Source organism: Galleria mellonella, unplaced genomic scaffold (genome assembly GCF_026898425.1).
Source record: "Galleria mellonella isolate WM207_F2 unplaced genomic scaffold, CSIRO_AGI_GalMel_v1 utg377, whole genome shotgun sequence".
Lineage (NCBI taxonomy): Eukaryota > Metazoa > Arthropoda > Insecta > Lepidoptera > Pyralidae > Galleria > Galleria mellonella.
In genome coordinates, this window is record NW_026442089.1 from 486,659 (window position 1) to 547,925 (window position 61,267).

The 61,267-nt window shown below is 36.4% G+C and overlaps 1 protein-coding gene across 1 annotated transcript; it reads right to left on the reverse strand.

Moving 5' to 3' along the window:
- Positions 1 to 17,462: 17,462 nt before the first annotated feature.
- On the reverse strand, positions 17,463 to 58,931 carry LOC113518738 (dual serine/threonine and tyrosine protein kinase-like). The gene is made up of 23 exons (XM_052897609.1): positions 58,709 to 58,931; positions 47,010 to 47,166; positions 45,799 to 45,959; positions 44,090 to 44,206; positions 43,097 to 43,504; positions 41,993 to 42,183; positions 41,487 to 41,593; positions 40,130 to 40,386; positions 39,250 to 39,366; positions 37,355 to 37,469; positions 36,630 to 36,859; positions 35,742 to 35,910; positions 34,747 to 34,834; positions 33,530 to 33,697; positions 32,466 to 32,595; positions 31,041 to 31,159; positions 30,020 to 30,111; positions 29,187 to 29,319; positions 26,275 to 26,371; positions 25,381 to 25,459; positions 24,420 to 24,645; positions 22,957 to 23,042; positions 17,463 to 21,791 (listed from the first exon to the last, which is right to left on the reverse strand). Exons 2-23 carry the CDS (start codon positions 47,122 to 47,124, stop codon positions 21,544 to 21,546), a joined length of 3,453 nt encoding a protein of 1,150 aa, XP_052753569.1. The 5' UTR covers positions 47,125 to 47,166; positions 58,709 to 58,931; the 3' UTR covers positions 17,463 to 21,543.
- Between the last annotated feature and the right edge of the window lie 2,336 nt (positions 58,932 to 61,267).

The window sequence follows — 61,267 nt, forward strand, 5'->3', positions numbered from 1 at the left end:
GTTATAAATATAATGTATGTTTGAGTGGCACTACGTTGACCGTATCTGTCTAATTAAGCCACCAAAGAGTATAATCATAATATTTATCATTCGAGTATAATAAAGATGGGGTTAGCGGGTGGGGGGAGGGACCCGTTTTAGCGGGAAATGGTTTTCATTACACGAATAGAATAGTGAGGGTAGGTATAAAACGCGCGTAAAACCCAAGGATTAGGAGCTGGGATGGTGGAGTTGGACTTTTTTGACGATAAATCGTTAGCCGGAATGGATGTGATGATTAAAATGGAAAAATGCTTTCAAAAAAGAAATATCCGGGAAAATACCGGAAAAAATACGGCACTGACGGACGGACGGACGGACGGATGGACGGACGATGTTAATTATTATGCAGGTGATTTTTTCATCCCCTTTTCGGGGTGTTGCGTATTAAAAAAAAAAGATCCAAATTGTTCTTCGAAATTAGTAACAATTTTAAATTTGATTTTGTTTTTTGTTTTATACAACTTAGAATGGCAAACAAGCTGACGGGCCACCTGATGGAAAGTGGTAACCGGCTATAGGCGACGGTTACCACTTTCCAATAGGTGGCCCGTCAGCTTGTTTGCCATTCCAAGTTGTATAAAAAAAAACCTAAAAACAGACTGACGGGAATCGACTTCGATTTATTTACACTTTATTGTAGCAAGTAAAAAAATAACAAATACAGTAAATATTAATGAGAAGTGATACAAAAGGCGGCCTTATCGCTAAGCAATCTCTTCCAGACAACCTTTGGGTAAAGGACATTGAGAAAAAGACAAAAAATTGTGTTTTATATAAAAAAATGTTTTATAGACTGACTACTTTACCTGTTTTGGGACATTATCAAAGGATAATTTTTAAACTGGTTTTTTTTTACCGTGCAATCAATTGATGGATGGCTGGAAAATAATTGAAATTGAATGTGAGAAAATAGTATATAAGTTAGCTTTAACAGACTTTGTACAAAAGTCGATTGCTTGGGTACCTCTGTCCCATTCGTGTTTCAAACGTGAAGCAGTTGTGTTTGCACGGCTGTGTTTCGGTTTGAAGGTTGGGATATGGCGTGAATTTACAGGGTATAGAGGAATAACATCTGAATCTTATCTGAGAGTTTTATTTTGCTCTTTACAAGTACCGGCTGTGATTAATATGCCATCGAGGTAGCATACAACAACTTTAACTTATTTTCTAATGACCATGTAATTTTAAACATAATACATTTAAATAAATACATATAATATTAGCAGAGATTTAAAAATATAACTGCTGAATTTCTTGCGGGCTCTTCTCGACAAATAACAACTTTCCGAATCCTGTATTCATAAAAAATAACAATTTAATAATACTTGTAAACAAATCTATTTCAATAAAAATGGTTTGGGTTTAAATTTGACATTTTTAAGAGATTTTTGTAAGAATATTAAATATATTATAATTAAAGACATCAATTTAAATCTAATTATAAAGATAAGAAGTTTGTGGATAAATTTTAAACGACGCCAAGTTATTAAACCGAGATATTAAATCTGTAATATCTCAAACGACCTGTTATCTACGCATCAATTTAAACCCTCATAAATTAACTAAGTATCTTTAATTAATATTCTCTAATGAAATTAATGATATAGAAAACGAAAATATGTAGTATAGGTTATCAAGTATACGTCCCACCAGATGGTATACGGGTAGTATACAACTTAGAATGGCAAACAAGTTGACGGCCCACCTGATGGAAAGGGGTTACCCGCGCCTATAGACATGAGCAGTACCGTGGACATAACAGAGTATACTGTTTCGCTCATGATACCCCCATGCGTTGCCATTCCTGAGGACTCAAGTATTATTCCACTGTACCCTGTAAATTCACGCCATATCCCACCCCTCAAACCGAAACACAGCCATGCAAACACAACTGCTTCACGGTTGAAACACGAATGGCACAGAGGTACCGAATCAAACGACTTTTGTACAATGTCTCCCTCTGGTAAATAAATAAATAAATTTATATTTATAATATAAGTAAATATAAATGCTTAATTAGTGATAGATGGACCGTATATAATTAAATAATGTAATATGGGTTAGGAGTAGATATATCAATTAAGAGTTTGTCCAACTATATTTGTTTTTAATTAATATTATCAAACGGTAAAGTTTGAGGTCATGATATTCTAGTTTGGTAGCTAGGATTCTGTAATTACGTTAAACTATTGCAATAATACCTCGTAATGGAACGTGGTACACTTGCGACGAAATAATCGCATAGTAAAAATAGCAGTTGTGTCGACAAGTCGATTTTTTTTTATACCACGAAAGTGGTAAACATATATACAGCTCGTCTGATGGTAAACGGTCACTGTAGCCTATGAACTACTGCAACACTAGCGGTGTCAGATACGCGTTACCGACCCTGAAGAAAGCTTAATATTTTATACTCTTTTTGAAGAGCCCCATAGTGTTGTCTCTAGGAAAAACTTCGACAGATCATTCCACGAACGGAAAATTCTTTTGAAACTGTTTTCTTTTCTTATACAACTTAGAATGGCAAAGCTGACGGCCCACCTGATGGAAAGTGGTAACCGTCGCCTATAGACATGAGCAGTACCATGAAGATAACAGAGTATACTGTTTCGCCCATGATACTCCCCACGCGTTGCCATTCCTGAGGACTCAGGTATTATTCCTCTGTACCCAGTAAATTCACGCCATATCCCACCCTTCAAACCGAAACACAGCCATGCAAACACAACTGCTTCACGGTTGAAATACGAATGGGACAGAGGTGCCCAAGCAAACGACTTTTGTACAAAGTCTTAAATGACCAGAGTATTAAATGACTAGTAATGACATTAATACAATAAGCTTGAGTTATTTGTAAAATTTAAAATTCTAAATATTTTTATTCAAATAAACTTGTTTTAAAGCACTTTTAAATCGTAATTTTTTATGAATCTACTGCAGGGTTTGGAATGTTGAGAAGAGCCCGCAAGAAACTCAACAATTACTCTTTTAAATCTCTGTTAACATTATGTGTATTTATTTAAGTGCACTATGTCTAAAATAACATGGTCGTTAAAAAGTCCTATGCATTATCGACTAGAATAATGCAATTTTCTTAGAACTCTTGTTCTAATAGAAAAATAGTTATCATGAGTCAATTGTCTGGAGTGTGCACATCTCTACAATGGGGACGTCGCTTCCCCAAGCGGCAGTGTTTACTCCGCAAATTGTGAGGGTTATTTGACTTGGAAATTATGTATTTGTATGTTGGGTTTTTGCCCCTTTTTGTGGGACGCATTTGGCGAACGGGAACATGCCAGATACTCTTTGTTGTGATGATATCTTCATTTCAATGATAGTGGCTTTCATCCAACTTTTATACAGGTTTAATATTAATTACATTTGACAAATTGATACACAAAAAAAAAGAATTTTTGCCGTGTGGTCCAGGCATAGAATGGACCATCACTTCCTTTCTCGTGGGTAGCGTAAGAGACGACTTAATTATCGAGGTAGCAACACCGTCCCTCTTAAAACTTCATCAACCTTCATCATTACCTAATTACGGTTACCATCACGTCCGTGAAGCGTGGCAACTCACGGTAAAACACCCCTTATGGAGAAGACTTATGTCCAGCAGTGGACAGTTAACGGCTGAAATAACGAATAATGATTATGGCAAAACCAGTTGTTTTAATTTCGAAACTAAACTACTAAACGGATTTTAACTAAAAATTTATACGAGCAATCCGCAAGTATATACTTTTATGTAAAAAAACAATCCAAATAGGTTGATATCTGACGAAGTCATAAAATAACAGGTATACTTTGTTACATTTATAGTACTGCTCATGTCTATAGGCGACGGTTACCACTTTCAATCAGGTGGGCCGTCAGCTTGTTCGCCATTTTAAGTTACATAAAAAAGTTTAAATCACTATATATTATTTTATTATGTATCTTAATATTTTATTTAACTGTATATTTGTTTATGTACACTAAATATTAATAGTTGTAGCACTTCAGCTGCCCGCTAGCAACATGTTTTCTAACTGCATTGGGTTGACTGGAAGAGATCTCTGTCAGAGATAAGTCCACCCTTGCTCACAATATTTATAAATGCATTAACATTGTAATTTACAAGTGCAATAAAGAATATATATATATATATATATATATATATATATATATATATATATATATATATATATATATCTTCAGTAGTTGGTTTGCGCGGATTCTGGCTCACTCGGCGGCTGCCTCCCAAAAAAGCTCATTCGACAAGATTCGTTCCATCTTGTATACAAAAAAGGAAACTAAGATACATGGCATATACAAAAAAATCTATTAAAAATAAAATAAACTTTATAACTTACGATAAAATATTAAAAAAATGCATAAATACCTCAAAAAGACATGTTAACAATCACTACATAAGTAACTCCAAAAATAAATGTAAGGCATCTTGGGACATTATTAAAGCCAAAAACGATACAGGAAAAGGTTACCAGGAAATTGAAGCTGTACAACACCATGGCAAAATAGAAAAAGACCCAATAAAGATAGCTAATATTTTCAATAATTTTTTTCATTCTGTGGTTGATAATTCCAAAAATTCTCACTTACATCGCAGTAATAAAAACGCCACAAACCAATTGGATAAAACTATATTCCTGGAACCTTGTAGTAGTAATGAAACTATTAAACACATATCTTCACTAAAAAATACAAAATCCATAGGATTTGATATCAACCACTATCTTAAAATCCTGCGCAGATATTATTGCACCTGTATTAACCCACATTATTAACAATTCTTTTACTCAGGGTGTATTCCCAGAGAGATTAAAAACAGCTATAATAAAGCCCTTACATAAAAAAGATAGCAAACTTGAACTAGGCAACTACCGACCTATAGCATTAAACTCAAACTTGTCCAAAGTATTTGAGAAAGCCATGCATAAGCGCCTCACGAATTTTTTTAACCGATTCGATGTGATTAAACAATCACAAAACGGATTTCAGAAAAATAAATCCACAACATTGGCAGCTTTCACTTTAGTTAGTTCCGTCACAGATTGTATAGATAAAAAAACACCAGTTACAGCTATTTTCTTAGACATGAGCAAAGCCTTTGATGTAATTAATCATGACGTACTAAAGGACAAATGTGAATTATTTGGTATCAGGGGGTTAGCCTTAAAATGGGTAGAGAGCTATCTACGTGACCGATATCATAGTGTAGAAATTAATCGCATTGATAAAAATTTAAATTCCTCAGCAAATAGATCCATTTTCCTTTGTAACAAAACAGGTGTCCCTCAGGGAAGCGTTTTAGGGCCTCTTCTGTTCTTAATAAGTGTAAATGACCTACCTGATACAACTCAAGAACAATGTATATTATTTGCGGATGACGTCTCGATAATAGTATCACATAATGATCCAGCTATTAATTATAATGATAGGATCAATATAACACTTACGCAGATTGCGGACTGGCTTGATAGAAATCAACTATGTATAAATACAGAGAAAACAAAATATGTCCAATTTTCTAATTACAATTCCACAAATAAGAACCTAACAGTAAAATATCGAAACAAATTAATTTCCAAAGATAATGTAGTAAAATTTCTAGGTGTTACGTTAGATGAAAATTGTAATTGGAAGATCCATATAAATATGTTATGTACTAAAATTAATAAATTTGTATATGCACTCAGACGTCTACGCAATACAGCCAGTAAAAATGCAGCTCTTACCGCGTATCATGGCTACGTTGGATCTATATTGCGATATGGAATCTTACTTTGGGGTAATGCAACATTGATTAACAAAGTAATCATTTCACAAAAGAAATGCGTTAGAGCTATCTGTGGATTAGCGCCTATGGAATCATGTAAAAACTATTTTAAAGATATAAAAATATTAACAGTTACGAGTTTATATATCTTAGAAATTGGAATCTTTGTTAAAAAACACCCACAGTTATTTAATAAAATTTGTGAAATTAATAAATTTATCTAAAGGGACCCTACCAAACTACACATGCCTATATGTAAGAGTAGCCTCTATCATAAAAATTGTTTTGTGATGTGCATAAATATTTACAATAAGATACCCCAGTCATTTCGTGAAATGCCCTTTGAAATTTTCCGAAGAAAACTACGAAATTGGCTTATTGAAAAGTGTTTTTACACGATAAAAGAATTTGTAAGTCTGAATGGCAGATTAGACTAAGAATGCATTTTATGTAATAATATTAATAATATGACATGTACAATTTTAATGCTTTATAACTATAATATCGACTATTTTTAAATGTTGACATAATTAACTAATTCAATGTAACAATTAATATGTATTTAGAATAATTATTTGGACATACATAATTGATAAATTTTTACTTAACATGTGCTAAGACAAAATTTGCATGCCTTTAGATAAGGCGAAATGTGTAGCTCTGTTACCATTTAAGACCTTTGTACCACATTTCGAGCAAATAAATTATTCTTATTCTTGTTCTTAAAAACTGAAGGCGGATTCTATTGGAATACGGAGAGTAGTTGGTTTACGCGGATTCTAGCTCACTCTACAAAAGCCGTTTCACCATTTTAAATGTATTACAAGAATAAGAATTGCTGTACTGAGTGTGTGGTTCTCGTGTGTTACATTAACACTAACTAACTCTAACTGTGGCACATGTGTATATAAAGCAAGATTGGTTGCAACCATTCAGTCGTAAGCGATATCACAAGCAAAATAAAAATATGTGCAATATACATTCCAGTTTTTGACTGTCTCTGTGACGAGGAAAATAGCGTGTGTCATCACAGCTGCTTCCTAACGCCGCCGATGGAAGTGGAATTAAGTCGCATCCCTTCGCCACAGCTTAATGAGTCACAAGTAAGCCCTCAATCACCACCACGTCTGTTACCACATCCACTGAGTGTGAAATGGTCGGAAGAAGACTAAAAAGAATCCACTTTCTCGGAGTTAAAGATGAATCATCATCATCAGATATTTAGACAAATGACACTCAGACACTAGACACATAGACACACTGACACTAGATATTCAGACACTAGTCACACTGACACAAGACACTCAGACAATCAGACACTAGAGACTTGGACACCATACACTAAGACAGTAGACATTCAAACACTGACACACTGACACTAGATACTTAGACACTAGACTCTCAGATACTCGGACACCTAGACACTCAGACACTAGACACTCAGACACTAGATACTCGGACACTAGAAACTCGGACACTAGACACTCGGATACTAGACACTCGGATACTAGACACTCGGACACTAGACACTCGGACACTAGACACTCGGACACTAGACACTCGGACACTAGACACTCGGACACTAGACACTCGGACACTAGACACTCGGACACTGGACACTCAGACACTAGACACTCGGACACTAGACACTCGGACACTAGACACTCAGACACTAGACACTCGGACACTAGACACTAGACACTCGGACACTAGACACTAGACACTCGGACACTAGACACTCGGACACAAGACACTAGACACTCAGACACTAGATACTCGGACACTAGAAACTCGGACACTAGACACTCGGATACTAGACACTCGGACACTAGACACTCGGACACTAAACACTCGGACACTAGACACTCGGACACTAGACACTCGGACACTAGACACAATGGGTGATATTAGTCGTTAGAAATTCCAACGATTCGGTTAAAAAAAAATGTCTGTAACGTCGCGTTCTTTTTTATAATTATTATAAGTATATTGGATGCATTTTTTTTTCTTTTTTTGTTTTTTTACAGATAAAGTGGTTTTAAGTATATTTAATGTAGAGCACCATCTGAAAACATCTACAAGATGCAAATGAGTCTTATGAAGTACCCACACATAGTTACAGTAAGTTAACGTTCGTCTGGGGTGGCCAAAGGCCACCTCTAAGCCGCAACATGATGCACATATAAAAGTTGAAGATTAACTTAACCAACTAACAACGAGTCTTGTCAAATGAGCTTTTTTTGGAAGGCCGCCGCCGAGTGAGCCAGAATCCGCGCAAACCAACTACTTCAAATAAAAAATATTATACTGTACGTGACTAATTTAAATTAGTGGGAGGAGAGAGAGGATTACTTGTGATGGGGACTAGCAGCCCCAATGCTAATTATACATTCTTTCAGGTCGACCTCGACGAAATGTTTGCAATGACATTACAAATATCAAGGCACTCTTAACTTCAAGGCTCGATACGCTATATTTAGATAACTTACTAATGCGCGTATATTAAATTGGAAATGTTTATAATTTACTTAAAATGGGTGTAAAATAAAAAATACCAGTTGATTCATACTTTCATCGTCATCATCTCTGCCATCACCCGTTCACTGCTGAACAAAGCTTCCCCCCTTCCCCTTAGTTTATATAGATAGAGCATCGAGCCTCAAAAACTGGTCAACTTTTGTCAGCTAATTGTCAAGTTAGCCGACTCTTTTTTCAATATCTTGACGTATTATTTAGTAATATAATAAAATGAGTGTTTACGCATATTAGCCATCAATCTCCGACTGCCATTTTGTTCACGCATATTTTGCGATAATATACATCATAACTATATTCAGTAATAAAGAATATACATATTTTAGACCATGTCTTAAAACTTGGTAATCGCAAACAGCCCTGTTTCTAAGATACTTGCCTCCACGTAAACTTAGATTATGGATAAAGCTCCTTGTCGAAATTGTCCCAAGAAACTACAGCATGGGGTTCTTAAAAAAACAAAGTTAAAAAAGTAAACGTACGCGCAATGTACTGATGATATATTTCTTCGGTTGTAAACCAGAAATCTGAAGGCGTAATAGGAAATAAACGTATCAATGTGAAATTTCAAAGTTCAAAAATTATTGCATGCCAGTATGACATTCGTTCAATAGAATTACATCGTATTCGATTATGATGAATCCGATTTTCTAATCACTTCGCGTGACGATGCTCTAATCGAATAAAATCAACGTGATGTAGCACTGAGAGCTGATGATTGGTGGCACAATTAACTCGCTTTCACTTCGCTTGGTCCAGGAGCTGATGTCGAAAATATGATACCTTCGGTTTTTTTAAAATATGTCTTTATTTTCATTCAGACGTCCAACTGTGTTTCTGATGTGATGTAACTGTATTTGCGTAGCTGTATTTCGATTTTATACACCCAGTAAATCGACATTTACATATCACATGGTATACTATTGAAGTTACAAGCCATGGCGGTATAAATACTTCTCAGAAATGATAACGCGTAAAGACTAACAAGAGCATAACGGTGTAATCTATGATGTCTGTGCTTCACATGTCTATAAATAATGATAAACACTGTCACTGGTTACGCTTCAAACTCTTTTCTCCTACATTCTTCACGGCTCTGGAACGCGCTTCCTGATGCCATTAAGAGACTACAGACTAAACCGTCTTTCAAAAAAAGCGTTCACGCTCACTTTTTATCTTTATCCGAGCAGTAAGTGCTTTATATTATTCCCAAATTCGTGTATAATATAGTATATATCATATATGTGTAAGTATATTTGTTATTCATATATATTTATTCGTTTATATATGTAATTTTAGTATGTATGTATATCAATAATTAGTAGTACCGCATTCGAGTATTCTGACACTTCCCTATGGTTGACTGGGAGAGAATGCTTTTAGCATTAAGTCCGCCATGTACACATATTTGTACTAATGAATAAATAAATAAATAAAAATAACCACTGTCCATCAAGAGGGCCATCAGCTTGTTTGCTATTATTTTAAATATCGTAAATAGTCTTTTTTTACTACACTAACTCCTCTTTTCTTCTTCCCCTCTCTTCTCCTAACTTGCTCTGATAGACTTTCCATAACACATTTGAAGGTCTTTCCTCCATCTTGGGAGAACAGGTGCCCGACACTATATTTGTTTATACAAGGTTGTCCGTCAATAAACTTTCTTTCCTGTTAATCGATTTTTGAACATTTAAGCTAATATGCGAGGAAATTTTGGCAATTGTCACTTTGATTTTATTATTTGTCTTTGTTCATTTAACTTTGATATAATCAAAATTAATCAAAATGATAGGCGAATTGATAACCGCAGTTAGACTTTAGAGATATTTTAAGAGGGACACTGCTGCCTATCCTATCCTATCCTATATATATTAGATAAAGTATGAAATCTTATTTTTATACTTTATCTTTTGTTTTTATATTTAAAAATGTGTAAGTAATCTGATTATATAAACTCAATTGTTAATTTACGTGTATCATAAATGGCTCAAATAAAGTGTTTATCTATCTATCTATCTATTTACCTATCTACCTATTTATCCCTCGCCCTCCCTTAGTCAGGAAAAAAGATATGGCCTATTCTATGCCAAGACCACACGACCAAAGTATATTATTTAAAAAATTTATTAAGAACATATCTTATTTCCAAAACTGTTAAAATACTTTTAACTTAATACGCATACGCGTCGCGGAAAGATGGTGGTGGGAAGGGTGACGGAGTGGGGGGGGGGGGGGGGTAGCATTAGAAGAAGAAAAGAAATATCCACGCGGTTGTCCCTTGAATGCATTGTGATTAACTTTTGACATCGTCATCTCTTACAAACGTTTCGCCAGCATAAACCGTTTGCACGTGTGGTGTTCATTCATAAATCCGTTTTAATCCATAAAACATTTACATCCTGCGTTCATGACACTTGCGAACCTAATTGGCGAGCCAACTAACAGACATAATCCTATGTGTTTATCCGTGCTCAGCTCCCTGCCTACGATCCGGTAGACACCCAATCAGCCAACCCAACGACCGTAACTACATATTGTATTTGCCAGTATATTTGCACAAACATTTGATGATACCGCGCGCTGTAATGATTACGCATTTATGCAAACAGGCCAATATTTGATTACCGTAATGTATATACAAATTAATTGATCAAACGTTTGTAAATTGTTGCGTTTGTTTTGTGAAATATCGTTTAGCGTCAATTTACTTATTTGGGGCTTGTTGTAGGTGCCTATCTGCTGAAGAGATCTTATAAATATCTATACGATTCCTTATAGGCGGTATAGGCGACTATACTGCTTAAATTTACCACTTTACAAGGTGATAAGAAGGAAGGGAGACGGAATTGTTAATAAGGGGAACTAGCAACCCTATTATATCCTACCAATTAACCAATTTTTTTTATACAACCTAGAATAGCAAACAAGCTGACGGTCCACCTGATGGAAAGTCGTAACCGTCGCCTATAGACATGAGCAGTACCATGGACATAACAGATAACTGTTTCGTCCATGATACCCCCCATGCGTTGCCATTCCTAAGGACTCACATGTTATTCCTCGATACCCTGTAAATTCACTGCCATATCCCACCCTTCAAACCGAAACACAGTCATGCAAACACAACTGCTTCACGGTTGAAACACGAATAGGACAGAGGTACCCAAGCAATCGACTTTTGTACAAAGTATCCCTCTGGTAAATCCTATTATGTCGACCTCCACACAGTTCCCCTTGAATTCATCTTGGTTTATTTGATTGATTGCTTCCATCCTCACCTATCATCCTTCATTGGTACCTCGACAGCGTATACCGATAGGAGAAGTGGGTGTCGTAAAAGTCGGCTAACGGACGACGGGCAATGGACAGTAGCTAAATCCTGACTGCGGTTGCCAATCCGCCTGCCAAGCGTGGCAACTACTGGCCAAACCTCCCAAGGAGGAAGCTCAGCAGCGGACGGTTAAGGGCTGGTATGATGATGAAGCAATAATTTGCTTATATTAAAGTTAATATAGAATATTAATATGTTTAAAGCTAAAATACATTTGGAAAAAAATTGTCTTTACGGACTCCCACGAGGTTCGCCTAGTCCGGAGTCCAATGTACTCGTGTAGTATATTCCTTTAATTTATTAAATAAATAAATATTTTTCCATCTATCTATTCATGCGAATCCAGCACGGACCGCTAGTTAAATACAAAAAATATATTAGTAATATAATATTGTATAACAATAGACACCTAAATGCTAAAACTCTACATGAAGTAATAACAAAATATGTTTTACGAACATAATTCTCAAAATATTTACTCAAAATTTCATCCGAAAATAGATATCATAATAAGTTATTGTTCTTTCGATTTAGTTCAAAGAGTATGCTAGAATCAAATATAAATTTTTGGTAAAATGTATAAAAAGATTTTAAGATGATTTCGGTGCTTCGTGTACAGTTCGCGTCCTATTAGCTAGGGCTTGCAAGCAACAAATGTCGCAGTAAGAGAATGCATTTAGTTCACTCACACTTGTGATTCTTTATAAAATTATGTGGTAAATGTAAATAAATTTGTGACAACGTAATCTATTCCTTTCTGGTCTTGTGTGGTAGAACGGCTAAATTATGTACAAAACAAAATATAAATGACCAATGGCTATATTTCACGCAGTGTTAATAACTTCCGGCCCAAATTTCCCGCGCAGTCCATTTCCTTTTATTCCAAATCCTTTACTGTACTGGCAGTTGGCCTGTGGAACTCACTACCTACCTCTATTCGGTGGGCTCAATCTCTCGCTAGCTTCAAAACCTTTGTCAAGTCCTACTGTCTCTCCCTTGATGTACTATTTTCCTATGTTCTTCCTTGATCTTCCACTCTTCTGTTGTATATATGCTATTAAGTATATGTATATGTTTGTATATATTAGTATAATGTAATAATAATGCGTTACCTACCCTTTGTCTTTTTTCTAAATATCCTCTAACCAAAGGTTGTCTGGAAGAGTTTGTTTAGCAATAAGGCCGCCTCTTATTTTTATTATTTTTTTTTTTATACCACTTAGATGGCAAACAATCATACGGCCCACCTGATGGTAAGCGGTTACCGTAGCCTATAAACACCTGCAATACCAGAGGTATTACGCGCGCGTTGCCGACCCTGAAGAAACCTCTTTACCCCCCTTTTGAAGAACCCCATGCTTTAGTCTCTTGGGAAAACCTCGGCAGGGAGCTCATTCCACAACCTGAGTGTTCGTGGGAGGAAACATCTCTGAAACCGCGCAGTACAACATGAGGATGAACTCCATGTCGATGGCAAGCCGTATGATGGTAGAAAGTGGCTGTGAGCATCATATTGCCATATATATATATATATATATATATATATATATATATATATATATATATATATATATATATATATATATATATATATATATATTATTAAAATTATCTGTATTATTTCATAAATTATGCAATAAAGTATAAAATAAATAAATGGTGTGGCTTCGTATTACTGGACTAGTAGGTCCTAACAGTTAGTATTTTAGATACATACAAACACACAATCATGTTATACTTTTTATGACATTATTTTTTGATGACTTTGGCATCTACTTCGTCATCAACCAAAAGTGTCGCCCTCTTGTGCCAGGTGGTTTTAGGTTACTTTCTTTATACCTTCACGGTGTAAGGGTTAACACATTATCCAACCAAATTTTTTCGATTTACGCATAATACAAACATTTTGTTTTCTCTCTGTAAAATATCCATCAGTACCTATCTAAAACGGTTCTGTTTTAACCCCGTTTATTCTTTGAGCGATAGAAGTTGGTGTCCTAACGAGGGTTCAGCGAGTTTGAGCACGGGTTATTTGTACAAGATTCTCTTGATTTCACGAGAAATACAATCCGGAACGTATTTTCCTTATCTTTTCCCTCGGTTTCTGTCGAAAGGTGGCGTTACGTTATTAAAAAGGTAAATTCAAGTTTCAATTTATTTGAATAAAAAGTAATAGCTCGTTGGTGAATGTATTATTTTAATGATCTACTGGCTTTAGCACGTGACTTCGTCCGCGTGACTGAGATAAATAGTAGCGCTATCTCTTTCTCTTTTGATTGAGCTTTAAGGCATGGGGTAAGAAATAAACTCACTTTTAAATTTATAATATATTATATATTTATATATATATACCTATAATATATTTTTTTATGCGTGAAAATGGCATGGTTACCCCGTCTGCGCTATCGGTATACACTAGCGGGGTACCAGTGAGCGGTGATAGGTGAGGATGAAAAGGCAGTTCAGTTAGCCTATTGTGACGAATTCAATGATAAATTGGTCACGATAGTTTCCAGGGGGAACCGCGTGGAGGTCGACCTGAAAGGGTATATTTATAGCAATGGGGACTAAACTCCCCATTACTAACAATCCCTTCCCTCTATAATATTATATTATAGGGAGCCCAACGAACCGGTCCACCACGCCGCCATCAATTTGGACATTAGAGTGACTTGTTTCAAGATACGCAATTATATCAATAACTAGCTGTTGCCCGCGACTTCGTTCGTTTCAATTTCTGTTATTATGATAAAGATTAATATTATTATGTTGATAAAACTCTTTGGCAAATAATTATTTATTGCCAATTATAATTGGCAATAATGCATTAATTTCGACCAAATTTGATTATCATAAAAATGTTATAATGACTCAATGTTGGCCGACAGCACACCTGCAATGCCGTTGGTGTTGTGGGTGATCATGGGCGGCGGTAGTCACTTACAATCAGGTGAGCCGCATGCTCGTTTGCCCCCTGTTGTAAAAAAAAAATCTTAAAAGATAAACATATACTCTCGCGGACAGTTTTTTAGACCATTTAAAGAGGAATAATTCTTTCATACATATTTTTTGGGTAACTTAAACTGTTTACCCAGCAAGCAACGGAAGCCCTCAAATATGAATAATTTTCCCCGTTTTTGCAACATTTTTCACTGATGCTTCGCTCCGATTGGTCGCAGCGTGATGATTTATAGCCTATAACCTTCCTCGATAAATGCGCTATCCAACACAAAAAGAATTATTCAAATCGGACCAGTAGTTCTGGAGATTAGCGCGTTCAAACAAACAAACTCTTCAGCTTTATAATATTAGTATAGATGGGGGAAAGGGCTTGTTAGTAATGGAGACTAAGAACCCCGTTGCTAGCAATATACCCAACCAGGTCGACCTCCTCGCGGTTCCCCCTGGAAACTATCATGGTTAATTTCTGATGAATTCATCATGATGGGCTAACTGGCCCGTTTTCATTCTCATCTATCACCCTTCACTGGTGCTCCGCCAGCGTATCCCGTTAACGCAGACGGGGTTACCATACCATTTTCACCCAGCAAAAAAAAAAATAGTATAGATATTAATACTAAATTGAATGTGACTATCAGTTTACCCATTCATTATAAAATTGAAATGTTATTTTTATAAATATCTGTGTTTAAACTATTGACGTACCTTTTAATGTAAACAAATAAATATAAGTGCGTTATTATTTCAAAAAAGGGATAAAAAGGGTCGGCAACGCACGCATAATGCCCCTGGTATTGCAGGCTACGGTAACCACTTACCATCAGGTGGTCACCACCTCAGTGGTATAAAAAAAAGGTACTTATTTTATCAATGACTTTAGTGATTTACCACTCACACAATGCAATAACGAGTGGAGTATAGTTAGATGCGTTTAATATGCTTCCACTCGCAGCATCCTGCTTTGTAATTTACAGTCCTGGAGCGGTGTTCTACGCGTGACCCACATACAGGATTATGTTAATCAAATTTGAATGAAATGACCGCGTCAACCCGCGACTGCTGCCCGAATGTATGAGTGCGTATTATGATTATCTTTGCTAGGGGAGACTACACAAATACAAAAGGGGTTGCAATCAATGATATAATTAAAGAATATGCGATAATATTAACTAAAATAAACTATTTATTTATTTATTTTATTTATATGCTTTTGTAACTAACTGACCTGCTTCATTCTCGCCTACCATCCCTCACTGGTGCCCCGCTAATGTATACCGATAACGCATACGGGGTCACCATTCCATTACCATCCATTAAAAATACACGCACGCACGCACGCATGCACGCACGCACGCACGTCTCGTTTGTCAAAATCTATCAATCCGTTTCATAGTGTTCCGTATACATATCGTCAAACACTCTTTACCAGAGGGAGACTTTGTACAAAAGTCGATTGCTTGGTTACCTCTGTCCAATTTGTGTTTCTACCGTGAAGCAGTTGTGTTTGCATGGCCATGTTTCGGTTTGAAGGGTGGGATATGGCGTGAATTTACAGGATACAGAGGAATAACACCCGAGTCCTCAGGAATGGCAACACATGGGGGGTATCATGGGCGAAACAGTATACTCTATTATGTCCACGGTACTGTTCATGTCTATAGGCGACGGTTACCACTTTCCATCAGGTGGACCGTCAGCTTGTTTGCCACTCTAAATCGTATAAAAAAAAATATTTACCTAAAAACGTGACTCCTCAATCTTCAATCGGGTAAAAATAAAGATCAATTTATCATTCCCTCCTCGGCGTGTATACATGCCCTTTAACAACTGGTCGTGACAAAGAGCTCTGCGCGAAGGGTCAGTCGCCAACCGTCATGTTTTGCACACCTCCCCAAGGGAACAGCGAAGATTGTGTTTATAATATTGCGAGCGTTCGTACGAATTTCCAACCTTATTTTAAACGTATGAGTTTACTAGTTTTTAACCGCGGCTTCGTCCGTGTGATGGGAATATTATATTCTTTATTCCACTTAAACAATACATGCGACGATTAGTTTAACAACTTGTTAGCAAGGGAGGGCTTATCTCTGAAAGAGATCTCTTCCAGCCAACCCAGTGTAGTTAGAGAGAAAATAATTTAATTTGGGTAATCCAGTGCAGGAAAGGTACCGGTGAAAATAATGTAAATACAACAAACACAAATTGTGAATAAATACATAAATAGATAAATGCGTAAATAAGTATATATAATATATATATATATATATATATATATATATATATATATATATATATATATATATATATATATATATATATATATATATACATATGTAAAAGTGCATAGAATTATCATGTACTATTGGGTAAAAGGTGTGATTTCAGTCTTCTCTTGAAGGAAGTAATGGAAGGACTGTCCCGTATGTCAACAGGTAGCCTGTTCCACAGTTGCGCAGCACGAAATCTGAAGGAGTATTATTGATTGTTTAGAATAAAAGTAGTCATTGTTCTTCTCCTTGGCAAATACTAGATCAATGCAATGTGCCGTGGGTGGGCAGTGAGAGATAGACAGCGGTATCCCTCTTAACACATCTCTAAAAGCCTAACTGCGGTTGCCAACCCGTCTGCCAAGCGTGGCAACTACTGGCAAAACTTCCCTTAAGAGGAAAAGGCTTATGTTCAGTAATGGACAGTTAAGGACTGAAATAATAAGGTAACACACAAACTTTCACATTTATTATATTAGTAAGGATTCATTCAATCAATTATACAGACAATCATACAGAAGGGGCAGATAAAAAAACACAAGGGTTTAATAGTTGAAACAAGTTTAATAATGAAGTTAGGCGCAACTTATAAATATTGTCTTAGGAACTAACGTGTCATCGTATGGAAACTTTAAACGTAATGTTATAGGTATTTTGTTAAAGGATCACGTACCCATTATTCTGCACTCGTGCGCATCGGACGAGGCGTAAATTAAGACTCCATACACTATCAAGAACATAAAACTATATGTAAATATAATAAAGAAAAAATGGGGTAGATGCAGAAGGTGGTGCTTTTAGATACTTCCCACATAGCACGCAGGTTTCTCTCCCTAAGACCCTAAGTACCTACCATGAAATGTTTTCCGAAATTTCGGAGCCAAACGAAACACAAATATGATGTTAAAATTACATAATACATGCCGTTTGGAAATATTAAAAATGTTAAAATATTGTTCCTTTGGACTTTTATGATAGGATGTATGACGGACGAAATGTTAAACTCCATTTATTGGTCCGATTTTGGTATAAACAAAAACACGAAATTGAGTTAAAAATTTCGGAATTTCATGTCATGGTAGACCCGCTGGTCTCTAACGGGGGTTAGTTTACCATCTCCTCTCCTTAAGAGGGGAGATGTGAATTTTATTTTATTTTTTTTTTTTTATAGTAAATCACATTTAATTAAAACAGCAGATTTTTACTAGAGACAATCTTACAAAATTAGCTAAGAAAAACCAATTTAAATAAAACCAATTTTATAGGGCAGAAGACACCATAAGGTTAGTACAATAGATAAAAACTACAACATGTCTACCATAATGTAAAACAGAGAAAGCCCAAAAGATCGCCAATGCGTTGCTGGCCTTTTAAAAAGGCATATATAACAACGACAAGGTACAACCCGCCATAAACTAAAGTTTCATCCCAACCATCTGGACGAGTGGCGGTCCTCCACTTTGCGTTTTTCAAGGCACTTTCTCCCACGCACAACCACTCTTTGGAATCAACTTCCAGCAGCAGTATTTTCGAACCGATACGACAACATAACCTTCAAGAAAAGAGCATATTCCATTTTAAAAGGCCGGCAGCACACCTGCAATGCCGCTGGTGTTGCGGGTGACCATGGGCGGCGGTAGTCACTTACCATCAGGTGAGCCGCATGCTCGTTTGCCCCTTGTGTTGTAAAAAAAAATTATTTTCTTAAAAACTCCCATGTCGTGTTTATTAAAAAATACCCCTGTTGGTTCTTTGTTCCCCTTTTTTCACATCATTAATAGTGTAATGGAGTCTTAAAAGAAACATATAAAGGATTAAAGCTCCGAAACAAAAGAATACTGTTTAAAAAAATTTTGATTGCATTACGTATACCAAATTTAGCAACACTTATAATTACGAGTCGTAAAAATAAACATAATATTTCATTTGTAAACATAACCGGATTGACTTACACGCTTCTGTCTGGAATGCCCGACCGGTTTCGGATCCGAGCTGATAAATGCTCAATAGAAATACATATAAGTCAATCGAATTATATTTAAAAAAAAAAAAAAACCTATAGTAATCACAATTCATAGACAAGTTTCACTTAATCACAGATAAAATATATATATATATATATATATATATATATATGTATATATATATATATACATATATATATATATATATATATATATATATATATATATATATATACATATACATATATATATATATATACATATATATATATACATATACATATATATATATGTAATTAAAGTCTTAATTTGATCAAGACAAAATTAACAGAACAAACAAGCTTAGTTCTAAAGGTGTACCAACTCGCAAACAAACCCAAGGGAGCAAATCTGACAATATTTGCGCCACTCACTCGACCAATAAACAAACAACATGATCTTATTTTATTATTAGTTTGCCATTCTAAGTTATATATATATATATATATATATATATATATATATATATATATATATATATATATATATATGCAACTTAGAATGGCAAACAGGCTGACGTCCCACCTGATGGAAAGTTGTAACCGTCGCCTATACACATGAGCAGTACCATGGACATAACAGAGTATACTGTTTCGCCCATGATACCCTCTAAGCGTTGCCATTCCTGAGGACACAGGTGTTAGGTATACCTCTGTACCCTGTAAATTCACTGGCAAATCGTCGAACCTGCTACGATGGACTAACTGACCTGCCTTCATCTTCACCTATCACTCGCTGGTGCCCCGTCAGCGTCAACCGATAGCAAAGGTGTAGTTATGTATTATCATTCATTAAAGATAAAATTCTGCCGTGTGGTCCCGGCATAGATTGGACCACCCCTTCCTTTCCCGTGGGTGTCGTAAGAGGTGACTAAGGGAGAGCGAGGGATGGACAGCAGTATCCCTCTTAAAACATCTGTAAAAGCCTAACTGCAGTTGCCAACACGCCTGCCAAGCGTGGCAACTACTGGCAAAGCTCCCCTTATGGGAAAGACTTATGTTCAGCAGTGGACCATATTGTGAAGTATTAAAATAATGTATTTTTTATACAACTATGGTGGCACACAAGCATACGGCCCGTCTGATGGTAGACGGGGTTAATTCTAAAAGTAGCGTGATGTTGGATTTATTTTTATATATACAACTTGGCTAATAGCCATTTATTAGTATAAAAAATATTGTGATCGTGTATATATATATATATAGTTTGTAAATATAACAAATAAAATTGTATAATTTCATTTTAATAACATTTCACAGTGATATTGGATTCTAATACTTATTCCCTTACAAATACGGCTCTTTTCAAATGCGACCCAACATCTTCTTTGGCTAGAGTAATTATTGCTTTTTTTCATTTAAGCAAATTCGACTTTCAGTAAACAATAATAAAGAACAAATTAATTTAAAAGCGTTTAAAACGATAAACAATATATATATTATTATTTATAAAAATATAATTTTGAATAAGTACATTTTATTTCGAGACAATATTTGCACATTGAATTATAAGTTTCAAACTTATTCAACTTTGTTTTAAAGTTCAATTTACAATATACATTAATAAAATATTTATAAATATTCATAAGATTTTTACAATTTATGATTTTGTGACAACATTTTCTATGAATTTTAATTCTTAACTCTTTATGTGTAAAGTTTAAAATTTATTAATTAATAATACATTACATACATATCATACATAGAAACAGTAATAAAATAATAATAGAAAATAACAATTCAAAGAACGTCACTAATCACTATAATACAAAATTATAGACAATTTGATCTTTATTTCATACAAAATAGGGTATAAATTCCAGTTTCCAAATCATATCACATATGAACGTTGCTATAACATACTTTTTACCGGAAAAACTCTGCTTGTTTAAGTCACTGTACGTAAGAGATAAAACGAGACGGTGACATCATCCATCCTGCTCTACATTAAGCTAGATCAACTTATATCCCATAGAGAAATTAAAAAAATACTCCTCAAAGGGGTGAATTTTTTTTAAAGCTATCTGTACTCGATTTGAACACTTCAATAGCTAAAATAGATCTAAAAGTTTGACGTATTTAGAGACTTAACCTATTAGGTTCTTATTCTCTTTGGACTTGGCACCGACTTCAAATAGATTATTAGGTAGCAGTTATAATTGTATTTTATTATTTTATTTAAACTAATAGGTTATACGTTTATTAATAGGTAATCAGTTTATTCATAACGTTAAAAAAAAGCATATTCCTTTTTAAAAGGCCGGCAGCACACCTGCAATGCCGTTGGTGTTGCGGGTAATCATGGGCGGCGGTAGTCACTTACCATCAGGTGAGCCGCATGCTCGTTTGCCCCCTGTATTGTAAAAAAATACACCACTTTTGAGTGAGCTTTTTGGGTTTTTTTTATCTTTTTTTTTAATAATCAATTATTAAATTATTTTTTAAAATTGACAGATAACTGCGACGTTGCCACACTTATTCGCGCTAAAGTTCAGAACGCTCTCAACTAAGAGAGAATTTTTTTTTAAATCTCACAGGAATACAGTTTTACGTGGATGATTCTATGTACCACTAAGTATATTACAGCAACATTCGTATTACGATTAAAATTAGACCTTATTACCTATCGTATAGTGTTCATAGCACGTTCTATACCAGTCATGTTCAAGCTGTCATCAGAGTCGTACTGATCATCACTGTTACAGGTACTGACAGGAGTCTGATCCTCTTGTAGTGCTCGGGCGAGGATCCTTTCCAGTTTGGGCTGGACATCGCCGAGTAACGCCCGCTGGGTGGGCTCCGAAGCCCAGCACGACTCCATTATGTCCCAGCATTCGTTCGTAAAGTGTGGTAACCGCTCTGGACGGAGACCTAGTGTATAGTTTAATACATTATGTACTTTATCAGTAAGTGATTTTATGAGGTCCTTTATGGGATTTACAAAGAATAGTTGGGGGGAAAGGGATTGTTAATATTGGAGATATAATATCCCCATTGGTAGTAATATACCCTTTCAGGTCGACTTCCACGCGGTTCCTTCTGGAAACCATCTTGATAAATACTTTATGAATTGGTTATTATGGGCCAAAAGAACTGCATTCGGATGAAAGCAGTGATGATAGATGAGGATTCATTTATCATCACTCATTGGTACCTCACCAGCGTATACTGTTAGTGCAGGCGGGGTTACCATTCCATTATCACATTAAAAAAAAACATAGAATAGTAACTCCATCTAGTCTAAGCGCTAGCAATACGCCAGCGGAATGATGGCTAAGTGATGATAGATGAAGTCAAGTCAAATCAACATTCGCCAGGACTTAACCCATGGAAACTGTCATGGTTATGGCTTGCTACATTTGTCACGATAGACAAAATGGTCTATTTTTATCCTGTTTGCATGAACATCATTCGTTTATTAGTTATCAGGGAAAGTAGATAAAGTTTTGTATGAGAAATCAGTTCAGGGTACAACAGGACTGATATACCTGAAAAAGGTAAAAGCCCTTAAAATAATATAAAAAAAAAATCCGTTATCTATCCACCGTTCAACATAGGCCTCCTCCGTAGGCTGGAGGAACAGGCCTGTTTCACATGAATCTTTACTATACGGAAATATTGCATGTAATTGACACGTCATATATACAAAAAAAAAAGTCACAAACAATCTTGTTAACAATTATAAACTACAACACATAATAATTCAATATACAGAAGAAGCAAATTGTACAATGACACATTGATTGTAAATCGGATATTGGCATATTCTATCAGAAATGTTCATCGTATCGAAGCACTTTGCATACACTGATAATGCAATAGCTTAGAAGCATAATTTGGTAGTTTTGTTTTTGGTTTGTATTAAAAATCAACGTATGCTGTTTCACCTCTGTGAATGTTGAGTTCAATTATAATTGGATTGTAAACTTATTGTTAAACTATTGTTGTATTCTATTGGTAAAAGTATTGTTTGTAATCTGTTGATGTACCACAGATATAAATAAATAAATTATTGACTTTAAAAAATAACAATTACCTCGTTTCACTTTGCTCCACAGCTGTTCCTTATTTTGAAACGTTTCGAAAGCCATCGGCAGTTTTATGTTGCCTGCACACACGTACCTGTAACATAATATTATATGTATATACTAACTGACTCGGCGAACGTTGTTTTACCATATACGTTATATCGAGAATTATACTTGAAAATTTATCCTACTACAATTATTATATTCGATGGCCATTTTGCAACCCTATTGCGGCATATAAAAATCGCGATTAAAAAACAGGGGTTGATCGTAAAACCGTGAAAATTTTAATTTGTATGTATTTTTCAATGCTAAATCAAAATAAAATAAAAATAAAAAATTGGTCAAAAAATAAAAAATAATTTTGGGGGTGGGTCACCTTTATCGTTGAGGGGTATAAAAAATAGATGTTGGCCAATTCTCAGTCCTACCCAATATGTACACAAAATTTCATGAAAATCGGTAAAGCCGTTTCGGAGGAGTTTGGTAACAAACACCGAGACACGAGAATTTTATATATTAGATATACACTACACGTGTTTACTAATATTTTAATCATGGCTGCCCTCGTTTCGTGTTTTATAAACAGCAGAACAATCCCAAATTTACGGTTTACAGTTTAACATTTTGCTGACGGGGAACTCCGTCGTGGTTGAACTCTTTGGAGTTACACTAAAATTGTGATAAAAACCTAAATACTAAATATAATGTTGTATAACATTAGATGTGCTTTGCACGCTTAAATAACTCTTCTTTATAATAAAAAAAAACTGCTCATAAAATGAATATGTACTTTTATTGAAGGACGCCATGACAGACTCGCTTAATTACATTTTCCAATGTTGCCAACCTTAGGTACAATAATTTCCAAAATACTACACTAAGAAAAGTAATTTTTAGCAGTAAACGCTTTGTAATCCAGTGTTGTTTTATTCTTCATCATCACCACTTTAGCTTCTAACTGTCCGCTGCTGAACATAGGTCTCCCCCATAAGAGGAGTTTTGCTTTGGTTTACAAAGTTTACGCCTTGGTATCCGCAGTTAGGCTTTGGTAATATTTTAAGAGGGGCCCATCTTTCGCCCACCCTTAGTCGCTTCTTACGACACCCATGGGAAATGAAGTGGTGCCCCATTGTACGCCGCGACTATGCGACAGCTGTAAAAAAAAACCCGGAGGGACAAGGATTGTGAGTAGTGAGATTTAACAGGCCCATTACTAGCAATATACTCTAAAAGGTCGACCTCCACGCGGTTACCCCTGGAAATCATCGTGGTTATTATTTAAAAAATTCAACACGATAATCCAACTAAACTGTTTCATCTTCACCTATCATCCTTCACCGGTGCCCCACCAGCGAATTCCGATAGCGCAGGCGGGGTTACCATTCCATTTTCATCCACTAAAAAAAAACCTGTAAAATACCCAACTCTAAAACCTTAATGTGCAGTTTAAAAGAGGCATGAAACTCACCAGAACAGTATACCAAACGCGTAAACATCGACGGAGGCGTCGTACTCTCCGGCCAGCAGCTCCGGCGCCATGTGTACCGGGGTGCCAACCAGCGACCCTGATATCAGCGCCTCCGCTGCACAGAAGCCCAGGTCTGACAGCGCGGCACGATCCTCGTTATCCAGTAAAACGTTCTTCATTTTGATATCCCGGTGCACCAAGCCCAGGGAGTGAAGGTAACGGATACCTGATTCCACAATAGAATATTTATTTTTTACACCACTGAGGTGGCAAACAAGCATACGGCCCACGTGATGGTAAGTGGTTACCGTAGCCTATGAACACCTGCAATACCAGAGGCATTACGCGCGCGTTGCCGACCCTGAAGAAACCTCTTTCTCAGAAAGGGATTATTCGTAATGGAGTCTAACTGACACTGTTTCTACCGTGAAGCTGTTGTGTTTGCATGGCTGTGTTTCGGTTTGAAGGATGGGGTATGGCGTGAATTTACAGGGTACAGAGGAATAACACCTGAGTCCTCAGGAACGGCAATGCATGGGGGGTATCATGGGCGAAACAGTATACTCTGTTATATCCATGGTACTGCTTATGTCTATAGGCGACGGTTACCACTTTCCATCAGGTGGACAGTCAGCTTGTTTGTCACTCTAAGTTGTATAAAAAACATTACCAGCAATACACCCTATCAGGTCGACGTCCACGTGGTTCCCCCTGCAAACCATCGTGGTTAATTCTAGTGGAATCACCACGATGGTCTAACTGACCTGCTTTCATCATCACCTTTCATCCGTCACTGGTGCTCCGTCGGCGTATACCGATAGCGTAGGCAGGGTTACCATTCCATTATGACCCATTAAAAAAAACTGGTTAGCTGGTAGAGAATGCCATATGGTATTAAGCTCGCCAGTTGTACAAACTTTTATTGTACAATAAAGAATAAATAAATAAATAAATATTATACCTTCGACAATATCACAGGCGATTCTCATGCGGGCTGCAAACGAGAGTCCAGCTCGCACGGCGGTGTGAAGATCGCGCGTCTGGTAAAAAAAAATTACCTTGATAAATGTACATTGAATTTAAAACTAGCACTAAGTGGTTGCTGTTTTTTTAATGGGTGAAAATGGAATGGTAAACCCGCCCGCGCTATCGATATACACCGGCGGGGCATCAGTGGAAGATGATAAATGAAAGAAGAATTACGAAAGAGATTTATCGAGCAAGAATGAATGGAGATGTCGGTAGAGGTCGCCCTAGACGGACGTATGTCGAGCAAATAGGCGACGTGCTGAAGAAGTGCCAAATTAAAAGTACCAAAAGAAAAGATTGATGAATGTGGAGGAAGCGAAAGAGGTTTGTTTGAATCGAAGCATTTAGCGTTCCATTGTTTCTGCCTACCCTAATGGGAGACAGGCATGACATATATGTATGCAAGAGTTTACAATACAATGAATTTTGAGGGAGACTTTGTACAAAAGTCGATTGCTTGGATACCTCTGTCCCATTCGAGTTTCAACCGTGAAGCAGTTGTGTTTACATGGCTGTGTTTCAGTTTGAAGTTATGGCGTAAATTTACAGGGTACAGAGGAATAACACCCGAGTCCTCAAGAGTGGCAACGCATGGGGGGTATCATGGGCGAAACAGTATACTCTGTTATGTCCATGGTACTGCTCATGTCTATAGGCGACGGTTACCACTTTCCATCAGGTGGGCCGTCAGCTTGTTTGCCATTCTAAGTTGTTTAAAAAAAAACAACATACTTACCGTATAAAAATTCTTTTGAGAATTTTTAATTTTTTTTTTATTTTTTTTTTAATTATTTTTTTTTTTTAATAATCGATTACAGGACTGTACCTTCCGCTCGGAGAGCAGCAGCACGGCGGGCGCGGGGCCGCCTCGCTGCAGCACCGAGCCCAGCAGCCGGACTATCCGAGGGTGCGGCGGGATACTTCTGCGGGGACATACTAGTACAATAAAACTACTAGTATATATATACTAGCCGAGTCACCTAGTATATATATATATATATATATATATATATATATATATATATATATATATATATATATATATATATATATATATATATATATATATATATATATATATATATATATATATACTAGCTGACTTGGCAAACGTTGTTTTACCATATACATTATTTCGAAAACTATACATGAAAATTTATCCTACTACAATTATTATATTCGATTGCCATCTTGTAACCCTATTGCGGCATATAAAAATCGCGATTAAAAAACAGGGGTTGATCGTAAAACAATGAAAATTTAAAGTTATATGTATTTTTAATACTAAATTATAATAAAATAAAATTAAAAAATTTTGTTAAAAAAAAATATTTAGGGGTGGGTCACCCTTATCACTGAGGGGAATGAAAAATAGATGTTGGCCGATTCTCAGACCTACCCAATATGTACACAAAATTTCATAAAAATCGGTAAAGCAGTTTCGGAGGAGTTTGGTAACAAACACCATGACACGAGAACTTTATATATAAGATATATATATAGCTGTTTTGGTTTGAAAGGCCAGATATGGGAATGGAATTATAGGATCACATCTGAGTCCTTAGGAATGGCAACGTATAACCCATACGTTCATTATCACGGGCGAAACAGTATACTCTGTTATGTCCATGGTACTGCTCATGTCTATAGGCGACGGTTACAACTTTCCATCAGGTGGGACGTCAGCTTGTTTACCATTCCGAGTTGCATATTTTTTTTTATATATTTATACTATATATAATTCAGAATGACATTTATTAAGTTAATTTATATTAATAGATGCATTTCTTTTGTGTAATGTATCTTCGCCACTATTGACCTCATACGTTCTCTGTTTTTACCTAATAGTTTTACTAGTAGAGAATACCGTATGGTTTTTTTTTTTTGCTGGGTGAAAATGGTATGGTAACCCCGCCTGCGCTAACGGGATACGCTGGCGGAGCACCAGTGAAGGGTGATAGATGAGAATGAAAACAGACCAGTTAGCACATCATGATGAATTCATCGGGAATTAACCATGATAGTTTCCAGGGAGAACCGCGTGGAGGTCGACCTGGTTGGGTATATTGCTAGCAATGGGATTCTCAGTCTCCATTACTAACAATCCCTTTCCCTAATAAAATAGGAAATATTTAAATATAAATCGAACAAAAAAAAAGCAATGAAGGATAAATAATAGCGCGATGTAGATTTTTAACAGCGCCATCTAGTTACACTTTGCGACATTTTAAATTCCTTTGTACGACGCACAATGTATGCAGGGGTATATTTTTTCTTTCTTGTGTAACAACTGTCAAACAGCTATGTTTAAATCACTCTGCTTCAGTTTTATGATATGGATGATACGGAAAATTGTAATAAAATTATACAATATGGAACAATAACAGCTTATTTCCCGGGAGTAGCATTACACGAGACATAGATAGATAGATAGATAGATACACTTTATTGTTTCCTCCAAAAGATTACAATAGTAAACCTATTATAAATATAAACAATTACAAGAAATAATCACAATGAGAAAACAACGTATGTGCACAAGATACACTGTGGTGTTCATAGTTGTAGCACTGGTTTTTAAATATAGAAATAATTACAATATAATAGATTGTTGACTAATCTGTGACAAGTCAATTTATCGATATCCGTGTACGGCAGCCAGTACTTAAGTTTTTTTTTTTTTCTTAATCTACGTTTAATTTGGGATTTTTGTTTTTTAACATGTCAATCCCACAAAATCTAAACAAGTTATCTACTATTATAATTATGACTAAACAATACTACTTACTAATTCACTTAAGCACAAAACAATTTTGGCAGTAGGAGCATGCATTATGCTCTGAACAATCTCCACATCAAATTTATTAATATTAAATGTTTTTAATAATGTTTCCCTTCCCCTTCGGTTGCTATCACATTCCATCAATAGGTGCTGTACATCTTCAACTTTTCCACAGACAATGCAATTTAGTGAATTTTCTTTATTCATTAAATATGCAAACTTTCTTGATGGATAGTGACCAGATCTGATTCTTAAAATTAACTTAATTTTAAGTATTTTTACTTTATTTTATAATTTTATAGTAAAAAATTTATAAATTTCTTGAAATTCTAAATTAATATTTAAACAGCCCTCAGGTTGTCTTTATCTTACTTATCTGCTAAACAAGAGAAGTTTTGATATTGGTGTAACTATTACACATTCCTAGTATGTTTATGATTCTAGGCGACGGTTACCACTTCCCACTAGAGCCTCTTCTTCGAACTCTGGAAGAGGACCTAATTCCCAGCACTATTTGGAGTCGAGTCGAGTTGTACAGCGGCGCCAGGATGCTCTGTCATAGACAATCATAGGAACCACCTAAGGTTCGAAGACTAAGATCTTATGCAAAGGAACATAAGGGTTCGACATAGAGGACCTAATGAAAAGGAATCTAAGGGTTAAACAGTATACTCTGTTATGTCCATGGTACTGCTCATGTTTATAGGCGACGGTTACCACTTTCCATCAGGTGGACCGTCAACTTGTTTGCCATTCTAAGTTGTATAAAAAAAAAAGCTTTAGAGATGTTTTAAGAAAGACGCTGCTGTCCATCTCTCGCCCTCCCTTAGTAACCTTCTACGACACCCACGGGAAAGGAAGGAGTGGTCCATTCTATGCCGGGACCACACACGGAGAACTCTTTTCAGTATGTTATCTATTTATTTAAAGTTTATAATTTTAAACAGTTATCTCGCCTGGTGTAGAAGAACTCCATGGCGAGGTCCTGGTAGTGGCGCTCGTCGGCCGGCAGCACGGACTTGACGGCGGCCGGCGCGTGCCCCGCCCAGCCGCCGCGGGCCGCGTACACCACGCCGTACTGCCCGCGCCCTGGGGACACGCGGCACATACGATATCACCAGTTGTTTCATGATATAGTATACAACCAACTAACAATTTAACAAACAATTAATTAAACCGTACAGGACAATATCGTCCGCGCCAAATTTGGATCTCGAATCCTTCTGTAAAAATCACACGCGCGCACCTCACAGACAAGGTTTACAAAGGCGCTTATATAAGGAATAAATCTCCAAAACATTCCTTCTTAAAACTAATTTACATCCAAGATATTGATTTTTTGGTGAAATCTTAGAATTTACAGTTTTTGTAGAGATTACAAAATTTTATTTCACCAGCGGGTGTCAATTCATGTCAAAAACTATGGAAAAAGAAAAAAGAAATCTAGAACATATTGCCCCGAATTTTATGGAATTTTACCTTCAAGTAGGTGAAATTATCGTCTGGGACGATATCGTCCGTGACGGTTGACGGTGTGCAGAAAAAAAACACACGGTCGGCGGAGGGTTAATCTGACCATAATAAGGCAGTCTGTCTGTTACTTAATTTATTGTTACTATAAACAGTTATACTCGTCAAATACGACATAGACTACACTTTATCAACTTGTTTGATTATCCCAGGATATATACAATGGTGGCCACGCCAATTAATTTTTTAAAAACTACAACCGAAATCAAAACTGCAACTTTTTCTAAAGTTTGTTAAAACACGACTAAGTAAAGCATACCTATTTCTCTGCCCAGCTCTGGGATCCCGTACATAAGTAGGTCTCGCATAGATGTACTCTCGAGACAGAGTCGAGCAAATGATGGTGCATATCTGTAAATATATTTTATAAATATTTTAAAACTTAATCTTAATAAAAATAACTAAAGTGCGTTTTTCAAGGCACTTTCTTCCACGCACAACCATTCTTTGGAATCAATTTCCAGCAGCAGTATCTCCGAACCGATACGACAACATAACCTTCAAGATAAGAGCATATTCCTTTTTAAAAGGCCGGCAGCACACCTGCAATGCCGTTGGTGTTGTGGGTGACTATGGGCGGCGGTAGTCACTTACCATCAGGTGAGCCGCATGTACGTTTGCCCCCCGTGTTGTAAAAAAAAAAACTAAACACTATTAACAAAAAATGATTATAACTTAATAAAAAAATACATAAATATTTCAGTATTTAATCATATCATAGTTAATTTTAAACTTTCGCCTTCTTTACCCATATTCTTAAATACACAATCGTGACTTTCGCTTGGGCACCTCTGTCCCATTCATGTTTCTAACGTGAAGCAGTCGTAATAAACATATCATTCGTAGACTACCTATTAAAATTTAGTACCTCATATTAATAATAGATGGCGCTGTCATAAATTTAGACGGCGCTATTGTTTAATTTGCATTGAAACGATCCAACATCACTGGTTGTCTTATTATGACACCAGAGGGCGCTTGTCCGTAGTTTAGTACTGGATTGTGTACAACTGTGTTCGACAGTGTACTGTTCACAGCTGATATCACAATGATTTTTTTTTTTATACAACTTAGAATGGCAAGCAAGCTGACGCCCCATCTGATGGAAAGTGGTAACCGTCGCCTATAGACATGAGCAGTACCATGGACGTAACAGAGTACACTGTTTCGCCCATGATACCCCCCATGCGTTGCCATTCCTGAGGACTCAGGTGTTATTCCTCCTGATAATATGATGATGATATTATCAATTATAGAAATTTATGGTAAAATCAACTTACTTTTTCCTTATAGCTAATTTGATGACTTCCGTATGCCGCAGTCTGCTCTCCAGCGCTAATTCCAGCGTCGACAGCGCTGACTGGTACCTCTCGTGCGCCACTGTCAGTCTTTCCAATATCTGCAATTGAGAGAAGAAGAATTGATTGTAATACAGTCTAATTACTCCATCGCGGGGGGAAAGGGATTGTTAGTAATGGAGACTGAGAATCCCATTGCTAGCAATATACCTAACCAGGTCGACCTCCTCGCGGATCCCCCTGGAAACTATCATGGTTAATTCCTGATGAATTCATCATGATGGGCTAACTGGCCTGTTTTCATTCTCATCTATCACCCTTCACTGGTGCCCCGCCAGCGTATCCCGTTAGCGCAGGTGTACCATACCATTTTCACCCATCAAAAAAAAAATTACCCCATCGCTGGCAATATATTCTAATAATAATCAAACTCCATGCAGTTCCCCCTGGAAACCATAGTGGCTAATTCTTGAATACATCACGATGGACAAACTGACATGTCACATCTTCACCTATTATTGCTCAATGGTGTCATGCGCACAACGGCCCAAATGAGAGACTAAACGCGGAAAAGAGAGTCCAATTTAGATTACATTTGCTCACTGGTGCCCCGCCAGCGTATATCGATAACGCAAGCGAGGATATCATTCCATTTTCACTCATTTAAAAAAAAATTAAATAAATAAAACTTATAGAAACAGTTCGGAATTCTAAATTTAAATATTTTAGAATTAAAAACTATACCTGTAAAACACCTGAATGTCTCGATTGTTTGTTACTCGTAAAGTGAATGTTAATCTTGTTACATTTCAAGTTGTTTTATTTAAAATAAATAAATAAATAATACATAAAAGACCATGATAGCAGGCACAGTTTGAAATCTATATGCAGCGCCATCTGGCGACGTCCGCGCTGCTGTTTTTTTATACAATTTATAATGGCAAACAAGCTAACGGCCCATCTGATTGAAAATGTGGTAACCGTCGCCTATAGGGGAGAAAGGGATTGTTAGTAATGGGGATTAGCAATTCTATTACTAGCAATGTACCCTATCAGGTCGACCTCCTCACAGTTCCTTTTGGAAACCATCGTGACTGATTCATTTGTGAATTTGTCATGATGGGCTAACTGACCTACTTCATCGCTCACTGGTGCCTCGCCAGCACAAACTGATAGCGCAGGCCGGGTTACCATACCATTATCATCCATTAAAAAAACCGTCGCCTATAGACATGAGCAGTACCATGGACATAACAGAGTATACTGTTTCGCCCATGATACCCCCCATGCGTTGCCATTCCTGAGGACTCAGGTGTTGTCCGTCTGTATCCAGTAAATTCACCGCCATATCCTACCCTTCAAACCGACCTTCACAGTTATTGGCTGGTGGCTGGTGGCTGGTATTACCTGCGCGGTGATGAGCCGCGCGAGGCGGTGTGCACGCAGCGAGTGCAGCGTGTGCAGCGCCACCTGGCGGCGCCAGCGCGGACTGAGCACGCAGCACGCCGCCTCCGCCGCGCCGCCCGCAGCCCACACCCTGTCGCCGGGCAAACTTCAATTGTTGCAATACACTACTCCAAAAATTCATAAAACAGTAAAATTCAACCATTCCTTATTAGTGGTAGTCATAATATAAACCCAGGGCTGCACATCGACCCAGGAAAGGAAAGAAAGAAAATTGTTAGTTTATATATCTTGGTTTTTTGTTTTGTTGCTTTTTTTATTTTCATACTTTTATCCCTTTTACTGGGTATTATGTGTATGTTTTTTACAGATAGATAGATAGATAAATAATTTATTTGCACACATACAGCAAAAAATACAAATGCAAAGTGAAAAAAGAAAAAAAAGATACATGTTCAAATAATTAAAAAACACAAAAACAAAATCAGAATGCATAAAATTAATAAAAATTTTTTTTCTTCATGTCACTGGAAAAAAAAATTTAAAAAATATAAAGAAATATAAATAAAATACATTGTGTGCGTTTGTTATATTCGCTATTTAGAAGAAGGGTAGTCAGGAGTTTATTGTAATTTATGTGCTGTATGTAATGTAAACAAATTATATATATATATATATATATATATATATATATATATATATATATATATATATATATATCAGATATAGATGACATAAAGAAATATAAAACTAAACTGTATGAATCCCTAGTAAACAGAACATACTATTCAATTGACGATTTCCTTGAAGATAAATGCAATAAATTTCCATAATATTATAATTTTTTACTATAAATGTGACATTGTTGATTCTTTTTATATAATTTGTTTTTTCTAATATGATTGCAAATTTGTATACCTCGATATATGAGGTTAATCATAGAGGACTTATCTTGTTTTACCAACCATTGTTACCTATGTATATATCACAAAATAAACAAAAATCTATCTATCTATCTATGAAAACGGCGAGCCCGATGATTTGCAAGACGCTAGAAGCACGCTCACTTGTGAAACAGCCTCCGCAGCGACTCGAGCATGGTCCGCAGCAGGGAGAAGGAGGCGCACGGCTGCAGGTCCACCTGCCGCGCCACCGACAGCAGCCGCCGCATCGCCTCGGTGGCCGGCCGCCCGCCCAGCTCCTGCCGGCACGACGACTCCAGCGAGTCCAGGCATCTGCCACGTAGTTTTTTTTACAACTTTAAATAGAATGGTAACCCTCCTTGTTGCCATGGTACAATAAATACGATAGGTGACAGCAGGAGGCTAAACAACATAAGCAAGAGCGTCATAACCGCTCATTTACTAATATAGGTTAAGTGGGGAGAAAGGGATTGTTAGCAATGGAGTTTGACAGCCCCATTGCTAGCAATATGCCCTATTAGGTCGACCTCCACGTGGTTCCCCCTGGAAACCATCGTGAACAATTCTTGTTGAATTCGTCACGATGGGCTAACTGACCTGCTTCATCCTCACCTATCATCCTTCACCGGTGAATACCGATAGCATGGGTGGGGTTACCATTCCATTATCATCCATTATATATATACGAGTATATATATATATATATATATATATATAGGTTAAGTAAATTTATAACTAACAGAATGGGCCTTATGTTGTCTATATTTTTTTTTACAACACAAGGAGCAAACGAGCATGCGGCTCACCTGATGGTAAGTGACTACCGCCGCCCATGGTCACCCACAACACCTACGGCATTGCAGGTGTGCTGCCGGCCTTTTAAAAAGGAATATGGTCTTTTCTTGAAGGTTATGTTGTCGTATCGTGTATAAATAAATATGTAATAATAATTTTTTTTTTTGTATATAAATAATTTCTGAATTTTCTTGAGTGTTAAGCGTGACATTTTAATTATTTTTTACTCCTTCTATTGACATTTTTCTATTTTGTAAATTTATTGTATTAGTTGTTATGTGTAGGTATATGTATAAATGACATAATGTACTATAATCTAGACTTTTAATATGTAAGGTCAATTTAAATAATATAATTGAATTATAATTTTGTTTACCGGTTTTTTTTTTTTTTATTTAAAATGTAAAATATTTGCATGCCTACATCTTTGAAGGCAATTAAACAGGTGCCAAAATAATACCACGTGGCTTGTAATAATTTTAAACTGTTTAATGCAAATAAACTCATTTCATTTCATTTCATTTCTGATGTTATCCGTGTAATACATAATTAAAACAAGAAATTACCTTTGCAACGTTCCAAAGTATGAATCTCTGAGGCAGTCCACAAACTTCACAAGCTTCAGGCTGATTTTGCGGCTTAGATTCGACAACACTAAAAAAGAAATAATATAATTTTATACACCTCATTAATATAATATAAATATAATTAGACAATGTGTATATATTTATTTATTTATTCATTAATACATATATGTGTACATGGCGGACTTAATGCTAAAAGCATTCTCTCCCAGTCAACCATAGGGAAGTGTCAGAATACACAAATGCGGTACTACTAATTATTGATATACATACATACTAAAATTACATATATAAACGAATAAATATATATAAATAACAAATATACTTACACATATATGACATATACTATATTATACACGAAATTGAGAGTAATATGAAGTACTTACTGTAAGTTTTTTTGGAACATCATATAAATGCTATCCAAGTGCTCGCATGTACTTATTGTATACGTCTATATATATATATATATTTTTATGGGTGAAAATGGTATGGTAACCCCGCCTGCGCTAACGGGATACGCTGGCGGAGCACCAGTGAAGGGTGATAGATGAGAATGAAAACAGGTCAGTTAGCCCATCATGATGAATTCATCAAGAATTAACCATGATAGTTTTTTTGGGGGGTAAGGGATTGTTAGTAATGGAGACTGAGAATCCTATTGCTAGCAATATACCCAAAAAGGTCGACCTCCTCGCGGTTCTCCCTGGAAACTATCATGGTTAATTCCTGATGAATTCATCACGATGTGCTAACTGGCCTGTTTTCATTCTCATCTATCACCGTTCACTGGTGCTCCGCCGGTGTATCCCGTTAGCGCAGGCGGGTGTACCATACCATTTACATCTAGCAAAAAAAAAACCATGATAGTTTCCAGGGGGAACCGCGAGGAGATCGACCTGGCTCAGTAACCCACCCACCAACCAGTGACTTACAATTTTTTTTGTCCAATCTTTACACCTTTCTTTTTATTACCTCACCTGTCTGCTGGACATCCAAGGAGGCCTCCTTTATAGATATATTCGTAGCGTTGGTGCACGCGCTGTTGCCGGTCCAGCTCACGCTTGACAGCGAGAATATTTCCGATTCGTTCTCTATCATGATCTGTCCGATTTGGGAGTCGTTCGACGATTTGTCTTCGGATTTTGCCTGTGAAATAAATATACCATCCATGTTATTAATACCTGCCGATGTTTTCCCAAGAGCCTACAGCATGGGGTTCTTCAAAAGGGGGGTAAAGAGGTTTCTTCAGGGTCGGCAACGCGCGCGTAATACCTCTGGTATTGCAAGTGTTCATAGGCTACGGTAACCACTTACCATCAGGTGGGCCGCATGCTTATTTGCCATCTCAGTGGTATAAAAAAATGTATTTCGGTTTGAGGGTTTTTTTTTAAATGTATGAAAATGGAATGCTAACGCTTACGCTATTAGTATACACTTGCGGACCATCAATGATAGATAATAGTTGAGTATGAAAGCAATCCAGTTGGTCCATTGTGAAGGATTAACTACGATGATTTCCAGGGGGAACCGCGTGGAGGTCGACCTGATAGGGTATATTGCTAGAAATGGGGCTATTAAATCCCATCACTAACAATCCTTTTTCCCTCTGGTTTGATGGGTGGGATATGGCGTGAGTTTGGGTACAGAAGAATAACACCTGAGTCCTCAAGAATGGCAACGCATGGGGGGTATCATGGGCGAAACAGTACACTCTGTTATGTCCATGATACTGCTCATATCCATAGGCGACGGTTACCACTTTCCATCAAGTGGGCCGTCAGCTTGTTTGCCATTCTATGTTGTCTAAAAAAAAATACGAATGAGACAGAGGTGCATAAGCAAATTTTGTACAAAAGAACACTTACTCTAAATTGACTGAAGCTGTCCGTAGTGTTGTAGCTCTCATCGTTGGAATGTATAATTTCATATTCATCCAAATTATAGCAGTTATACGACAACGCCTCCTCGCCGTCGGACGCTTGTTCCGGTTTCGCGGGCGACAGAGCCGCGAGCCGGACGGAACCGGACGGACGGTACGACGAATAGAACGTCGAGTTTGACACCATGAATTCCGTATCTTGATGGTAAGGCAGGTCTGGAAAAAATATTCATTTCTCAAACATGCTTAGAAATGTGAGCGTTATTTTGATAATCTTATTCGAGATAAATCAAAATTGCCGTACTGGCCAGATACATGCGGGCAGCGGCCGGCAAAAGTTATATGAAAATCCATATCTGTCGTGTTTTGCGGCTAGATAAATTACTATGTAAACTCATATCTGTCCTGTAATTTAAAAATGGAATGACCTTTTACTTCGAAACATGACTACCAATGAGGTAACTAATAAAAGGTTTTAATTTCGAACTGGCTTGCAAATAGAAAGCTGTTTATTGAAAAAAAAAACGAACATTATGGCGCGTGAAAAATTATTATTGTTCGTTATTCGTCATTGAACTTTAAAGTACTATACAAGCCTTGACCATAACTAGGCATTGATGGACTCACGTATGTGTGCCTCGGCTACGTCTCGGCTCACATTTACACGTTGGTTTTTTATTTATCAAGGTTGTGAAAATAAAATAAAATTACCATCCACACTCCAGTCCATGCTGTTAATTTCTGATGCCATCTCGTGCAGCACGTCCTGCATTATCTGCACCAACTCCTGCTTCTTGTCACCTTCTGTGAACTTGCTGTTGATTGTCTGGTGACAAATTAATTTTTTTATTGATTAAATATAGATAGATACTGATTACTGTATGAATACCTAGTAAACAATAAATTTCCATAATACTATAATTTTTCACTGTATATGTGACATTGTTATATATATATATATATATATATATATATATATATATATATATATATATATATATATATATATATATATATATATATATATATATATTTTTTTTTCTTATATGATTGCAAGTTTGTATACCTCGATATATGAGGTTGATCATAGAGGACTCATCTTGTTTTACCATCCATTGTTACCTATGTATATATCACAAAATAAATAAATGAATTATTTCCTCCAAAAGATAACAATAGTAAACTTATTATAGATATAAATAATTACAAGAAATAATCATAGTAAGAAAACATAAAACTTTTGTAAATATATGGACAGGGACTTAAATGGTCACGTACAGTGCAGTTTCAAAGAAATTTCTCCCGCGAACGCTCAGACTGTGAATGAGGTCTCTGCCGAGGTTTTCCCTACAGACTACAGTATGGGGTTCTTCAAAAAGAGTATATTAAAGTTTCTTCAGGGTCGGTAACGTGCACGTGACACTCCTAGTATTGCAGGAGTTCATACGGTACAGTGACCGTTTACCATCAGACGAGCTGTAGGCTTGTTTGCCACCTTATATATAAAATATATAAGGTGGTACCAAATTATCTGCATTCTCTACTACAGGACATAGTATTGGATATATATACATTACGATAAAGAAGGAATTTTATATCTATGTAGTATGTAATTATTTAAAAAAAATTAAATGATGTAATACTTAAATTTCTTAATTAAAAAGTAAAACGTTCTCATAACTATACTATTCTCTATCACATCGTTGGTCGCACTCACTCCGTCAGTTTTAGCGTAACAAAAATTTACATTTTTTTTTTCTTTTGAAAAATTTCTTATGACATTTGAGATACGAAATTCTATCATTATCATATATGCGTAATACTATAAGCCCTTTAAAGGGAATGTAGATAATTTGGTAACACCGTACATATAGAAAAGTACACATTATTACGCTTGCCAAGCGTGGCAACTACTGGCAAAACTCCCTTTCTGGGAAAGGCTAATGTTCAGTAGTGGACTGTTAACAGCTGAAATAATTACATTTTTTATTTTTTTTTATATATATATAAATATTTTTTGTGTTGTTTCTTTATTATAATTCTTAATATATGGATTTTTTTTAACCCCTGTGTGGGTGTTGCCGCATATTTCTTGTAAAATAAAGTTTCTTTCTTTCTTTCTTTCTTTCTTTCTTTCTTTCTTTCTTTCTTTCTTTCTTTCAATATATATAAAGGTTGTGTGAAAGAGATTGCTTTAGCGATAAGATAACTTATTTATTACTTTTGAAGGAAACGTACAGCTGTAATAATTTAATAATTAACTATACATGACAACAATTAGCTAATTACCAGAGGAAAACATTGTACAAGTCGTTTACTTGGGCACCTCTGTCCCGTTCATGTTTCTACCGTGAAGCAGTTGTGTTTGCATGGCTGTGTCTCGGTTTGAAGGGTGGGATATGGCAGTGAATTTACTGGGTACAGAGGAATAACACCTGAGTCCTCAGGAATGGCAACACATGGGGGGTGTGTGTACTGTTATGTCCACGGTACTGCTCATGTCTATAGGGGACGGTTACCACTTTCCATCAGGTGGGCCGTCAGCTTGTTTGCCATTCTAAGTTGTATAAAAAAGTCACAGGTAATGACTCTTAATAATAACATACCTCGTACAGCTGCTGCTCCTGTGTAGCAACATACTTTATCTTCTTTGGCACTACTTGTAGCTCTCTGGCCAGGTCGAACGAAGCCAGTATAAACTGCTGTAGTAACTTCACATGGATCTGAATATTAAAAAAAAATCTCAAACATGCTTGGAAATGTGAGCATCTTATTCGAGATACATCAAAATTGCCGTATTGGCCAGATACATGCGGGCAGCGGCCGGCAAAAGTTGTATGAAAATCCATATCTGTCGTGTTTTGCGTCCAGATAAATTACTATGTAAACTCATATCTGTCCTGTAATTTAAAAATGAAGTGACCTTTTATTTCAAAACATGGCTACCAAGAAGGTAACTAATAAAAGGTTTTATTTAAATTTCGAACTGACTTGCAAATAGAAAGCTGTTCATTGAAAAAAAAAACAGAGGAACATTATGGCGCTTGAAAAATTATTATTGTTCGTTATTCGTCATTGAACTTAAAAAGTAAAAGTGTGTTTTTGATTTCCGCGCATTGTTTGAGAAAAGTACTATACAAGCCTTGGCCACAACTAGGCATTGATGGACTCACGTATGTGTGCCTCGGCTACGCCTCGGCTCACATTTCCACGTTCGTCCATCAATGCCTCAGTTGCTGGCCGCTGCAGTAATGTACTATAAATTAATTAAAAATATGTGGGCCAACTATAATTATGTTTTGTTTTTTCCGCAATGGACATTAAAAAGGTATCCAGACACGATCAACTTAAACTTGGTCTTTTATATAATTTTTGGGCATTCAATGTTACGATGGAAATTTCCACCATTATGCAAAGATGGGTTAAATGTAATATGTGTAATGTAATATATGTGTAATGTAATGTAATGTAATACACAACACTCACCTCACTAAGCCGCGTACTGTATTCCAACAGGTAACTCAGCATACAATCGGTGGCGAATTTCAATACCGTATTCAACAGTACTGTTCTATTTCTCACGACAATATCACCGTCTTTGCCCTTCGTTAACGTTTCGCCGGCACTTTGTCTCGAATTGTTCAAGCATGGCGCTAGACTCTTAGTGTCTACCGTTCTCAGTAGTTCTACGTCGTCGATTATCAACTTTTGACTTTTAACGTAATGTTTCTGAGGTGGACTGGCTGGAATAAAAAACTAACTATCATTAAAAAAAAAAACAGCATTTTAAAAATTATTAGTTCTTGTGTGTTGGAAGGAACTGGGTTACAAGGCACAGGTTACCTTAATTTGTAAGCTAGGGCAAAAAACATGTAACTATGCAACCCTGTATTTGTTAATAAAGTTTATTATTATTATTAAAAAACGCGCACTAGTAGTAGTGTGGGACACTTGTTTAATATTAAAAAAAATACACAACGAAATGATTTATTTAAAAAAAATATATCGCTAAAACGTGTTGCTAAGCGCAAATCTCGAGAACAGCTGAACCGATTTCGCTAATTATTTTTTTAGAAAATCCCTTGAAGTACGAGAATGGTTATGGAGAAAATAAAAAAAAATCCCGGTAAAAGTCTAAAAGCAACACTTTTCTATATTCCTATACAAACGATTCGTAATAATAGTTAAAAGTCAATTTCAACTTTAATACCATACTATAAAGTTCAAGTGTTAGTGGAGAGGTTCCGGGAAGGCAAAACAATCAAGTGACGTAGCACGGCGTGTTTTATAATTTTTATTTTTCGACATAATGTAATTGTTTACTTATTTACTTACTGCCCCGGAGTCCCAAATAGCAGAATAAGTATTTAAAAAACCATAAAGAATCGACTGTTTTTTTTTTTAATGGGTGACAATGAAATAGTAACCCCGCTCGCACTATCGGTATACACCGACGAGGCACCAGTGGAAAATGATAGGTCAGAATGAATGCAGATCAGTTGGCCCACCATGATGATTTCGACACGTATTAAACATGATGGTTTCCAGGGGGAACCGCATGGAGGTCGAGCATATTGCTAGCAGTGTGGCTATTAGACCCCATTACTAACAATTCCTTTCCCCCCAGAATCGACTGTTAGGCGGTACGAAGTTCACGAGATCAGCTAACGTACATTAGTTGTTTACCTATCCCAATAATGAAGTAGCGCGTTGGTGATCCACTGTTCATCCCAGAGGTTGACTGGTAGAGAATGCTACTAGCATTAAGACCGCATTTTCTACCATATTTCCTTTAGTAAATGTTATTTAAATTAATAAATAAAGTTTTATGATATATACTCACACAATAACTCCCACTGATCCAATAAATCGTTCATAAAACCTAATTGTTCCTCTAGCAGTCTTCTATTCTCTATGGATATATTGCTTACTGGAGATTCTTGTGTTTGTCTGAAAATATCAAAGACTATAATAAATATTGGTTAGTTAGAAATAGAACACTATTTCAACTGTAAAGCAGTTGTGTTTGCATGGCTGTGTTTGCATGTTTCGGTTTGAAGGGTGGGATATGCCAGTGAATTTATAGGGTACAGTAGAATAACACCTGAGTCTTTAGGAATAGCAACGCATGTGGGGTATCATGGGCGAAACAGTATACTCTGTTATGTCCATAGTACAGCTCATGTCTATAGGCGACGGTTACCACTTTCCATCAGGTGGGCCGTCAGCTAGTTTGCCACTCTAACTTGTATAAAAAAAAATTGGCTTATAGTTTTTCGATCGGCCGCCTGCCTGACGTCAATCCTTTTTGGAAAAGTGGTGATGATAATATTAATGATAATAAAAAACCTTAATACTCCTCGCAGTACTTGATCCGACTCTGGCAAATCCTCAACACTGTATACTGCATCCTCGGTGGACTCGGTCGCTTCATTTCTATCTCTTGTGATCTCTTCTAGGTCCATGCTGTCAGAGAAGAGAACGAAGAGGACCTGGCTGTTTGAGTTGATCTCTTTAATTTGATGGAGGTCCAGGCAATTCTGGAATGTGGCATTTACCAAATGTTAGGGCACATTCTGGAAAGTTACTAGAGAAAGACTGGGCAAAATATATGCATGAGTATGTTTGTCCCTTTGCCCTACCTAGGTTTCGATTATGCAACAGCGTTTTGAAGGATGAAAATATGATTACAAAATTATGGGGTACAGAGAAGATTTTTTTCTTTTTTAATGACCAAAGATGGAATGGTAACCCCACCTGCGCTTTCGGTATACGCTAGCGGGGTACCAGTGTAGAGTGACAGGTGAGGTAGGCAGGAAGGCAGGAAGGCAGGAAGGCAGGAAGGCAGGACAGTTGGTCCATAGTGATCGATTGAACAAGATTTATGGAAACCACTATGGTTTCCAGGGGGAGCAGCACAGAGGTCGATCTGATAAGGTGTATTGCTCTAGGGTGTATCGCTAGTGGAGAAGGGTGGGAGGGATTACAGGTTGGCCTTCACGCGGTCTCCCTGGAAACTATCGGGACAAATTTTTGGTGAATTCATCACAATGGGTCCATCGACCTGATTTCATCCTCATCTATCATCACTCACTAGTGCTCCGTCAGTGTATACCGATAACGCAGGCGTAAACACTAATACTATAAGAAAGAGGGAGACTTTGTAGAAAAGTCGTTTGCTGGGGTACCTCTGTCTCATTCGTGTTTGTGCCGTGAAGCAGTTTCGGTTTAAAGAGGTATGGAAGTGATAATATAGGATACAGAGGCACACCACCTTAGATCTCAGGAATGGAACGCGTGAAGTGTATCCTAAATGACATAGTATACTCTGTTATGTCCATGGTACTGCTCATGTCTATAGGCGACGGTTACCACTATCCATCAGGTGCGCCGTCAGCTTGTTTGTCATTCTAAGTTGCATAAAAAAAGTAAAAATATTCAGAAAGTGCCAACCTCAGGCGAGAACACGGCATCATCCCCGCCCCCCTCCACAACCATCTCCTTATCAGGCACAACACTCTTATCACTACCACCATTGTTCCCACTGTACAAATTAAACATATTCCAAAAATCCTCCTCACTGTGTGACGTCACCATTGAACCAAAGACAAAGTTTTCACTGAACACACTCTTCCCTAATTTGTCTATGGCATATAAGTAGACCGGATTAAAGTTTTTGAGTATCAGATCCCGTTTGGAGTATAATTCGGAGTGCATTTTCTTAAGGGTTTCGAGATTTAAAGATCCAGGGTCGCAGATATCGGGAGGCACGACGATTCGGAGGCCATCTTTCAGGAATGTATTGTTCAATTCCACTTCTAGCATCGTGGCCAGGTCTGTTTGGTCCTGGCGGAGTAGATCCTGGAATTAGTATGAGAATTATATGTACTAATATACTCAGGTTTAAACAATGGTCCTAGCCTATGCTTGATTGTATCACTTGAGTCTAATATAGAAGCGGCCACTAGTCTTACCACTCCGCCGGTAGTAAGACCGCTGGGGGAGACAGGAATTGTTAGTAATGGAGATTGAGAATCCTATTGCTAGCAATATACCCAACCAGGTCGACCTTCACGCGATTCCCCCTGGAAACTATCATCGTTAATTCCTGATGAATACATCATGATGGGCTAGCCTGTTTTCATTTTCATCGAACACCTTTCACTGGTGCTCCGCCAGCGTATACTGTTAGCGAAGGCGGAGTCACCATTCCATTTTCACCTATCAAAAAAAAAGGATACCGCTGTAACCTATGATCAGCAGCATCCGGAGGCCTCGCCTGCATGAATCAATTACTACATAAGGTATCCTAAATATACTATAGCCGTGTAAGAAATTTCATCAAATCACTCCAGTAGTTTGTGCTTGAAAAAGTAACAAATATCCATCCATCCATCCTTACACGCTTTTGCATTTATAATATTAATAGACTAATAAAACCTATACCTCTATGGGCAGTGTCTCCCACGGTCCCTTGTTGCATACCAACTCCTCGACAAACTCGAACTCCGAGTTGCCGAGCGTGAGGTGCACTTGCGTCGTACTACCGTACTGGATACGCAGCTGGAAAAATATCACTACTATGCTGTATTGGAAATAGCAACAATATATAATATTTTAAATATGGCAACTTTGTAGTGTCACTCTCTTCCGATGTATTTTTATTTTATTTATTTTTATTATGAATAATATTCATTAGTACATGGCGGACTTATTGCTATTTTTTATGTAACAAACGTGTCTCCAAATAAAATTGGAAAAAAAAAAATAGAAACTGTAATTTGCTTCTTGTACACCAAAGATCCTTTTATGTATTTTGGTCCTTCGAGCCGGATATTAACCAGTGATTTATAGAAATACAAATCCACTCAGACAATTTGCGAAACAATCATACATATACCAGAGTCGTCTTAATTCGTCGCATTAATTCCTTTGTCTATGCTATCTGGTGAACTGTAACTGGTAACTGGTGAATCTATGCTAAGAAATTATGCTAGCATAGCTGTTCTCTATCATGATATGCAGATAGTGAAGTTACTAGATACTGAGGTGGGACAGACATAATAATGTCTGACATAATGGACAGACACACAGACACATTCACTCTTGCGCCACCTGCCCTTTTCTATCTGTTTTCCTTTAACCAAAGATTGTCTGCAAGAGATTGCCCTAGCGATAAGACCGCCTTTTGTACCTTTATATGTATATTTCAATCTGTATTTATGTTACTGTATTTCACTTGTCATTGTATATTTTTATTTATGGTGCAACAAAGAGTTAAATAAATAAATAAATAGTAATGGGGTCAGCCCCGTTGCAATATACCCAATCAGGTAGACGTCCACGCGATTTCCCCTGCAAACTATCGTGGTTAAGCCTTGTTAAATTCACCACAATAAGCCAGCTAACCTACTTTCATCCTCACCTGTCATCCCTCACTGGTGCCCAGTCAGCTTTTTTTTATACAACTTAGAATGGCAAATAAGCTGACGGCCCACCTAATGGAAAGCGGTAACCGTCGCCTACAGACATGAGCAGTACCATGCACATAACGGAGTATACTGTTTCGCCCATGATACCCCCCATGCGTTGCCATTCCTGAGGACACAGGTATTATTCCTCTGTACCCTGTAAATTCACACCATATCCCACCATTCAAACCGATGCACAGCCATACAAACACAACTGTTTCACGGTAGAAACACGAATTGGACAGATGTACCCAAACAATCGACTTTTGTACAAAGTCTCCCAAACAAAAACTAAGTACTATACATACAGTACCATATCAATTCTGGAATGTAATGTGGTAATGAATAAATCTTTATTCACAATATATAAGCACAAATAAGTAGGTTAAAATATTAACAAATTATAATATATACTAGAAATATTACTCAATACATATAAGTACTATTAATATATCCTGTATTACTTTATATTGCCAATATTAGCAACGTGATCACCATTCAGCATTTGCTGTGACAAAAGGAACGTTGCTGACTGCCCTAATATTCTATGGTAGCTACATACATAGTATCATACACAGAGGGGTATTTGGCGTTCATGGTAATAAACCGTGCCTATAGGTGACGGTTACCACTTTTCATCAGGTTCGTTCTAGGATGTATAAAAAAATAACAGTAAAACCATACCCATCGACAGCCTCTTGGAGTCGGTTCCGGGAGCAGCTTCCTGCCCAGCAGACAGTGGAGTAGACGTGCTCGCGCTGATGGACTGGTGCCGAATATGACCAAGGCTGTGGAACGGGCTGACAAGTGTCCGATTTCATGGACTGTTACAGATATGTCCAGATCTGGAAATGATAAATGCCTGGATTTTAAGAGCTGACTCTTTTGCTGAGAAGCTGACGGCCCACTTGATTGAATATGGAAACCGTCACCTATAGACATAAATATCACTACAAACATCACAGATATACTGTAATACTCATGGTAGTTCTTATGAGTTGACATTCCTGAGGACTCAAATATTATGGCAATGCATTTGGCCCGATTGTTGAGCCTTAAATATGGTTGAACGCAATGATGGCTTGCTAATCCGTCATACTCATGAACCAGTGCTGTTTATTTCCCATTAAATAACACACATACATAGTAACCCAATGCTAATTATAATCACAATGCCCATACAAATATAAAATATCTTGTACTTAATCATTTAAAAAGAGTAGCTGTTGAGTTTCTTACGGGTTTTCCTTCCCAAACAACAACATACCTAACACAGTAGTAGAATCATAAAAAAATTAACGATTTAAAAGAGCTTGTAAACAAGTATATTTGATTATAAATATTTCTATTTTATTCTACGTATCCGAACCCTGCAATGTCACTGCCGTATGGCAGTTCGGATATAAAAGCATACGCTCACCATTCGAAGTAATATTTGACACGTACTAATCTCAAGATTGAAGTAGATTTTTTGTGAAACAAAATGTTATAATCATTGCAACTTTATCTCACAATTTATTTCACGCCAAGTCTCTCGCGGAGTAGAAAAAGAGACTCGAGTGCGAGAGACAATCTCTGTTCCATTAACTTTCATAGACTGGTTTCATACGTGTCTCGCTTAAAAACATCTAAATTGGTCGAGTGATTTAATAAAGGGTTTACTTCGATAATTCCATCATTCAATCTACAATAAAATTTAAACTGAAAGCTTATTTACTGTCCAATCTTGCTAAAACAGCAGAATATTAATGTAAATATTGACATTTGAGAACGACATGTAAAGTACCACACACAAGCCCAAGAGATTCAAATAGTACTAAAAATCATAGTGTTTTTTTTTAATGTATTTGCATGCTAATTAAATAAAAAAATATATAATACAAATCTAAACTCACCAACGCTGAGTATGTCAACAACGTCGCGCAGTGCACGTTCCGTGTCGCGCACTAAACTGCGCATGGTGCGCACGCGTGCGGCCACGCGCCGCGACCACGCGCACCCACCCGCCATCGCGGCCGGAGGCGATCCACGCCTGGCCACATGCGATGCCTTCTGGAAATTAAATGACAATCCTTTCAATTTACTTTCTTATAGACTCATTACAAATCAAAGGAGGTCAGGAGTAGTGTTGCCAGGTCCATGGTACTGCTCATGTGTATAGGCAACGGTTACCACTTTCCATCAGGTGAGCCGTCAGCTTGTTTGCCATTCTAAGTTGTATAAAAAAAATAGTCTTGTAATACATAATACGTAGTAATATACGTAGCGTAATTATACATTTTTTTATGAAAAAACTTTTTAATTTTTTGATTAATCGGGACATTTAGCGTCCCGATCAGGTACAAATCGGGACGCGTCCCTAGACCCCTGAAAATCGGGACATCCCGCGCAAATCGGGACACCTGGCAACACTAGTCGTGGATAACCTCGTACGCGATGAAGAAACCAGTACCGGTTTCTGTTACGACCGGTAACACAAGAAGTGATACGGCTTGGTCAGCGACCGTGAGATGTGGAAGTGGTTGGGGAACGTCTTTTCACCAGCGAAACACTATAAACAATAAACTACGTTTTTTTTTTCGAAATTCATGTCAATAGATAGATCTGTTTCACAACAAGTAGTAGTAAAATAAAAAGGGATATAAAAATAATTAATAGAATCAACACAGGAACAATCTTAATCGATTGTAAACATGTATATTGGAACCAATAATTAACAAGTATTTATTTATTTATTTTAAACAAACAAGTAGCTTTTATTTTTTTATACAATTTTTTTATGCAGCTGACGGTCCACCTGATGGAAAGTGGTATAGACATGAGCAGTACCGTGGACATAACAGAGTATACTGTTTCCTCCATGATATCCCCCATGCGTTGCCATTCCTGAGGACTCAGGTGTTATTCCTCTGTACCCAGTAAATTCACGCCATATTTCACCCTTCAAACCGAAACACAGCCAAGCCAACTGCTTTACGGTTGCAACACGAATAGGACCAGAGGTACCCAAGCAATCGACTTTTGTACAAAGTCTCCCTCTTTCCATAAAAAATACTTTGATTTTTTTATGGAAAGAGTTTGAATTAAAAATATAGAAATTTTATAAAAAATCTATTTAGTAGTTTAGATTTTATATCAAAATTCCTGGTTATAATTTAAAATTAAGTTAGTCTTTTTTGTGGAACCATTCTGATATAACTGTACAAATTTGATAGTTTTTACTAAACGAGAAGGACAACAAGAGGTCTACCATGAAATGAATTTTCGGACTCAATTTCGTGTTTTTGTTCATACCGAAATCAGCCCAGTAAATGGAGCTTATCATTTCGTTCGTCATAAATCCTACCATAAAAGTCCAAAGGAACGATACTTTAGCATTTTTAATATTTTTAAACGGTATGCATCATGTAATTTTACATCAAATTTGTGTTTCATTCGGACCCGAAATTTCGAAAAACATTTTTTTTTATACAACTTAGAATGACAAACAAGCTAAATGTTATATTATATAAATATTACTGTACAAATTTGATAATTTTTACTACGCGAGAAGGACAACACGTGGTCTACCATGAAATGAAATTCCGAATTTTCGGGCTCAATTTCGTGTTTTTGTTCGTACCTAAATCGAGCCAGTAAATGGAGCTTAACATTTCATTCATCATAAATCCTATCCTAATAGTCCAGAGGAACGATATTTTAACATTTTTAATAATTTTAAAGCATGTATTATGTAATTTTAACATCAAATTTCTGTTTAGTTCGTCCCCGAAATATCGGATATCATTTCATGGTAGGCCTACAAGCCCTGAATTGACGGCAGTTATGCTCACAACAATTTGTATGTTGTTTATTGTGAGACACGCATAGGAAGCTACTAACTTGTATATCACCGGCGTTTATAATTTTAAACGCACCGAACCGTGACTCGAATACGATAAGAATGCGCCGTACTAGTTCTGTATGAAGCATTTCGAAACTGTCCCGGAAAGCAACTTAGTACTGTAATGTATTAATAGTTACTGTAAATTTTCCTGTTATTGTAAAATACAATAAAATAATACAATGAACGCTCTATATAAGCAACCTCTCAACAAGCAGCATTCTTTATATTTTATTTATTCTACTCTTAGTTTAGTTAATAAAAGAAGTAAGTATAGTACATTACTGCAGCGGCCAGCAACTGATGCATCGATGGACGAACGTGCATATGTGGGCCGAGGCGTAGCCGAGGCACACATACTTGAGTTCATCAACGCCAATTTTGATTTATCTCAAAAAAGATTGTCAAAATAATGCTCACATTTCCAAGCATGTTTGAGAAAATATATATATTGTATATATATATATATATATATATATATATATATATATATATATATATATATATATATATATGATTTGTTCTTTAATTATCTTTAAGTTCTACCCGAAGGGCTCCGGGAGGAAAGGGACTGTTAGTAATGGAGCCTTGGAGATGAATTGGACAGCCCCATTACTAGCAATACACCCTATTAGGTCGACCTCTTCGTGGTCCCACCTGAAAACCATCAAATTACAGGGTACGGATTTATATAACGGACGGGTATAACATTACAGGAACCAGAAATGTGCCGTGTGATCCTAGCATAGAATGGGACACCCCTTTTTGTCCCATGGGTATCATTGGAGGCGACTAAGGGAATTTAAGCAGCGTCCCTCTTAAGACATCATCAAAACCTAACTGCGGTTACCAACCCGCTTGCCAAGCGTGACAACAATTGGCAACAGCCTCTTTATGGGATAGGCCTATGTCCAGCAGTGGACAGTTAAAGGCTGATATAATAATAATAACCTAGAAATGGAAACGTATGAGAGGCACCCCATGGCCCATGCATCACAGTGTATTATTATGACCCTTATGTCCACGGTGCTGTTACGCCTATATGCGATGGTTGCCAATTTCCATCAGGTGGACCACATAGCATGGATGGATAAAGTTGGAAGTCTTAATGGAAAATTCAAAATAACTATATAATATAACAAATATCTGGCTGTCAGCCCTTATCACACTAGTCATGGACTCATGGAGAAAGGTTAACGTACCTAAACTGCATACGATAAGCATATCACATTAGAGCAACTGTTCTCAAAGTTTTATATATAGGACTCCAGTTTAAAACTGTAATAAATATGTATCTATTATGTCAAACTACGTTTTAGTGAGAGATGGGCAGCAGTGTCTCTCTTAAAACATATCCAAAATCCTAACTAAGCTTGTCAAACTCGCCTGCTAAGCGTGGCAACTACTGGCAAAACCCCTCTTACGGGCAAAGCTATGTTTAGTATTAGACAGCTGATTCAACAGTTAGTTAACCCTTCTTTGCACACTGGTGGAAATTTCCATCATAACATTGAATGCCTAAAACTTATATAAACGACCAAGTTCACTTTAAGTTGTGTCTAAATAATTTTTTAATGTCCATTGCAGAAAAAAAACAAAGCTATCAAATTTATTGTTTTAACCATTTTTCGTTTAATTTTAAACATTAATTATATCACTTTGATTATATGACTTTGATTTCACCAATAAAAAAAATCATGCAAAGAAGGGTTAACGTAATATTTTTTTTTATACAACTTAGAATGGCAAACGAGCTGACGGCCCACCTGATGGAAAGTAGTAACCGTCGCCTATAGACATGAGCAGTACCGTGGACATAACAGAGTATATTGTTTTTTCCATGATACCCCATGCGTTGCCACTCCTGAGGACTCAGGTGTTATTCCTCTGTACCCTGTAAATTCACGCAACGCATGCACGCACGTTGTAAATATAAAAAAAAAATTGAAATAACAAAACAATAATTATAATATACATATTATATTACTGATATTAGCAATATTGACACTACAGATAAGCCTGTGGGCTTATTTGCCATTTCAAATCGTATAAAAATATGGTCCACGCACCCATTTGCCAGTCACCGCGCTCCCCACTTTGGCACCCCTTGCTTTAGGATATTTACGAATATTTCCTATTACAAAATTTCAAATCGCTTGTTTACTACGTTTAATCATGTTTGTTTGTAAAATAAATCATTCAAATCAATGACAAATAAAAGTATCATTATTATAATTAGCTTAATGAGAATACAAATAATAAAATCCGAGATAGCGATCTAATCTGTGTTTCATTCATGTAAATATGTGACATAAATACATACAACTTAACTATCGATTGGTACCTCGACTAGTTGCCGGACCAATTCGAAACCCTTAATCAAGAGCGACTATAACGCGAGCGCTAGTCTAATTGTAGTCGGATTGCACGCTTCGACCCTCTAAGCGCGAGGTGTAGGCGCTCGCGGCACCGTCATGGTCTCGAATTAGTTAGGCCCCATAGAAAAGTGGCAGGCAATTCCATCGATGGAATCGTTATCGCTAGCAATCCCATGAATGGAAATGAGACACTGGACACCACCATATATCACGGTCTCGCTGGAAATAAAGATTGCTTTTTATCTAGAACGCCAGGATTGCAACCCTGCACTTTACAACTGCAAGACCAGTTTCACCACTAAACTACCACACTATTTTTTTTTATAGACCACATTACAAAAAAAAATTATGGACCAAAGGCGGGGTTAATACTATATAGCATTCTCTCGCAGTCAACCTTTGGCAAAACAGAATAGTACATTACTGCAGCGGCCAACAACTGAGGCACTGATGGACGAACGTGCAAATGTGGGCCGAGGCGTAGCCGAGGCACACATACGTGAGTCAACCAATGCCTAATTGTGGCCAAGGCTTGTATATTACTTTTCTCAAACAATGCGCGGAAATCAAAAACAATTTTAATTTTTAAGTTCTATGACGAATAACGAACAATAATAATTTTTCACGCGCCATAATGTTCCTTTGTTTTTTTTTTTCAATAAACAGCTTTCTATTTGCAAGCCTAGCAATTTGCAAAATTTCGAAATTTAAATAAAACCTTGTATTAGTTACCTCCTCGATAGCCATGTTTCGAAGTAAAAGGTCATTCCATTTTTAAATTACAGGACAGATATGAGTTTACATAGTAATTTATCTGGCCGCAAAACACGACAGATATGGATTTTCATACAATTTTTGCCTGCCGGTGCCCGCATGTATCTGGCCAGTACGGCAATTTTGATTTATCTCGAATAAGATTGTCAAAATGAAGCTCACATTTCCAAGCATGTTTGAGAAAATGTAATTATGCGGTGAAAATATTGAAAAATGTTGCAAATAAACAATTACACGTACGTATCGATATTGACTTACAATTTACAATACATACACATGGAAAACTACTGCATATTATGATTATACACATATACACACATAGATGAATACATTAAACATGTATTCATAAAAACATACATACAAATATACCTACAGGGGGGAAAGGGATTGTTAGTAATGGAGACTGAGAATCCCATTGCTAGCAATATACCCAAACAGGTCGAACTCCTCGCGGTTCCCCCTAGAAACTATCATGGTTAATTCCTAATGAATTCATCATGATGGGCTAACTGGCCTGTTTTCATTCTCATCACGGCTTTCGCAGCTTTTTCAAAAAACATTAGTAGACTTTTCTCTTAAAAATAAATTTGTTAGACACTTGTCTTATGTCAATGGGTATTTTGATACACTTATTTATGTCGGAGCTTTATCAAGTTGGCGACAGTAAGCACTGAGGTTACACTCGATAACCCGCGGGACAAACACTTCGGGAGGCGTCGAAAACAACATTAATACAAACCCCGGACATATAATACAATAATTAAAGATTCTGTCCTGAAAAAAAACAGACTTCAACCGTGACAAAAAGGGGGAAAGGGATTGTTAGTAATGGAGACTGAGAATCCCATTGCTAGCAATATACCCAACCAGGTCGACCTCCTTGCGATTCTTCCTGGAAACTATCATGGTTAATTTCTGATGAATTCATCATGATGGGCTAACTGGCCTGTTTTCATTCTCATCTATCACCCTTCACTGGTGCTCCGCCAGCGTATCCCGTTAGCGCAGGCGGGGTTGCCATACCATTTTCACCCATAAAAAAAAACCGTGACAAATACCAGTAATTTTCACTTAAACACTACTAAACCGATTTTAATAAAATATCTATTAGATCTTAGATTCTATAGATAGAGTGTTTCCACAATAATGGTGCTGCGAGAAACTACCAATGGGAGATTTTGTACAAAAGTCGATTGCTTGGGTACCTCTGTCACATTCGTGTTTCTACCGAGAAGCAGTTGTGTTTGTATGGCCGTGTTTCGGTTTGAAGGATGAAATATGGCAGTGAATTTACTGGGTACAGAGGAATAACACCTGAGTCGTCAGGAATGGCAACCGCATGAGCAGGACCATGGGCGAAACAGTATACTCTGTTATGTTCATGGTACTGCTCATGTCTATAGGCGACGGTTACCACTTTCCATCAGGTGGACCGTCAGCTTGTTTGCCATTCTGAGTTGCATAAAAAAAAACTATTGCTTACGAGAACACGGTGATAGTAGAGAGCAACTTTTTTCAATGCTACTTTTTATCGTAGGTTTATTCTCGTATTGCCCGTCGACCGTGACCTAATTAATATAAAAAATATGTACATTTCACTCGGCAAATAAACAAGTACAATGGTGACAACATCAGTAATAAATAACACGGGGGAAAGGGATTGTTAGTAATGGAAACTAAAAATCCCATTGCTAGAAATATACCTAGCCAGGTCGACCACCACGCGGTTCTCCCTGGAAACTAACATGGTTAATTCCTGATGAATTCATCATGATGGGCTAAATGGCCTGTTTTCATTCTCATCTATCACCCTTCACTGGTGCTCCGCCAGCGTATCCCGTTAGCGCAGGCGGAGTTATCAATGCATTTTCATCCGACAAAAAAAAAAATAATAAATAACCCGATTCAATATAATCACAATTCACAAACTTAAGCTTAAAAAATAGCGACAGAAACATCAAATAAAAAAAAAATAACCTCGGACACTTCATACAAAAAACACAATGATTTGTAATTATCACAACTACAGGAACAAGTAACGTTTGTACATGTGACAATGTGTGAGTACGTAATTCGGGTTAGCGCCGAAAAAAGCGCGCGATTCTTAACAATATGGAGGCTAAATTCAATTACAAATTGTGATAGACTAAATTCAAATAGTTTCAAAGCAACGTATTCGAAAATATTTGAATTTAGAATGCGGAATCGTGGACGTGACGTACCGGTCTGTTCTAAATTCAAATATCTCTGAAACATCTCCGATCTCGTCGTTCGATGGTGGATTTTTCCATCGCCTGCTTGTGCCTTCTTTTTTTTTAATTCACTCCAACTTTATTTTCTTTTTTTTATATCAATACTAGCGATCCGCCCCTACTTTGCACGGGTAGATAGATAGAAAGTTAAATTTAGTATTTTATGTTAACTTTAAAAGGAAAATATTTGATATCTTGAGTTATATTATTATAATTTCAGTAGAAATATGTAATTAAAAAAATATATAGCCTATATGACTTTATGATAATGTAGCTTTATATAAGTGTAACATTTTTAAAATCAGTTGAGTAGTTTTTGAGTTTATCCATTACAAAAAAAAACATACAAAGACCCAAATCTTTCCTCTTTATAATATTAGTATACATGCATACAGATATAAAAGAAATCATTGCTTGCCTCTATGCTGGGTCATTGTACAAGTATAGCTGTTTACAACACCGGAAGCCGCCAGGACTTCCCCAGAGAAACTAATTGTAGTACACTGATTATTATAAATTTACACTAAATAGGGTTTGGATGGAGGTAATGGTTTTTGAGTATGTAAATATTTTGAAACAATTTTCAATTCGTCTTATTTATTTATATTTTTTTAGGATTCCGCACCTACAAAGGTAAAACGGAACGCTTATAGGATCACTTCGTTGTCCGTCCGTCTGTCAAGACTCTTTTTCTGACGAACGCGTGGAGGTATCATGTTGAAATTATCATCATATACTCAGGTATGCAATCAAAGGCCTATGTTCCACAGTGGACAGTTAATGGTTTATGTTACGTATTTTCTAGGGTCCCCCCACTTGGATTTCAATTTAATATTTAAACACGAGTACTTAATGTGAATACTTTATTTTTCAAAGAATCACTCAAGACAGATGCAAAGCGTGTGGCGATCGATATCATAAACAAATGTCAAAAATGACAATACAGAGATTGTTTACGAAACGCATGAACGTTCGTAAACGATCCTTTCTAAATTAATTATAATTTACGACAGTTTATACGATAAAGATGTATGTGTATAAATGTGTATTTATAGATAGATAGATAGATAGATAGATATATCGTTTATTTGTTTGTTACTAATCACACACAACATGTACATAAGAATAGATAATACATAAAACAACATAAGATTTAATATTTTTAAATATATATGAATTTATTTAAGTATCAGTAAGTTAAAATTTACATGTTTACATACAATTTCAAATTATTGTACATATTTTATAGAGATATAATACATACAATTTCAATACATATAGAAATATGTCTTTAAAAAAACGAACATAGTTTCGTCGTAACTTCAGTGAAACTGTTTATAATTAAATTTAATTATTACTCCATTATTAATTAAATAATTACTCCTCTCCATCCAAATGTTGCCTGGAAGAGACCACTTTCAACAATAAGAACGCCTATTGTTTTCTCAGTGTAATCTTATCTTGTATTTATTTGTATTTATAATAAGTTTACTATTGTAATCGTTCGAGGAAACAATAAAGAGTATCTATCTATCTACTTTGTCATTGACAAATAATAAAACTCAATTCGATCTCATATTAAAACAGCTGAAAAAAATATTTGTAAGTGGCAACCTTGTATAGACAAACGTAGAGTAAGGCGACCTCCTACCAATAGAAGTAACGACGACAAATAGAACTTAACAACTTATACACAACCTGAATAAACTCAATTCTTGCAGACCACTAGAGGTACAAATATTATATTGAATTAGCAGGAGTGTCACCTCTACATAGTCCTTGTTCTTATGACAGTACCCCATCCAAATGATGAAGCCCAAATCCACCATCCATATGATGATAAGTCAACCAATTGCAAACCTTGGCATACACGAGCATACACAAAAAGCGCAAATGCAAGTGTTTGGAAACTCAAACCCAATACATAGCACAAAAAAAAAGTACCCCATCTATACGGGAGGAGTGGGGAGAAGGTGAATTGTTTTTAATGCGGACTACCAGTCCCATTGCTAGCAATATAATATAGTATATTCAAGCCAATTGATCTCCACATGGTCCCTCCCTAGAAATTATCGTGAATTGAATTCCTGGTGTATTCATCATGTTGGGCTAACTGCCTTTTCATTCTCACCTATCATCCCTCACTGGTAACCCTCCAGCGTGTACCATTAGTACAAGCAGGGTTTCCATTCCATTATCATCCATTAAAAAAGACCTATCCATCCAAATCTGTTGCTATGCTTGACAGGCAGATTGGCAACCGCCATTAGACTTTAGTAACGTTTCATCATTGTCCCCATAGTAGTATAAAAAAACCTCGCACATCATAGTTTTTTTAGGAATTTCACAGTTCCATTTTTTAAACTACCTTTCTATGCCCACTGTAACTTGTTCGCATCCAAGTTTAGTTCTAGCTCCACCAATATCTAGGACCATAATAATAATAAATGTTTATTTAGATATTTAACCCATAGAACTAAGGCCAGCCTGGATTATATTTATATTTATTGTTTCATCTAGCTTTTTGCCGGCCATTTCTTAAAGTAGATTTCAAATATAGGAAAACGAATTAAATAGATTTCTAGATGACATACATGAAATTTTAAGTTAGACCTTCAGAAACATAACCAAATGAAATGAAAACGGTATTCAATGTAGTACAGTGGTACTTGTATAATGCTGAAATATATAGACATACAGGCAAAACTTCTAAAAAAATATTGTTATGGCCGTGATTGAAACCCCCTATTAGGAAGGAAATAAAGAAATATTTTTATTCACGTAAACTTAGATTTAAGCATTTTTTAATAGTCTTTTTTATTACAACCGATTCAGAATGCAATTTTAGCCAAGAAGAATGCGTAAGTTGGATTTTTCAAAAAGTTTAACTTTTTTTTTATACAACTCAGAATGGCAAACAAGCTGACGGCCCACCTGATGGAAAGTGGTAACCATCGCCTATAGACATGAGCAGTACCATGGACATAACAGAGTATACTGTTTCGCCCATGATACCCCCCCATGCGTTGCCATTCCTGAGGACTCAGGTGTTATTCCTCTGTACCCAGTAAATTTACGCCATATCCCACCCACCAAACCGAAACACAGCCATGCAAACACAGCTGCTTCACGGTTGAAACACAAATGTGACAGAGGTACCCAAGCAATCGACTTTTGTACAAAGTGTCCCTCTGGTGGTTTAAATTTGAGTGAATACAAACTACTAAGCAGCATTAGATCACAATATAAGACTATAATAAGACACTTTATGTATTTTTTTTAAAATAACTTCCATATATAGTAATTATCTAATTACAATTTATCTTATCCATAACTAAAAGGTGAAAGAAATCTGTTTAAATTAAAGCATTTGGCATTCTATTGTTTCTGCGTACCCTAATGGGAGACATATGTGACAGATATGTATGGCTATACTTACTAGCAGCCATATTACTATCAATAAACCTTCTTCTTCTTCCCACCCGTATCCCAATTATTATATGGGGGTTTTTTTTTATGAGTGAAAATGCTATGGTAACCCCGCCTGCGCTAACAGGATACGCTGGCGCAGCACCAGTGAAGGGTGATAGATGAGAATGAAAACAGGTCAGTTAGCCCATCATAATGAATTCATCAGGAATTAACCATGATAGTTTCCAGGGGAAACCAGGAGAAGGTCGACCTAGTTGGGTATATTGCTAGCAATGAGATTCTCAGTCTCCATTACTAACAATCCCTTTCCCCCCTATTATATGGGGTTGACGTAATATGTTTTTTATTCATATTACAAAAATATTTGGCTTACTATCTATAAATTCTAGCAGGTAAATTTCTATATCTCTTTTTAAAATTTTTGTAAAAATTTCAAATGTGTTCACATTGAAAATTTTAACAAGAGATTTGTAATGAAATAATTATGATGGGTCTGTTGGCCTCATTTCAACTGCATCTATACTACTATTGTTATAACTCACTGGTACTCTGCCAGCAAATACCAATAATCTAAATGGTATACAATACCAATTTCATCCATTTAAATAAGAAAATATCAGTTAGCATTGCAACTTAAACACTGCAATCGATAAATATAATAAAGACATAAGTTATTGAATAAATGATACCACAACCGGTTTAACATACTCGATATTTGTGTGTTTAAAGTAACGAGTAATACAAATTTGAGGGTAATAAAAAACAAACTGGAATCCAATCTCCTTGATTCTTAATAGTTAATTTCCTATAAATTAATAGAAATCTAATTGTAACGTGTTAATTCAATTACTATACATTTTAGTCAACAAACTTACCTTTCAGAAGGTTGCAGTTTCGCTAATAAATACCGATTATGAATTCCCAAATCAACAAACACAGTCACAGTACAACACAAATGAATTTTATTGAACCAGTGTCCTTGTATTATTGCTATTGTACATCGCGAATCCAGAATGAAAATTGCACAACGAAATGAAAATAATCAACAAAACAGTAATAAAAAATCCGTCAAGTCTAGTAAACTACCCACGTCAACGTCGAATCTGGAATACTGACACAGACTGATTGAATGACGTACACATGACAGCCAAAGACACTGACAACTAAAAACATTGATGACAACTCAAAACATTAATGTTGGACTTTGAGGTGATATATATTGTATATGTTGGGTATTATTTATTATTATTCACATTATATTATTTACTAAAATCGTAAATATTATTTTACCTTAGAACTAATAATGATTCCACGGATTTATCGAAACACCATCGTGGTTAATTCTTGGTATATTCGTCACGATCTTCTAATTATTTATATTCCCATTTATCAATCATACTTCACTAGGTTAGCCTAATTAGGTATTAGGTATTCGGGGGGAAAAGGATTGTTAGTCCACCATAAGGTCGATCTCCACATTATTCTTTCTGGAAACCATCGTGGTTAATTCTAATTGCATTAGTCAGGATGGGATAATTGACCTGCTTTCATCCTCATCAGTCATATATCACTGGTACCTCACTAGCATATACCGATAGCGCACACGGAGTTACTATACTATTATCACCCATTATAAAATTAGGTATCATTCCAGTTTTAAATATAAAAAACGCTTCGCTACAATACAATAAGAATTTTTCCAAAAACGGTTATTACGATACATAGAAATTTATATGATCTAAAACTGACAAATAAATAGTGAATAAACAAAAATCCCTAGAAAAGCAATAGCAATAAAAAATATATTTATATATAAAGTGTACCTATTCATAGGCGGAATAAGATATAAATTGAATGTGGCAACAATTATTTTTTAATAGTGGCAAGACACAATTTGCACGTGCTATCAAAATGCTCACATTTTCGTACAAATTTACTTTGTTTGACCCTCAGGTCAAACAAAGTAAATTTGTACCAATACGAAATTAACTACTTTAAATTATAAAAACACTCTATACATTAATACTTATCAGTCAAATCATATATTAAAAATGTTTTCAAAACCGCGCAAGTAGTGACAAATAAGTACAATAATGTATCACAAGATGGCGCCACTAAAAAAGTAAAACGCGTTATCGTTTCGTTGTGATCTACGTATAAGTAATATTTTTCACTGTGTCTCGTCCATCCTCACCTATCAAAAAAAGAATTTTTTTCCGGTGTAATTGTAGACTTGTTTTACAATTGGCATCGTTATTATAACGCTAAACACAAAGGCACTTGCAAAAAATATGCCAACATCTCAAATTCTTGTATATTTGCAGATCGGCGGGTTGTTAAGACGCCATTTTTCTTTTAACTTTTTTTTTTCATGGGTAAAAATGGTATGGTAACCCCGCCTGCACTAACGGTATACGCTGGCGGAACACCAGTGAAGGGTGATAGATGAGAATGAAAACAGGCCAGTTAGCCCATCATGATGAATTCATCAGGAATTAACCATGATAGTTTCCAGGGAGAATTGCGAGGAGATCGACCTGGTTGGGTGGGTATATTGCAAGCAATAGGATTCTCAGTCTCCATTACTAACAATCCCTTTCCCCCTTCTAAACCTATTGAAATTTTAATTTGAAGTCTTTATACTAAAACCCAATATGAACAAAATGTCGATTTTAGTAAAAATTGAATTTAGTTTATGATTGTCCAAAATCGTAAAATTCGTTAAACAATAAAATGAAAATATTAGGTCAAAGAGATACGTTTATAGCGTCTCAGCATCGACTCCAATCTTCGCATTTGACGTAATTTGTATAACTTAAAAGAGATAGCGAGCTAGTGAACAGTAATAACTGTAGGTGATGCGTCTGTATTGCGATATAAAAACTGAAATATTTTTTGAAAAATTATAAATTAGTTCTGTTTATTTGCTAGTGTTTTTTTTTTTTTTTTTTATTGAATGAAAATGGAATGGTAACCCCGCCTGCGCTAACGGGATACGCTGGCGGGGCGCCAGTGAAGGGTGATCGTTGAGAATGAAAACAGGCCAGTTAGCCCATCATGATGAATTCATCTGGAATTAATCATGATAGTTTCCAGGGGGAACCACGAGGAGGTCGACCTGGTTGGGTATATTGCTAGCAATGGGATTCTTAGTCTCCATTACTAACAATCCCTTTCCCCCCTATTTGCTAGTGTTGTTTATCAAAGAAAAATGTATCTTACCCATCTAGCCATTACCAAACAATCGTGCTACATAATGCCAATTTTGTGGGTGAGCTCAAGGGTGTTTTTTTGCATAATGTTAAATAAAACGAAAGTAAACATTTTCCATGTGACTATTATGTGTGTTATACACATTTATTTAATAGTTGGTACCAATACAAAGCTACTAGTGTCAAACCAGTTTTTTTTTCGTAATACAAGGGTACTCTTGT

Coding starts and splice junctions, on each gene's coding strand:
- LOC113518738 (XM_052897609.1), bottom strand. CDS start 47,124: ATGGCGGGTGGGTGCGCGTGGTCGCGGCGCGTGGCCGCACGCGTGCGC. Junction 43,505..44,089: donor GGGAGACACTGCCCATAGAG/GTATAGGTTTTA, acceptor TACTAATTCCAG/GATCTACTCCGCCAGGACCA. Junction 24,646..25,380: donor CGCCTGTGATATTGTCGAAG/GTATAATATTTA, acceptor TTGTGGAATCAG/GTATCCGTTACCTTCACTCC.